This window comes from Centruroides vittatus, unplaced genomic scaffold (assembly GCF_030686945.1).
Source record: "Centruroides vittatus isolate TY-2023 unplaced genomic scaffold, ASM3068694v2 contig_460, whole genome shotgun sequence".
Classification (NCBI taxonomy): Eukaryota; Metazoa; Arthropoda; class Arachnida; order Scorpiones; family Buthidae; genus Centruroides; species Centruroides vittatus.
The window spans coordinates 1870682-1935437 of NW_027122256.1; the positions used below are offsets into that span (position 1 = coordinate 1870682).

The following is a 64756-nucleotide window of genomic DNA, read 5'->3' on the forward strand; positions in this document are numbered from 1 at the left end:
ATTAATGATTAATTGATTTATCGTCATAAGATAACAGCGATTTACGGATTATTAATCTCAATTCGCTCGATAGGAGTGGACTTTTTTATACTTTTGGGCACTAAGCGGGCTCTTATCATATTTATTATAGATTTGAGCAAACTGGCGAGGTCAGAGCTGATTCTGATAGGTGGGCAGTGCGTGCATCACGCAGGCGGCCAAATTATTAGGGCGCCCGATAGTGCACTTTAAGATATAAAATTCAAATATAATTTAATATTATTTTTAATATAGTAGTCGGCTATGAAATAGATTGATGTTTGCACGACGACTAATGATATAAAGATAGTATAGCTGTCAGTTAATGGATATAATTAACGCTGAAGCATGTTAAGTATCTTGCATCAGAAAACTTAAAAGTGCAAGCAACAAGTGATGAGGGATTTATCTGTTGAACCAGAGAAAAAATTCATCAGTGCGAATTCCATAACCACTACGATTGTTTCTTGTTTTAAATTACGTAAAAACTTGAAGTTTGTAAATCCCAAGCTTTATTTATGTTAATGTCTTATGATTAAGTTTAAGATTACACTTACGTAACTCATTGTGAATGGTTGCATTAAATAACATAGATACAAGGTTTTACGTTTATGCTTAATTTTCATTATGAATGGGTCTGAATTCCCGTACCGTTAATCTTAAGGTGTTACTTAAACCATTACTTTAATTGTTAATGGAACCAAAAGAAAGCTTAAATAAAGAAAGAATTGCGCACGAACGTTATTAATTTAAATATTCACATTTAAATTAATTTTTATACACACATACCTATATTTTGTATTTATATACTAAATAAGAAAACATTTCTCTAAGTTAATTTCATTTTAATTTGCAAATTTTATTTTATGGCAGCGCCAAAATATTTTGAACAAAGGCGGCTTGATTTGAATAAAATGAAAATATATATAACTTACATCAAATAGTTTTATAAATTTTTTTATCCCTGTTGACTATATTAAACTGTCCTAAAACATACCAGTAGGATTTCGGGGGTTGGGTAAAGGTTATGAATTTACTCGCGATCAGCATTGATAGGAGCGGTCAAATATCTGTAGCACACTGGCTACTAAGTGCAAGATGCACACCCGGATGAGGAACCCGACTTATCTAAGCCAGAAAAGTTTTTCTTGTAGATCCGGCCCAGAATAAAATTCCGATAACTCAAAGTATTAGGCGCACACATTGTCAGCCTATAAAGTTATGACCTAGCTTGCTCGTAACTTGACTCTCTAGGCTCGCGACTAGACAAAAATCGCGAATTCCTTGATGAGAATCCGGGTCGCTTACCGCATTAGACCGATATCAATCGTATTGTCATTTTACCGACGCTTTTCATATAGATAGCGACCAATGAATTATATATATGAATAGATATAAGGTTTAAACAGCCATTACGTTTGAGATCAATAAAATATTTGTACCACAAATAATTGTCCGCAGTGGATAGTTATTTAATGGGTCATTCATACATTACATGCGGTTATGACTAAATAGATCATAAAATGAATATCTAATTTTATTCACAATTAATGCTAAATTCCAATTTTATTTAGTGATTTTCCTTTTACTTTTCAAGTAAAAGTGTTGAAATAGAATGGTTCTAAATTACTTTGGGAAATTAAAAAATATGTGGTACTGTTTTCGCAGTAACTAATCGTTATGATTTTATCATTGAGATTTTTGATCATTATTTTTTTTTTATCATTATAGATAACAATATGTTTTTTTCAAGATAGTTAGAACATAAACAACTACCTTTGAGGTAACTCTCTTAGTTATCATTGGTAGTGACAATTACTCATTCTTTCATCCTCGCTTCAAGAGATCTAAAAATAATAATATGCTTAAACTATCATATAATTAATATTGCCGCTAACACCATCGTACGTGGCACAATAACAACTACGCCATCCATAACCAATTTCTTAATAGTGGTTTCGATCTTTACAATCTATTAATTAGTATAGAAGAAAAAAATGAATATTTATTTAAACGTTGATATTTTGTATTTTAAATATGTGCCAATCGAAATTACATTTAATATGGAGTTCTAGAACTAGAACTGTATGCGAGTTTTGAAGTAGATAGATAATCTCGCATGTATATCCTTTAACAATTATAATATAATAATAATAAAAAATAACTTTATAGTTTCAGGATTATTTCTTGATTTTTGAAAATATTTCAGATATTATTTCTTCCTCCTAACCTGGTTATTTAATAGAGTTTAATAACTAGCAATTAATAGATTTTAACTTATTTTCTCTAATTTTTGAATCTCATGTAATGGATTATCAAATGCGATACCGATATTATAGCAATGCTTTTCAACTGTAGCTGGTTTCAAATAGTTTGTAAGCTACCTTTTCTATTTCATTTATACTCGTAAAAAAGGGGTGTCAAAGGGTATCAAAAGGTTACATGATAACGGATTCTTCAACTGTTTGAGTTCCGATCTAATCCGATTTGGATAATAAATTTCCATTAACAGTTCGATAAGAAATATCTTACCCATAATCACACATTTTGGTCGATCCTGTTGAGAATTAGGCTAACGCGATAAAATTGAGATCTGTGTATCACTTATAACTGAAGTGATGAATTCAAAGTAACAAGAGATTTTTTTAATTACCAAAAATACTATAACAAATGAGACAAAATATTGATTATCGGAAAAACTGTGTACAAATATATGTTACTTGTACGCATCGGTGTATTACTTGTTTTTTTTTTTTAACTCTTTCCGCGCTGTGGGCACTAAGAGGGCCTCTTTTCAACACGCCCATCATGGTCTCGGCAGACCCACAGTGGGGAGGCTGGGTGATGAGGGATGGGGCCCGACAAATCCGGATAGACCCCGAAAAATTCCTGGGGATTTTTCGATCCGTTCGGATTCGACGCCGGGTCCCCAGAACGGCGGGCTGCCACCTTAACCGCTCAGCCATCCGGCCGTCATCAGTGTATTACTGATGAATATCCTTAGTAAAATATCTATTCATAATACATATTAATGAACGGCATCTTTATCGTTTCGGCCAGATAGCCGAAACGATAAAGATGCCGTTCTGAGGAATTTCGATTTGAGTCCGGGTTGACGCAAAAATCTTTGTAGATGAGTTTACCCGGGTATATTCTGCCTCCGTTCATGACCATTGTTCCCCCCATTATGGATTGGCCGAACTGATGATGAGATTAGGAAAAAAGGTCTCTTAATGCCCACAAGATGAAAAGTGAGGCCGGATGGCCGAGCGGTCAAGGTGGCAGCCTACCGCTCTGGGGGACCCGGGTTCGAATCCCGACGGGTCGAAAAATCCCCAGGAATTTTTCGGGGGGTGGTCCGTCCGGATATGTCGGGCCCCGTCCCTCACCACTCGGTCGCCCCATTGTGGGCCTGGCCGAACCCATAATGGCTTGCATAAGAGGCCCTCTTAGTGCCCACAGGGCGGAAAGAGTTAAAAAAAAAAGATGAAAAGTGTTCAACAAATCATTTCAAAGTTTGTAATTAAGAAAGCACAACAAGTCGAAATAATTTATATCATATGTATAGGAGTAATCACAAATAGTCATATACAATGTAAAATCAACACCGTAATCATGATATTCGTCGAAATATTTCGATATAATGTAGACAGAGATGTCAAATTTAGATATCGCATTTCAAAAATATATCAATCGATCTGTTTAATGATTGATCTCTTATATGTATAATATAAATGTAAATATCGATTCACATTACTGTAAACGCTTCTCGGGTGAATGAGATGTAAGTATCAAATCATATAAGAGCATTTTGTTTTTATTACGATTCTCACAAGATGCAGGGACGGATTTTGATACAACCTCAACTAGTTATACTTAGATATATCGCTTTTAAATTAAATATAATTTGTTGGAGATGGGCAGCTTTGTGGCTTAGGACCGCAACCAAAGAGTTTGACCTCAAGTTAAACACGTCTCTGCAAAACACTATCAATTTGAGATTTGCTATTAATTTTAATATTTGTTCATAACGTAAAAAATTATTACTAATTAAAATTATAGTAATATAAAGGGGTAAGTACAATTATATAAATTTTTAAAATTGTTTAATATTTTATAATATTTTTATTAATGCTTAATTTTTTAATTCAAAACTTATAAGATATAATATAAAATTTATAAAATTAAGTTTATATAATTTTTAAAAGATTAATATAGGATATAATTGCATTTATAATATTAACGATTCTTTCGAAAGGCGACATCTAGTGTTCATATGCATAAATATCAAGTTTTTTTATGATGTTGTTGTTGTTGTTAGTTGTGTTATGTCACAAAATGGCTTTGCATGTAAGTTATAATTTCTTATAATGTCTGAAAGTTTAATTTATTATTTTATAGGTGTATTTCGTCCCGTTATAGCATAATAACTTGCGTTTGAAGATAAACAATGTGAATGGAGAAAGACAACAAGGTAAACATCCCTTCGGGGATTGGAAATGATCGGAAACCGAAACATTGTCACAGTTTGGAAAGTAGTGGAGATATATCTTCTCAGAATTCGTTCGATACTGCCGTGGAATACCATAAAGATCAAATGGGAAAAACACTAAGGAAGACTTCGGCCAGTTCTAACTTGACAGATGACTCGTCATCTTCAAATAATGTAGAGATAAACAATTTATCAGAGTTACCTTCAATACTGACTCCTCAATATGAAATGGAACTGAGAAGTAAGATAAGGTTTCATTTTATGAATCCTCTGGAGAAATGGAGAGTTAAAAGGAAATATCCTTGGAAGTTAACATTACAAATTATTAAAATTATACTTGTCACAGTTCAGCTGGTTTTCTTCGGTTATCACAGTTATAAATATGTGAAAGAACATAATGATGCAACTAATACTCTTAGGCATATCTTCCTTCTAGGTTGGGATTCTACGAGAGATGTCGTGGCTTATCCGCCATCGTCTGGACCTTACGCAGTGTATACAAAGCATGAATTTTACAGAAATGTCAATCATATTGTAAAAAAGTATGCGCAAATGACTGATATTACAATAGGATCTTTCGGATACGATAGTAAAGATGGTAGCATGAAACAGTTAGTATTCTGCAGGACCTTCTTTCGAGGAAATGTTACAATATATAATGTAACTATAAATGTTGATAATACGCCAATTACTAAATGTATTAAAATACCAACACTTTATCCTCCTAATGATCATAGATGGGATAATTTTTCCATAAAAGAGATTTTAAGAGAAAAAGATGATACTATAAATTTTGATTGTTTAATATCTGCAGAATTAAAGTTTTCTATAAAATTAGTGTTTGTAAAATCTTTGTCTAAGTTAGAAAATCCTGATTGTTTTAGACTAAACATTAGTATTTTATATGATAATTCACAGCATGACGGACAAATTATTGTATCCCTGTCTACACACACTGTTAAACTTCATTGCAATGTGACAGTAGCTTATTCTGATAATGACGACGACGATAATTTAAATGTAATAGGCAGACAGATATTGAATGTGGTAATAATAATATTGTGTAGTTTTTCGGCTATATTATGTTGCAGATCTCTATATAGAGGACAATTGTTACGGATAAAAGTTTCTTCGTTTTTTAAAGAACAATATGAGAAAAAGTTGTCATTCCAAGATCAGTTAGATTTTATTGATTTTTGGTTTGTTATGATAATAATTAATGATATGCTTATTATATCTGGGTCTGCAATAAAAATTCAAATTGAACAAAGAATATCTGAAGGAGATCAATATAATTTATGTTCAATTTTACTTGGGTTGGGAAATTTGTTAGCTTGGGCTGGAGTCTTAAGGTATTTGGGTTTCTTTCATAAATATAATATTTTAATTCTTACTTTAAAGCAAGCATTACCTAATGTTATGAGATTCATGCTATGTGCTTTATTGCTATATGGAGGTTTTTGTTTTTGTGGCTGGGTTGTACTTGGACCATATCATATTAAATTTCGATATCTTAGTACTACTTCAGAATGTTTGTTTTCTCTCATGAATGGTGATGATATGTTTGCAACATTTGCTATTCTTGATACAAATAATACTCTTATTTGGGTTTTCAGCCGAATATATCTTTATCTCTTTATCTGTCTTTTCATATATGTTGTCATTTCTCTTTTTATTTCTGTGATAATGGATACATATGAAACAATAAAGGAATATTATGTTCATGGTGCATTACCTCAAACTGATTTCCAACGCTTCATGGCTGAATCTCCTGAAAATATAGGTTATTGTCCACATCACCAAAGACAATCGTTTAGCATTTTTTCATGTTTTCGGAGATGCAGGAGTGAGGAATATAACAACTTTTGATATGAAATTTAAAACTTGTAATTATATTAATATTGTATATAATTAATATATTATTCTTAACATTGTGTTCTGACTGAATTATTTAATTGAATTAATTTCAATTTGTATAGGAACACAATTTACAATGTGAATGATTTTTATATATAATATATATCTAGCAATGAATATATTGTAATTAAATAAATTATGTTAAGATGAACATTTATTTAAAGTATATCATTTATTCAAATAAATTACAGAACAAAAATTTATACATACATATATATATTTTTCTTTTTTGTAAATCTCATTAATTAAATCTATTTTTATTATAAAATTGCTTTTTTTTTTAATTGAAAATCTTGTTTTGCTTCTTTCTTACTATAAATTACAATTATGAATAATATATACCAATTTAATTTTAATTAGCATGTATAAATTGTATATTTGATTATTTTTTATTCCTTTAATATATTCTTATATTATACTTAACTGAGATGTAATAATTGGAACAAAATCTCGGGAAAGTTGGATACATCAAAGGCAGAATTAAGTTATACATTACTACCTATTAGGTAGTAATGTATAACTTAATTCTGCCTTTGATGAATCAATGAAAATACAAATTTGTTTGAAAGTGGTCCAAAATATGCCAGAACGTATTTATTATGAAGTATTATGTAAATCATATTAGTTCTTTATGTAAATTAGAGTATTAAAAATGCATAATTTTTATTAATAGATATATAACTTATAAAATAATATATTAAGACTAAAAGAACAATGAGAATCTCTAACACATTAAACACCGTACGTCAGTTTCTAAAAAAAAATTATAAGTACAACTACTTTGTTATATTTTATGTATTAAAAGTATATAATTTGTTATAAATAAATAAATTGTTTTTAATCTTGAGTGTTTAATGCGTAAAAGAATTTAAAACTTATTAACATAATTATTTTTTCATACTAATACAGTAATTAATTTGTGTTATTGTTGCATATCTTCTTAAATAAAAAAATAAACTTGTAATTATAATTAATTGAAAAATATGTTTTTTTTTTTTTATTTCAAGATAAGTTTTTCCAACGTTTGTTTATAGAAATTTAACTAGTTACATTTCAAAAATTAATCATTGAGGTGAAACAATTTATCTAGATAAGTATTGACAACAGCAGATATGTGATTGTTTTTTATTATTAAATCGATTATTAGTATTTAACAATAATAATAATTTAATTCTATTAATATGACAAATTTTGATTGCTTCAGGAAGTTTGATCAACAAAGCAATGTTTAAAATTTATTCAACTAAATGCTGCGAAGATTAAAAAAGTATGTAAATGGTTTAATAATAAATTACAGAACAGATTTATTATCTTTACTATAATGTTGATTGTTGTTTTAAATTTTCAAGTTACATTCTAAAAAAAATTACTTAGATTATTTACTGTAGATAATATATTGTATATCTTAAAATAGCGAATTATTTATTTAGATAATTGCCCGATAAATCAATGTATTTTGTTGTAAAGAGAAATTCAATTGAGTTAAATTTTTTTTTTTAAATCCGTAAATATAAATATGTTTTTATTATTTAAAAATTTGAATATTTAAATAAATAAATAAATAATAATAATGTAAATATAGCAAAAAAAAAAAAAAAAATCCACCAATTAAAAGAAAATACTTAATAAAACAAATCATAATTTCGTTTTCCGTTCTAGATATATATAATAAATAAAACCTATTTACAGATTAGTTTGTTAAAGCTTTAAAATTTCATATCAATTCATTTAGTTAAAAACATTTTTAAATACTAAGAAAAAACATCCTTTTTGAACTAAATTAATTAATAATAATAAATTTCGAAAGGGAGTAATTATTTTAGCATACATACATTTTTGTGAATATTGCATCAAACTTCTGAATCAATTATTAATTTGTGTCACCATTTCAAGGTTTGCCTACAAGTTATGTACACGCATTTATCAATTTATTTTCAGATAAAGCCTAAAACACGAATGTTTACTATGTTTCTTACAATTATAAAAAGTAATAAGTTTTCAGAGACGGTCGGATGACCGAGGTGGATGGATATGGTATCATCCTGTCAGTCTGAGGACCACGGATCGAATCTGGACAGCAACCCACCCAGCCATCAGTGTAAGCATGGCCGTATTCACGATGGATATGATTAAAAAGGCCCTCTTTGCAGTCAACGGAGTGAAAGGAGTCAAAAATGAAAATACTGTGTACTGTACATTTTCAGAATTTCATAATGACTGGCTATATCGCTCAGAATTGTTTCATTTATGCAATTCCAATTCCGTAACAGGTTGACGAAATTAGAACACGCCTCGAAGCTGATGGATTTACGTAAAAGAAGATTTTCGAGAGAAAAAATCTCGCATTCTGAAATTGCAGAAATGAAAGTATAGGAAAATGTTTTGAAAAAATATATCAAAATGATGTTTACTTTTGTTTTGGATAGCAGCACAGCTGTATTTTGCCTTACGAAGAAGATATAAAAGCCTAGAGTACAGTACTACAGTTATTAAGTTGCCAGAAGTTTATATTTTTCTTGTGGAAATGTCACTGGGCTACTATTTGAAAAAATTGTAGACATAAATTCCCATTGTCACCCGCATGTCTGTCTATCTTTAGTTAATTTCGAGAACGGAGTTAGATAAAGGCCAGACCAGATGTGGAAAGCTTACGGGCAGGAAGCCCCGATTAACTATATACAAACTTCCGATGCAAACCGAAAGTCATGTTATTTTAATTCAAACATTTTCCCCTGAAAGGAGTTAGATGACCGACATGACTCTGTCGCTAACAGGAAGAGTATTATGGGCATACACTTTAAATAAATTTAAAAAATGATAAAAAATTGGAGCCCAACATTGTGACGATGTCACAATAATTACTTGTTCGTTGATAAATAGTAAATTAATATATTCGAAGTTAAAATTGGAATTTTAAAGAAAAAAAAAGAACTTTGAGGGGAATATGTCATTTAAACTCGTGAGTTGTATTATTTTTCTTGATTAATAGTTCAAAAGGTCAAAGATATACACATACTATATAGAATAATATATAGAATAATTTATATGAAAATATTTATTAACTGATCATATTTACGTTTTTCAGCGTTAAAAAACTAGGGAATAGCGTATTTAAATTAATAAATTAGAAAATTTTGTATATTATTTTTACTATCTCATTTGAATGTTTTTTTAAACAGAGTCAAACAGATTTGATTTAACAATTTATTAAAAAAATTGAATAAAGAAGAATACTGATTTTTCAAAGATCATTAAATCCAACAAAAGTCCAAAATGCATATTACAATTACGACGACACAGAGCAGGAAAATGCTTTTAAATAGAAAGTAAGATTCCACAAGACAACAATTTTTACCTGTCAAAAATTATTGTCTTGTGGAATCTTATTAACAAAGAAGCCCCGGACTTTGAAAGACCAGTTTGATTAATAAATTTAATGAAATTATGATATTCATAAGGCTCAATAAGAAACTCTTGCACCGAGATCCGTGTCCTCTTTAGTGTGTTAATCCAAGGCTAGTTAGTATCATTAATACATGAACAAGATTTCGATTTTTTGACTTCGACTGAAAGTAACTCCGCAATGAATTGGACGTAATGCGATCTTTGTGACTATTGATCGTCCTGAATATTTAATAGTAAACTATGCCGCAATCTTCGCAGTATTTTTCAATTTTTTAATTTTTCGTATTATGTGCCACAATACCAAAAATATCAAGAACCATTGCTTTATAAAAAAAATGTAGGTTCGAATTATATTCTCGAATCGTCTCTAGACAATCCCAAACTGATTGATATCAATTTTGTATATTGTTTAAATTATGATCGTAACCAAAAAATAAATCATAAAGAAAATTCCTAAAGAATACGACAATAATCTTACTCTTGTCCATTTTTTATTTTTTTTTTTTAATTCGTTGACATTTTTCCCTTGATATCCCATATAAAATATCATTTTTGGAAAATTAAACTATGAAATATTTTTTCGCTTATTTCAAAAAATTTCCTCTTACTCAAAATATTTAACTCAATCTCCATGTTTTTGTTTTATCATTCAACTATACAATAGAGTTCCATATTTTGAATCCACAATTATGCAATAATTTATAGAAGAAAATTTTAATAGTTATACGATAGTTTACTGAAAATGGTTAACCTATATGATTGATATAAAATGATCTGCACAAATTAATAAGATATAAATAACAATACAGTATTTTTTTTTTTTTTACTTAACATAATTGGAAAGTATACCGATAATTCATTACATATCATGTTTAGAGACAATTTGATACTGCATGAAATACTCAATGTCGGAATTCGACATAGAAACTTTGCACTTTTATATTTCATTTTTAAAAAAATTCGCAGAACATCTGATCAACATCTTTATATTCAGATGTTTTCAAATTTTCTTTCAAATAGCTGAAATCATTTTCCATATTTAATGCTGAAATAATATGATACTTCAATACTATATTTATAATTTTGCAAATTTGATGAATAGGATATTTCTAAATAGATAAATACTATATTTTTAATGTGACATAAATAAAATATTGTATTGTACGTTTATGAAATCGCAGGACATACAATATTTCAAATTATTATTTATAACATTTCTAATTCTGTAATTCCATTTTAATAAACAATCTTAAAATGTTTCAATGCTTTAAACCAGTGGTTCCCAACCTTTTCTAGGATGCGGAACACTTTTGTGAGCAATTTTCTTTAGCGAACACTTACTTAAGTTAATTCGCGTTTTTCATGAACTATAGAGGGCGCTGCATTTTCCACAAAATGGCTACTTCATCTGGGTCGCTTGTAACTAGTATTGTAAAATTAATCATATATTATTGTCCGATATAATGATATGCTGCTTGTAGCTGTTTATCGAGAAATTTTATAGTAGAACAATTATTGCTAGCGGGACACGTCTTTATGTGGTATCGAAACAAGTGAGAGATCGTTCTATACATATTTGTGCCCTTTGTGTTAAGAGCATCAGCTTCGACATTGTCCTATCAGGACTGGATTTACAAGTAAAAAGCTATTTAAATTGTTGCTTAGGGCTTCGACTTTCAAGGGGCCTCAAACATTTGTAAAAAAAAAAAAAAAAATTAAAGTCGAATTTTGTAATAAACATTTTTTTACGAACCAACAGTATATGCTTTACTTTTTATTTTGTGTAGTATTTCATTAATTTTTTTCTAAGAATTAACATAAGGTCTTTTTTTAAAAAAAAATTGATAAAACTAATTTTAAAAAATATTTTTAATGGAAAGAGTATAAAAATTTAATTAAATTCAGTTTTTTTTTTTTTTAACTCTTTCCGCCCTGTGGGCACTAAGAGGGCCTCTTTTAGAAGGCCCATTATGGGTTCGGCCAGGCCCACAATGGGGCGACCGGGTGGTGAGGGACGGGCCCGACATATCCGAACGGACCACCCCCCGAAAAATTCCTGGGGATTTTCGACCCGTTCGGATTCGATCCCGGGTCCCCCAGAGCGGTGGGCTGCCACCTTGACCGCTCGGCCATCCGGCCTTTAATTAAATTCAGTTATAAAACAAGACTAGTGAAACCTCATCTTTTTCTTCTAATATCCGTATAAATCGGAGACATAATCTGATTTAATTCTTTTCTTTTTATGATTGACTTCTAAAATTGTGAAGGGTTGGTAAGGGGACTTAAGCATTTCGAAGCCCTAAGCTGAACTCTAAATCCGATCCTTTGTCCCACACAAAATTACTGGCATTTTAACTTTAAGAAAATATCTTTTAAAATTGACAGCATAACTTGTTCGTGTAAAATTGGACAATCGGGAAACCGCCAATTCTTAACAGTAATACTCTCTTTCAGAATTCGGAGAAGCTCATAAATATAACCGACCGATTTCCGAATAATCATCTGTTTTTCGTGTGGGAATAGACGAAAACTTATATTAGGCTCCCGTAAGTCTTTGAAATTGTAATTTGGAACGCAACAGAAAGCTTTGCTTTTTCTATTCATCTTTACTGCTGATAATACACAAGAATTAAGCAAACGACCCAGATAGAATAGTTTTGTATTTAAACACCAGAGGGCGAGCATCCGGTGAAAAATGCGAATATGAAATACATAAGCTTGTCATCAGTTATTTTATTAGAATTGAGCAGTTATAATTCAAAATCTCTACTCATATTATTAACGCCAATTCTAAGACAGGAAAAAATATACCTAAATAACTTTAATGGGAAACTTGTGCCTGATGTTTTTTACATATTTCATTCAGTTTTTATCATTGCCTTTATCTTATTCGAAACAGTAGTACACTCCATAAGTACGAGTCGTACTTATGGAGTGTACTACTACTTCATAAACTTAAATATATATTTAAGTTTATGAAAATTTTATGATTTTAATTTTTTGATATTCGGCGGTTCGAATACGATTGTACACTTTCCGATTTGCGACTAAATCTGCGGAACACTTGGGAGATGCTTACGGAACACCGGTTGGGAACCACTGGCTTAGGGCCTCGAAATGCTTAAATCCGACCCTGTGTCCCACACAAAATTATTGGCATTTTAAACATTAATAAAGAAAAATTTTTTAATATTGACAGCATAACTCGTTCATATAAAGCTGAACAATCGGGAAACTTTTTGCCAATTCCTAATAGTCTTTCCTTCGCTTATATTTATGAGCTCCGCATTCTGATTTCCGAATAATCATCTGTTTTTCATATGGGAATAGACGAAAACTTTTATCGGACTCCCGTATGGCTTTGAAATTGCAATTTGGAACGCAACAGAAAGCTTTCTTTTTCTATTGCTATTCTTCTTTACTGTTGACGATACACAAGAATGATTCAAACGACCCAGATAAAATAGTTCTGTTTTTAAACACCATCAGGTGAAAAATGCGAATACCTATATTTATCGAGTAAACTTATTTATTTAAATGAAACACAAATATTCTTTTCTAATCAATGTAATTGAAATTATCACAAAACCAAATATTTAAATATCTTAGTGTGAATTGTGTCCACATTGTGTAATAATAGTATTCCATAAAACATCGGGAGTTCCTTGAACGGAAACAGATGAGTAATAAGTTAAAAATACCATTATTATTTTATTACATATTACAAAGGTCTATAAAATCATTAACGAAAAAGAAATTATAAATGTGAAATCAGATTCGTCATAAACAAGGACAACGAACTGGCTTTACGATGCGAATAGACAATTTAAAAATACTGATTAACCTATAAAATTTGTAATTACAATAGTTACTTCATGTATAGGATAAAACTGGTTTAAAATGTTTGAAAAACGAATCAAGATTATTATTAAAATATTTTCGAAATTTATTTATTTTCATTTCCCCAGTTTATTATAAATAAGCGAAGTCTTTTTGATAATAAAAATTTAATAAAACGAGAATATTCGATGTGAATTTAATTTATATTGGGTAATAATCCGACGATTCTAGTTTAATTTGCCCGGCTGTTGAGTGCATGACAAGGAAAGTAGTGGAATCGTGTCATATTTGACCAGCGGAGGTTTTTGCAAATCTCCACGTTTTGAGATCCCCTGAACCCAAAAAAGTAAAAAAATGGGGAGGGGAAATTCTGTCTGTGTGTTAGTGTTTCCACCTTTACAAATCGCTGACCCGGACGGCTGGTCAGGTTTGTTCGAACAGAAGTTCCTGACGCATGCACAATGTCATTTTACAATGCGAAAAATAACGTGCATGCTGGTTCTAAATCAGTTACAGTTAGGGACTTGCGTAGGAGTAACATACAAGAAAAAGAAAAAAAAAAAGGTCAAAAGGCGAGAGGCAGGTTGTGCGTCACACGTCAGCATAAACAGAGTAACATGGCGGAATGGCAGATGAGTTTCAGTGAGTGTGAGGTCTTTCGTTATTCAAATGGTGTAAATTTATAACAATATTTGCAAGAACTTTGTTTCATCGTAATTTCACAATTTCTACGAAATTCCCGGACTGTCCTGGTGAAAACCGGACGGGTGGTAACACTACTGTGTGTATACGTTAGCGTCTATTTTGCTTAATATCACAAGATGGGGTAACAATGAAGAAACGAAATTTGGCATGGTAGCTTGTGTAGAAGGGACCTCGATGCTAATAAATTTTGGTGGTTAAAGGTAGAGGGGTTGGTGAGATAGAGGGATATCATGTGTCAAATCCCGAGAGAGGTCGAACTTAATGATTTTACTCGATATTAGCATTTACAATTTTTTTTTTCTTTATAAAACTCATCACTGTCTTCAAAATTAAGCTTTTTGCCAATTTATAATAATATAAAAAGTTTTTTTATAATATAACCTCATAACAGATGGCGCCATATACGAATTTAGAATGATTAATAATATAAATATTTTTAAAATGAAATTTCATAACATCCGGGAAAGAAAGCAACTTGTTGTTAGATTTTCTTCTTCTTCTTTTTTTTTTTGTAAATTTCGTAACGCCATTAAGATAACTAAATCCAACTGCACTGAAATATAGGTAATCAATAACATGCTATTCATCATTAGTTGGATGCCATGAACCCCAACCTGCCTTCAAATGGGGACACATCCAATCCTACCAAATGAACACACTTATTCTTAATATGTATATTTTATTTAATAACATTTGTACAATTAAAATATAGTATTCATTTTAAATGGTGATGATGCAAAAAAGTTAAATTTAAGTATTTTTACTTAAAGATGTTAAATCTGGAGTCACCTGCAACAATATAAATTATTAAAATTTAGTTTAATTAGCAAAGGTTCTTATACTCTTAATTGACTATTTTATAAATTAGAGTTTTGCTCTAGTTGAATGATATAAATGCAAAAGATGCAAATCATTGTTATTAAAATTAATATAAACATTTTTACTTTCAAATTTAGAAATAAAATATATATAATGGGAAGTAGAAAGTGAAATTGGCACTCTGTTCTCAGCAAGTTCTTTGTTTCAGTGATGTTTTGTCTGTTTTATCACAGTTGTGAAGTTAATGATTATCATAATAAAATTTTAGTGCAATCTTATGAAAAAGTTATTCTTGACAGTTCATTATAGCAAATTTGCTACTTTGTCTATTTGCATTGTTGTTCTTATATAGTAATATTTTAACATAAGATGTGTGATATCATTCTAACATTTTCATTGTTGTCTATTGCATATTCAAGAAAATTCAGTTAATAACAATTCTTAATAGAAAATACTAAACAAACTTAGAGTGATTTACAATTATACCCTTTACAAACTTTATTAAATATTTGTTAGTAAGGAGCTTGTCAAAATTATGGTTTATTGATAAATAGGTGTTTTAGCAGAATTTTTAATGTGATCTGAGGAAGTTAGTTAGAATTTTATACATAACAAATAATGGAACAAATAACATTTTCTGATATTTAAATCATTTTCAGGATTGTATTAGATTCAAATACAGTAATAACTGTGTATATTAGATATTTACTTTTAAATAAATACTTTTAAAATATTTTAATTATTTTTAATATGTCCTTTTAATGTCAGAGTCAGTAAAGCCAGAATTCCAGTAATTGTAGTCATGTTATATTTTGATTATTGTTATCAATACAGGCAAGTCCCAAAATGTTACAATAAATGAACTCTATTGTATACAGTGATACCTTGGTTTTTGTTGGTAATCCGTCCGAAAACAATTGATGAAATCTGAGGCAATTATTTCCATATGATTCAATGTAAATCCAATTAATTTGTTCTAGACACTCCAAAATACATACCAAAAATACATTTTATAGAGAACAAGTAAAACGACAAGGCCGTATTTGGGACAAGACTATGTCACGGAGACTCACTACTAACTGAGATCACTTTGATGCTCACGGCGGGTTTCGTTCTCATTCTCCAATCATCTTTGGTATTGCTGGTTTTGAGCGCAATCATTCAAACTTCACCTGCCATAGCCACGACCACGAGGTCTTCCATGATGCATTTTCATTGAAATTAACCTATCGAATGTTGAAATTTCTCTCCGTTATGTGACGCCCCAAGTTGAATTTTTGTCAATGCAAAAATTTCCCAGTTTTTGAAAAAAATAATGGTGGCTATTGTATCGTTCGCAATTATTTTTTTATTTTGCACAAACGAAATATATATATATTAATAAATGTAAAAAGAAAAACTAATTATATTTCGGAAGTTTGTTTTAATATAAAATTATAATGACACACCATCTAGTTTCAAAAAGTTCCGATGATGAAACGAGATATCTCCTGGTCAATCGGTCAAGGTTATCACGTGGTGACCAGAAATATGTGGGGAATAACACGAACAGGTAAATGGGTTTTTTTCAAAGATTCGTTTGTCAAAATTTGATTTAGCAACATTCGCTTTTCGAACTTCCCAACGCACGAGTTTGTCAAAATTCAATTTTGCAATATTTGTATTTCCAACTTACCAATGAGCAACACATGTGCAAATCTCGCACTACTATCTGTTTGTAGAGAATGTCACCATTTTGTATTTTATTGTATTTCAGTTCTCAGTCCCCTGACTACCCTGACAAGTCTGGTTTTTTTATGTGTGCATGATTTGGGCACCTTGTACTCTGTGCCAAATTTCAACTCCTGACATGTTCTCCTTCATACCTCTAAGCTGATAAGACAGCAGGACATACGATTTTACAAACAAGACATAGTCTTGTCAATAAATACAGTGTTTAATACTAAAAGTATTAACACTGTACTTATACTAAAAACAATACAAAATTAATATAAAATGAATATAAAAGTGCCGATTTCAGCAATCCTAATGTCGCTCCTTTGTTATCATGTCCTTGTTTCAATGATTTCCTTCAACTTTGATCGTGTTCCTGGCCTTCTTCTTCGAAGGGCTGCTGGCTCTGGAAACTTTCTTTGGTTCTATGATGGAGCAAAAAGGAAAGGAAAGCAATGGAATTGTTTGGCTAGAGGCACAGGGTAATAATGCTCACACAATGAGAAACAATGCCACACTGAATAGGAAAATGCATGGATCACCCTTTGTTTTCGCAAAATTAGCAGCAAAGTCATGTGGGCCCGCCAACAAAATCCGAGACAAATTTTTCGCAGACAAAATCGATGAAAGCTGAAACTGGTGATAACTGAAGTCAACGAAAACCAAGGTATTACTGTATATATTTTTTTTTAGCGATGAATGAAATATTGGTATTCAACAAATATTATATGTGTATATACATACATACATACATATACACAATATATAAAATATTATATATATAATATTTTTAAACATTTGATCTTTGTTGAATACCAATGTTTCATTCATCACTTAAAAAAATATATACAATAGAGTTCATTTATTGTAACATTTTGGGACGTGCCTGTATTGATAACAATAATCAAAATATAACATGACTACAATTACTGGAATTCTGGCTTTACTGACTCTGACATTAAAAGGACTTATTAAAACAATTAAAAACATATACAATGAATATTTATTTATTAGAATTATTATTATTAATTAATAGTAGAAATATCTCTCGTATAACACAGTAAGTACACTCCAAAAAAGTGCCGTGTTATGTTAATCCATGCTATATGAAACAAAGGACTAATGTAAAACATGGGGTTAGGTTACAAAAGTTTACAAAAGTATACTATTCTTTTTCATTACTAAGAGAAATATGTTTATTAAAGCAATCAATACTTAACTAACAATCACAATTAAAAGTACTGTATTATGCATTAGTATTAATTTTAGTTAAACAAGGGTGTTTTCTTTTTACAAAGTATCATCATCATCTCAACTTTTTTTGATCTTGATCAGAAATATCAGCAATGTTTTCATTTCTTTTTATTTCTATCATAGAAATTTTTTACATATGACAAAATAAAAATATGTTATTAATTGAAAATTTCTTTTAGCAGGTTGTGTTTGTTCAACCAAAGACCAAGTGATTATTTTTCCAGAATTTGTGTTCAAATACTGAATTGTTTGAGTTGGGTACAGTTTGAGTGCCAAGATATTGCTGTATTTTGTTTGTCATTTTTATGAATGATTACTTACCTACAGTTAAAAAATGGTTAATAACACATACCTATAAATGTTTAAACAAACTTTACTAAATACAAAGATTAATCTATAAAATCAAAATACAGTGACAGTCTTTCAGGTTCATTTACAGCACTATCAATAATAACAGCAATATCTGGTTTAGCTAAATTAGAAGCTAAGAAAGAAAGCTAAAATAAGATGCTAAGACAAGGAAGAAGAAAAATTGTATAATCAATTCTCATTAAAGAAAACCAGGTGAAAGGCACAAAACAACATTGAATATCTCAATAATCTAAAATCCATGGACAAATACAAGACAACATGCATGCTTGCTTAAATAAAAAAAATTATTGAATGACTGTTTGTACATAAAAACTGTGCATTTTGTACAGGGATATCTCCAACTTTTGAACTGTATTAGAGCGAAACTATTTTGTAGGAATGACATGTTGTAAGAGGGATACCTGTATATATATATATACAGGTATATATATGTATGTATATATATATATATTTTGGAAAAAACTGCCTCTAATATATATATATATATATATATATAATAAAATGAATTTATTATGAAAAGTTAGGTACAAACATGGTTACTTTTTGACATAATCATCATAAAGATTGAGACATTTGTCATATCTGTGGACAAGCTTTTCCATCCCCTCTTCATAGAATGTTGCTGCCAGTCAATTGAGATGGTTTTAACGTTTTGAAGATCGTCATTAGTCTCAAACCTCTGCCCTCCTAGCCATGTTTTCAGTTCAGGAAAGAGATGGAAGTCTTCACACATTAAAAATCCCTGCATATAGTCCTGATTTGGCACCGAGCAACTTCCACCTCTTAACAGAAAAAGTGAAGTGGCTAGGAGGGCAGAGGTTTGAGACTAATGATGGTCTTTAAAACAATGTTAGGACTCATCTCAAGTGATTGGCAGCAACATTCTATGAAGAGGGGATGGAAAAGCTCGTCCACAGATATGACAAATGCCTCAATCTTCATGGTAATTATGTCGAAAAGTAACCATATTTGTACCTAACTTTTCATAATAAATGCATTTTATTATTTATTCTGTAGGCCGTTTATATATATATATATATATATATATAACTTTTTTTCACAATATTAATTTTTGGTATTTGTTTTTGTTTTAACAATAAATTATTTATATTTAAACAGAAAAATGCTGAAAGATTTTTTTTAGGAGCCAGAAGTTGTTTATATGATTAACATTTTCAGGTTGCAATCATTCTTATCATCTTCAAATCACTTTATTCTTCCCAAAACAACTTTCCCAAGCATATGATCAAGGAATAAATTATTCCTGACCCCTAGAAACTCTTCCAATATTTTTCTGAAACAACATAAATTGAAGGATTTGAGTTAATAAGTTTGTAGAATATGAGTCAACTTAGAAGTAAATAAGCATTGAAATGATACTAGTGTAAAAATAATGTAACAATATGAAACAAAGCTTTTTAAAACTAGTTTTATAGAAAAAACATCTTATAATTTTTTGAGGAGTATATAGTTTGCACATGCTAATAAACTAAACATAAATACCGTATTTTATGGACTATAAGACGCTACAGACTATAAGACGCATTTTAATTTTTAAGCAATTTAAAAAAAAAAAATACCTATAAGACGCTACGGACTATAAGATGCACCTGAATTTTGGAGGCAATTTTTCGAAGAAAAAAGTGCGTCTTATAGTCCATAAAATACAGTAAATAAGGATATCATTGTAAGTTTTTAAATTTCAAGCATTACATTTAAAAATTGAAAAATATATAACTATTTATTACCTTATTTATCCTGAAGCAACAATTGACATTTTCATATGACGAAAATATAGTTAATGCAATACGGACTTTTTCAACTTTCCTTTAAAATAAATTATATGAATAAATATAATAAAACAAAATTAATATTTAATAATTAAACTTTTTTAAAAACATTGTAATAAGATTGTGAAATATGTTAACCAACTTTAAGAATTAACAGACTATTTACACTATACATACTGCAGTCATAAAAAAATCTGAAAATTTTTCAACTAAAATTAAAGAAAATAATTAAAAATTTCATTCATTTTAATATTAAATAGTACAGAGAAGTCATATTCTATCAATATCATCTATTACTATGCTTTGTTTTAAATAATTAAATTTTGCCATCTGTGACAATTCTGAATTAGCTATAAAGATATTTCATGGGAAGGCCCAATTCTAATATATGTTCAATCAAACATTTTGAAGAGCAACATTCTCATCCACATACAAATGTGCCCATCTGCTTCAAGGGCCAGCCAAAAAGAAAATAATCTAATCCTAGCTAGCTAAGGTTAGGTACTCCATCAAATTAAACTTGGTCTTATAGTTACAAATCCATGCTGCTGACTTCTCTATATAAATTTTAATAAACTTTTACAAGTAATAGCATACAAGCTTAACATCTATTAAAACTACAGTATGTTTATAACAATAATCTATAACTTGTAAACAAAATTAGAACAAGATATCAATTAAATTCACACCAAAAGACCATATTCTAAATATTACTAAGAAGTGAAAAGGTGCTTTACTGTGAATTTGTTAACTGTAATCTGATTGACTTTTCGTATAGGTCAGATTATTAAGCAGGATTCTCTTAGCGATGACTTTGATGTTTGTGCAACAGTTAACTCTTCCGAAACTGCATAACCTATTTAAATCATTTTTTGCATACAAATAGAATCCATCTCAGTCTAGGCATTTTAAAATTTGACCTGTGACTGGAGATATACAAAGTCAAAATTCACAATCTTAAGTCTATGGGCAAAGTTGGTGCCAAAGCATGTGCTCATTAAACTTCAATCAATCTTTTTAATTACATTGAAATAAACTGATTTTGCAGGTTTTCCTTCTTTTTTTTAAATTTATAATAGATAAATTATCTGAAACTTTGTTGATTTATATTTTGTAATATATTTAAACATCCCTAGAAACTTTCTAAATTAAAATTTAGTCTAAATTCTTCCAGAAAGTAGGTTAACTTTAAATTGATATGTTACCCCAGGATACTCCTTTATTTCTAGTAGTAGATTTTTAATGCAAAAATTACATTTTATTGAATTTTGTTTTCATTTCTTTGATTTTTTTTAACCAGCACATGTGATTAGAAATAGTGAAATAGAATTAAGACAAAAATGAAATCTGCAAAAAAGAAAAAGTCAACAGCATTTAATCACCATCCTGTTATCAAACTCTGTCCAATTCTTCATCAATGTACAAATACCATAAACTCTTTTATAGATTGGAGTTTCCATACATAACACACTTGTATTTTACCTTGTTTAACTCTTTTACAAAAATATTACATATATGTATGTACATAGTATGCACCAGGTTTATAAAAATAAACTGTATAAATACATGGGAATTGCAATAGAGAACTAGAAGAGCTGTAGTTTGGCCACTACAGACCTGTAATATAACTTATTTATGCTGTATAATTATGTTAATGATATTCTTTCTTAACAGAACTTGAAAATATTGAGTACAAGTTAGAATTGTAATTTTGAAACAAACTGAATTAAATATTTTTAAAATATCAATGAAATAAAGTTAATAATTCAGTTAATAATTTCATGATTTAATTAAAATAATTAAAATTAATTTGAATTATTACTTTAAAATTATTTTATTGACCTAATTTTGAAAAGACATTATATGAATTTTGTACAAAATTATTGAAAGTAAAATAGCAAGTCCTAACTTAATTTTGTTGAAGTATATTTGTAATTTACAATTATTGCTGCTGAATTTTCTTTATAAACAGTAAATTTGATTCTTTGAGATGGAAAATAAATGCTGAAGGTTGCAAACATGATCCAATTAGAATATTAACCAAATTATATCTTGTTTACATCATTTAGCCAGTGGTAAAATTGGTTTTTTAGTTATATGTCTTTTTGCTTAACATCCCAGTTTCCAAGGACCCACTGATGACATTAAATGAGGATTTGTTATATATAAAATTCAAACTTATTTACAAATAATAAATAAAACTCCAAGAAATTATAACAATAATTTTTTTTATCAAAAATAACTTATAATTAAAAATGGTTTTTAATGAAAAAAAATATATATTTACTTACTTTCCAGGACATCGAAGAAAAGCTCTTTTATCCTTTTCTCTATATTTTAAGACATCAATGTCTATAGCTGATCCTACCTATTAAATGGAATTAAAAAACATTTTTTTTAATATTCTAACTTTATCCTAAAAATTAATTATAAATATAAATTAAAATACTATTTTATGAAAGTTTAACTTACTTCATCTATTTTAAATTTAAAGTAGATGGAGTAAGTTCTTGTCTTAAAAAATTACATTTCATGCAAATATAATTTCTTTTTTATAAACTTGTTTTATATAAAAATAAAGAAATAATGTTATGAATACAAAATACACTCAATAATCTAAATATAGTGCAATTATAAAACACATAATATAGTACTATTAAATTTTTATTATACAGTGAAATTCCATTAACCTGGCACATCCAGCATATTGTTGGGCATTATCGGCACATTGGTCTTTACCATTACATTCAACAACTTCCAATATAAGCATCGTGTAAACAGAGGAAGATTAAGTCGACATGATGATGCTAGGTAAAAGTAGTTAGCTCATGCATGATTTTTCTAAAGGCTTTTCCAAAGACATTAGTGATATGAGAAGAGAAATATTTAGGATGTTTGGAATCAATAGTTATCACAGAAACAGCTATAGTACAATATTGTTAATGTATTTTTAATTTAGAGTTCATTTGCATTTATACACAATGCACAATGCACAAAATAAAAATAATGTTCTTGTTTCAAGCCAACCAAGGGTAGGAATAGCCTGAACAAACTGAAATTGCATGTTAAATAATCATAGAAGATATGATATAGTTGTACAGTTTTACATGTGAAGATATGTAAAATTGTGTCTGGGGAATCAAAAAAACTGAAAAATTTTCATCATCTATTCAATAAACCAGCACCAAGTCAGACCCAACAATGCTGGGTTAACAGATTTTCACAGTATGTTAATTTTATAAAGTGTTAATTGATATTGCATTCTAAAAATTGTAATTATAATTATCATAATATATGATTAATGTTTATATTTAATAGACTGTTCTTACTATGCCAAACATCTGTTGCAAAGCCTGAACCACAATACATTTGAAATGATTTTCATCTATTTCATTTTCATAATTTCTATCAAATTCTCTGAAATAAAATATATTTCATAAATTAAAAATTTATTATTATTGGCAAAACTAAAAATTAAAATAGATTTTGTTTCAAACTAAGTGTATTCATTAAAAAATGGGGCTTCATTAGACAAAAATCCTTTACACTAGCTACTGAACAATTAACAAATTAATGAAGGTTTTCAATCATTTCAGGAAAAAAAAATTACAAATTATTAAGATTTTCAGACATTACTAATATATATTTAGAAACATAAAAGATTTATTTATTTGAATCTTTTTAAAAAAGAAACATTTTACAATGACTACATATAATATAGTTGTAATTTGTTTGGTCTTATTTTGCATGTTTTGAAATTATATTCCATTAAAGTATAAATTAAATTGCATGCAGTAAACAAACAACACACTGTTCACACAAATAGCAATCAATTTTATAAATGTCTTTTTAACTCAAGAAATCAAAAGACTAAAATGAATTAAATGATGTTGAAGTTACCTGTATTTTTTTATTGCCTTGCTATATAAATAAATTTTAGTTGAATTTATGAATATAATTTTTTCTTATGTTCTACATGTAAATTTTTATTACAAAAATCAGTTATCTTATTTACACTGGTGTGCAAAACTTAAACAACAATTGTTTTTTATTTTTGCCATAACTATGTAAGAAATCACATGGGGGACATGACATTCAGAATACAGAGACAGTATTTTGTACTTAAAAATGAAGAAAGCATAGTAGCACAAAAATGAATAAAATGCATATAGTATGGAATCAAACAAAAAAGGCTTAATTGAAAGAGTGGCATTGGTTCAAATGATTGTCTGACCAAGAGGGAGAACAACAAATAGATGTTCATTAGTGAGGGATATGATCTCTCTTAACTGCAATGGTTGCTTGGCACAATCTCTCCATACTCAAAATCAGATTATCAAACAGTTGTTGAGGTAAGAGTGCCTATTGCTCAATGAGCATCTGTTTCAGTTGTTGGGTGTTCTCTAGCAGATATAATCATGCCGAAAGGTGTCTCCCCAAAGCATCCCATATGTTCTATGGGATTTAAATCAGGGGAGTATGCTGGCCAATCCATTCTAGTGATATCTTCACTTTCTAGAAGCTTCTCAACAGCACGAGTCTAATGTGTCCTTATTTATCATCCATAAAAACAAAGTCTACAACAATGGCGCCTGAACATCTCATCAATGTGAAGAAGGATCATTTGCTGACAATAGCGATCTCCAGTAACAGTACTTCCATTGAAAATTTGGAACTCAGTTCGCCCATTCTTCATAATACCTCCCCAAATGAGCACACCAGGACCACCATAACGGTCTCTTTCCACGATGTTAGTGGAATAAAACCATGTCCCTACCTCTCACCATATCAACTGGCATTGAGAATCACTTGTGATACTGAAATGACTCTCATCTGTGACTTCATTGATGAGATGCTCAGTCTTTGTGTTCCTTACACCAGTCTAAAGATGCTGCCGACGCACAGCTGTCAATGGGATGCAGCATTCAGGATGGCAGGTGAATAGGCCATCTTTATGAAGGCATCTGGCCACATTTAACGGTAACACTTTTTGTCACAGTATGGCAACGAGACAAAAGTGTTACCGTTAAATGTGGCCAGACAAAAAGTGTTACCGTTAAATGTGGCCAGATGTTTATATTTATTATACTTATATTTATATACTGCACAACTAATACATAATAGCAAAATAATAGCTCGATTAATTATGGCAATAGTTTGGTTTAACTAATATATTATTGAAAAGATATTGAAATATACATGAAGATTGTATTAAAAATATTTTTGATGATTTAAAATAAGATTACATGTATTTGAACAACATCAACATTGAAAGAATTATGTCAGAAGTCTAAATCGGAATTACTAATTTACTATTCAGAATTACATAAAAGTGATAATGAATGGAAAATTTATTCCCTTTTTGAGAGAAAATATGATTATAAAATTTTAACAAATGAGAATATCATTTAATTAATAATTAAGAGTTCAAACATTTAAACTCCAAAAATAGAAAAACAAATCAAAGCAACTATGCAATATGAGCAGTGTTTCTTATCCATTAGGCACTTTAGCCACAGTGTCTACAGCCTATGAAATTAAAAATTGAGAAAATATAAGTTATGAGAATTAAAATAAAACATTAAATTTGCTCAAATCTATTTATTTAGGTAGAGTTTTCTACATTTTCTGCATGCAAGATCTTTAATAATTTCTTCAACTGGCAACTGTTCAATATTTCACTTTCTACAGAAAGTACTGTTAAATATGATAATTTTATTTGAGACAAATTAGATCTTAAATGATTTTTAATGTTGAAAAAGATCATCCTCCTTCAAAGTTTAATCCTTACACTGACATATACAGTACATTTTAACAGCAATATTCATATTAGGAAGGCAGAATAATAAATTCTGCTCCTTTTGCAGCAGGAATAATTTTAATATTTATAAAAAAATAAAAAAATTATATTTAAAAAGTTAAAAAGTGCCTAGGACCTAAAAAAAGCTTAATGCAGCTCTGAATATGAATAAAGTTGGCCATTCACATAGATGGGCTTATTATAACTAAATCAAATCATTATGTCATAAAACTTATTATATACAGTACAATATGAAATACGAATTATTAAACTAAAATCTATTACAGAAAAGATGCATACAAAAACACATCTAAATAACAAAATTCTTTGTCTTTATACGGACTAGCTTCTTCCAAAAACTCCATTATTATAGTTTAAGCTTTTAAAAATGAACATCAAATCCCAAAACCACGCTTTTTTTGAAAAGCACGTGGTTTTGTGCGCATCAAAACATACGAACACAAATTTACCAAATGTGGTTTGAAAATAGCCAAATCTTAGCCCAAGTTAGAAAATTCAAAATTACAATAATCTCAAACAAAGTTTTAAATAAAAAAAATATATATTATTTTCTACGGATAAAATGTAAATTTATATTGTAAACTCGTAATATGTTGGTCGGATGACCGAAGCAGTTAAAACATTGGGTTCCGTCCCTCAAATCCGGTCTCGCACAACGATCCGGAGAAGAAAGGTCCTGGCGATATATTTTTTAATTAAAACATTTTACTTAATTTTCAACACTTGAGAATTATATTAAAGTTTTATAGGCAAGTAATAGTTTTAAATTTATCAATGTATAATTTATAATAATCTAGCAGATCGATTCCTATATTTATATTATTATTTTGAAAGAATCTTTTAAAAATAAGCAAAACCTATTTAGCGTATATTCTAGTAATTGTATATATAAACGTGTTTAATTACAAGTTTATTTGAAGTAAAGGAAGACAAAGTAGTGTTTATACAGTACATCTCGATAAACAAAGCATATCAAGATATTTAATTTTCATAATGAATGCTTTTTTTTAATTTTTTAAAAGTTTTGTAATCCATAAAAGGATAATAAAACATTTTTTAAATTATAATTTCAAAAAATTAGGAGTATTTTTAGGGTGGAAAAATATTTTTAAGGGTGTTTTACGGAGTTTTTCCACCGGATATAGAGGGCGCAAGCATCTGGGACTTGTCATCGAGTCGATTTTAAAATTACGAAGTTTTTCATGAGTTGCCAGATGAACGTAATTAGTTAAGAATGTTTTAAACGAACAATCATCAATTTTATTTTATTAAAATTTAATACGACAATTTTTTAATTGGATTTATATTTTAAACAAACTAAAATGACAAAATATTGTTATGGAAGCCAATGGACAAATCCAAATTCCAGTAGAGATCGGGACTTTAACGTGTGAATTGAAATGGTGAAAATTGGTAAGTTGTAAAGATTATATATTTAAAGAAATATTTGAAATTGTATTATTATTAATTATATATTTTCTAGTTTACATTTAGTCGTTACTGCTTAACTTCCGTATTTATAATGGCATAATTTCGTAAATAAGAACAAAGATCTTCAGAATATGTAAATTTTTATCGGTAACTTTAATTTAATAATATTTAATAATAGAAATAATGTTAAATGGCTTCTTTCTTATAATAAATGATAAAAAGAAGGACGTACAAAAGTTGATAATTATGCAAATTAACATTTAACATTTCAAAAGATGTTTCGGAGGATTTTAGTCAATACAAAAAAATCGAACGCGTTAATGTCTTTCGCCTTGTTTGTTCGCTTAATCAGGCCCGCCGTAAGCGGGCGTGCACCGTACGCGGGCGGTAAATTGGTATTGCTGGAAAGTTCAGCGTAGGTAGTCGTAGTTAAACAGGGGCGGCATAATCGTTATTGCACACGGGCGCTCAAACAGCTAGCGGCTGTTTGAGCGCCCATGGTAAATTTAATTAAAATGGAACAATTAAGCGGCGCTGCTGCGCTTAATTGTTCCATTTTAATTAAATTTAAAAGTATTCTCATATAAATTTTAAAAAGTTAGTAAAGATAAGACGTTATATACTAATATATAATAAGATGATGATTTAAAAAATTAAAATTACATTTTTAATACGATATGAAATTGATTTATATTTAATACCCAGCTATATGCTTCTTAATTAGGGTGTACTATAGATTACTATCTATGGAATTTCAGGACTTTGATTATATATTGGAACTCAGGGGACCGAGATGAGTTCAACGGTACCCTATTTTTGGACCGGAGACGAAAAATAAAAAAGTTATCATACTTTATCACTTACCATACTTTTTTAATGCTCTCATGAAGCCCTAGTTGCTAGTACTGCCATCTTGCGGTAAAGTCTGCAAACCATGACGTCGGACTACGGTCATCTCCCGGAGGGTTAAACACGCGATACGAGAGCGGAGAGAGCGACGCGACTTCTGATCATCGCGCGATCGCCATTTCGGTTAATGTTACTTATGGCAGCGAACATGGCGGCCCGACTGACCTCTCGTATGGGCGCCATCACACGCCGCCATGTGCTAAACTAGTGATTGATTCACGGTAGTTCTTGAACAAAGTAAAAAAAGGGGGAAATGTCTATTAAAGGCAATTTTAACGGCAAGCGACGGGACTCCCGATCGCGATAGCGAGGCCGACTTAGCGGAGAGCGACGCGACTCCCTATCATCGCGCGATCGCCGAAAAAAAGTATGATAACTTTATTTTTCGTCTCCGGTCCAAAAGTAGGGTATCGTTGAACTCATCTCGGTCCCCTCAGTTCAGATATATACTCAAAGTCCCGAAATTCCATAGATAGTGATCTATAGTGTCCCCCTTAATTACAACAACACTATCTCATTGAGAATTATTTATTAACTTTAACGAACGTTTTCAACCTGTTCTACAGTCCATACTCAGGTTTTTTTTAAAAAAAAACATACATGCATAAGTATTGTAATTATAACAACTGCCTTTATTGAGAATTAAGTTTTTTGTAATTAAATATAATAAATAATGTTGCAACGAATAGTATATTCGGTTTCAGGCCGAATAGAGGGGGTGCACGTGACGTCACATGACTCCGCTCATATATACAGGCGCCATATTGGTTGCTGTTTTCAGGTTACCTTGCTTGATCACTTTATTTCGTCAACGTGGAAGAAAGGAATTTTATTGGCTTTGCAGCCGATTTAAAAGGTAACGATTTGATAAAATATAAAGAGAAAACTTCTTTTATTGAATTGGATCCATAAGAAATGAAACAAACGGATTTTTCATCCAACGATTTAACCACGTGGCCAACTATAGAACATGGAGGCAGTAAATTATTTGGTTTTAACAACTAACGCTGTCACACTGGATCAGATGAAGGCATACAAATCACTCGATGCTCATAATGATTTAACAAGCGGATTTATTCATCGTGATATTTTATTCGTAATGATTTAATTTTGCTTGTAGGAGAGGTACGTATCTTCATGTGAGACTTTCCATTACTCATAACATAACTGCGTTAATATAAAGATGAATGTAATTTTATATTTAGTCACATTTTAAGTTAAGTTGTATTTATAATTACCATTAAATTTTTTCTTTTGTCACTATGGTTTTGTGTTGCGCAAGTCTCTATTATTAAGATTAAGTTAATTAGCCTAATAAATATGGCTATAATAAATTGGAGGGCTTATCACATCAGGATGACTGACTGGAGCAAAATAGACTAAATTTTTACAAAAATTAGCCTTTAATTAACCACAATCAAATTTTTAGTAGAATTCATTTCGGGCACAAAAACTCCTCATCAGCCTACATACACCCATTCAGTATAAACACAAATATCTATCAAGACAATCTTAACATAAATAGCAATTCCAGACTAATACATCCTGGAATCGGCTGATCAAGAGTTTTTGTGTAAAGGCGTTTCCAAATAATTTACTGTCTCCCCATGTTCTATAGTTGGCCACGTGGTTAAATCGTTGGATGAAAAATCCATTTGTTTCATTTCTTATGGATCCAATTCTATAAAAGAAGTTTTCTCTTTATATTTTATCAAATCATTATCTTTTAAATCGGCTGCAAGGCCAGTAAAATTCCTTTCTTCCACGTTGACGTAATAAAGTGATCAAGCAGGGTAACGTGAAATCAGCAACCAATATGGCAGACAATTGTTTTGTTGGGCGGAGCAATGACGTTATATCACATGACTGCATCCCCTCTATAGCCGAATATTCGGCCAAATTATTCAGCTTGATTAACGCACGTACGAAAATTGGCGCACAAACCGTATTATGGCAAGGACCGAGGGGACCTATTCTGAGCTCTTCCGATAACTCAACGAGAGCGATACACTGGACATTCGATAAGAGTCCCCTTAGCGAAAGGCAGTTAACGAACCTTAGACAAATCGCTATTCTGTGCTCCACGTTAAGTGGGTTTCGCTACGGGTAGTCGGTCGAGATGCGTCTGGGTTCCATGCTATCGATAGCTATTACGCTTTAACCAATCACAGTTTAGTTAACATTGTATTTTTGTCACGTGACTGCAACCCGCCATTTTTTAAGCGAAGCACGTGGTTTTAGCATTGTCGTGCATCAGCGCTAGTGAAATAGTTTTGTTTTAAAATGTCGGATAAAGGAGAACGAAGCCAGCGAACTAAAAGTTGCCAGTTCGAGATGTTCGTTAATTTTATGGAAGACAACCTTAAATTAATGTCAGGGAAGTTAGATGCTTCCTTTACCGTAAAAGATCGCCAGAAATTGTGGCAAGAAATAGCCAACCGTCTGAATTCCGGTGGAGTCTGCTCACAAAAAGATCCAGAAAGATGGTGGAAAGTAACTGATAGCTTTGAATATAAATATATGACTATCATTTTAATTTATACATATGCGAATGAAACCTATTTCAGAAATAATGTTCATGCTATAGCTACTTACTTTAAATTTTAACAAGAAAGCAATTACATTATACAATATTCATAAACAGTTAAGGTAATTATTTTTAAGCAATACAAAAACATAGTTTATTAACTCTCTCTCCAATTGCTCGTGAAGTAAAATCATTCGTACAACAAGACTCCATGTTGATTTCACTTTCGTTACGTCTAGGGTTTCTGAAACGGGATCCCGGGATCCCGGCTGTTTTTTTACCCCGGGAAATATCCCGGGAAATTTTTCTCATCCCGGGAAATCCCGCAATTTTTTTAAAAGTTCACTTTTTTCTTATTTTGTGTTAAGATTGAAGAAATTTTACAAATAGAAAGTATAATTAACTCATAAACTGTCAGAATGCCGGAATGCATTTATATTTATTAATTTAAGCCTGCTTATTAGTTTTTTTTGTTTATATGTCTCAAAAATAAATAATTGTTGAACTGCGGGCTTTGTAGTAATCCTCAATTGATACGTTCTGAAGTGATTCCAACAGAGGTTTTAAAAATTTGTATATATATATATATTTACAGAAATTTTGCGAAAAACAATTCCTTACTACCACCTGCAGTGAATTATCTGGCAGAGTGAGAGCTCTGTATTCTCGCGATTATTATGAGCACAATTGCAATTGAATAAAATAACAATGTGGAACGTTTAACCTTTACCATAATACTACACATTCTATCTTTTTCTCCTGGTTTCAATGACCGGCCAAATCCCAATTAATTTCAAATAAGTTATTGCAGCTTTTTTGACAACGCGATTTTCTCGCTCGGTGTTATCGCTGTGCTGTCTCGCGATCATAACACGATAAGAAATTTAATACTTTTGATTCTGATGAAACCGTGTTGTAGTTTACTTTGCTTTTTTACAGACACACTACGGTGACATTATTCAATACTTGGCAGATTATTCATTACTTTATTCAGTTGGGACGCTATTTACAAATTTAATACTTTCAATTTTGCAACAATTAAAATCTATGTTTATTACGTAGCAATACCATTTAGTAATTGTGACCCGAACATTTATTTGGCTATTTTATCAATATTTTTTTAATTATTAAAAACAAAATTATAGACTTCATTACTGTCAATACTAGTTGTTAAATTTAAAAGAAAACATTCCCCCGAGTGCAAAAACAATTTGTTAGTCATTTAACTCACTACTGACAGATAAGGGAGTTTTTGAAAACAAAGTAATAAAACGATTAGCACTTTGTTGTCGTTCAAAGTGGGGGACTAGTAGAATCTATTACTTTCGCGGGAGAAAATAAAAAAAGCTTTACTCCCCTAAAGTTGAAAGATAATACAATCCTGTAAAATTTAACAAATCTGATGTGAATAACTGAAATTAAAATTATTTATAAATTGTGCATATGTCACACTTCCTTTTGTGAATTTGTGAGCTGCGAGTTAACTCAAGGATTTTCCTGTAATCGCCTATTATCTACATTTATACTACGTTATAATTTATAATTTATTTTGTTCGTAACCAATCCCTTTAATCAAGAATGTCAGAATCATTTGTTTGGAAATATTTCGTTAAGGATTTGAAACAAGAATTTGCAACCTGTAATGAATGTAAAACACAGATAAAGTGTAAAGGTTTTTCAACAAGCGGCCTTATCAGACATCTGCGTAACAAGCATAATATTGACAAATTATCTGTCACTAGTACTAAGCGTACAGCCGAGGAAACTGGAGAAACTAGCAGTAAGCGATTAGCCTCTCAACAAACCTTACCATCGCTTTTTATTAAAAAAGAAACGTGTGAAGAAATAGTAACAAAACTTGCGACTTTAGATGGCATCTCTATCAACTCTATTACAAAAAGTGAGTTCATCAGAAAATCATTGACAGACAGAGGATACACTTTACCAAAAAATCCATCAGATGTAATGGATCTCATCCATTCGCATTACAAACAAATCAAACAACGATTATGTTCTGAAATTGATAGCCAAATAAATGGAGGATCAAGGTTTAGTTTATCCTTGGATGAATATACTTCACTAAACAATCGCCGGTATTTAAATATAAACATACACAAAAGTGACGGAACATTTTGGAACTTAGGAATGGTGAAGATTTCCAATGTTCTACCTGCAGAAACTGCTGTCCAAGTAATCAAAGAAAAGTTAAAAGAATTTCACATATCTTTAGAAAAACACGTGGTGGCTTGTGTTACTGATGGTGCAGCTGTAATGGTGAAATTTGGAAGGTTAATTGAATGTGAGCATCAGTTATGTTATGCACACGGAATTCATTTAGCGGTATGTGATGTTTTGTACCAAAAGTCAACCACTTCAGTAGCAGTCCCTCTTTCTGAAGAAATTCAAACTGAAGATGAAGAGCGCAATGACGATATTGAGAAAGATGAAGAAGACTTTAGTTATAGTATTGATTTTGAAAGTGTTTTGTGTGAGCGTTTGGCTGAAGATCCTTTCGATATAGATATTTCATTTGAATTACATGACACACTAGGTAATGAAATCGTCTGTTCTCAAATCATTAATAAGGTTAGAAAAATAGCAAAATTTTTTCGCAAATCACCTTTAAAGAATAACATCTTACAAAAATACGTTGAACAGGAACATGGGAAAAATTTGCACTTATTTCTGGATTCCAAAACCCGATGGAATAGCCTTTTAGCCATGTTAGAGCGATTTATTAAAATAAGATCATCCATATCGAAAGCAATCATTGACTGTAATAAAGATACGGACAATTTTGATCTTGACAAACAAGAAGTTACTGTAATTCGTGACATCGTGGCATCACTGCAGCCATTAAAAGCTGGAGCAGAAAAGCTTGGCAACAGAGGATCGACTTTACTTTCATCGGAAGGTATTTTTTCTTTTATTATAAATGAGTTAAATCAACTAAACACACCTTTTTCAAGAAGACTAAAAGAGTCGTTTATTCGACGCATAGCAGAGAGAAGAAATGTAAAACTGACTGGCCTCATACAATATCTCAATAGTGGAAAGAATTATGGAAAAGTTTCAACTTTCCCAAGTGAAAAAAGTTTGCCAGCCTTACCAACCAAGACTATGTTAATTTTATCAGCAAAACAGATGTTAGATCGTCTTTTTGAAGTATCTACTGATTCTACTTCCGGTGATACAGATCAACTACCAGATGTCGCAAGCTCATCTGCAATGACTTTAGCTGAAAAGCTTGATGCTGCTATCAAAGAAGCTGAGATAGACAGATCAAGAAAAGTGGACAACAAAAGCAGTACTGAAACGCGTCTCGAGAACGAAATAGAAATCTTTGAGGCTACAGGTGAAAAAACACACAACATCTGTCTTCTGTTAAATGCGTTAAAAACGATTCCACCCACATCGATTGAATCAGAAAGGGCATTCTCGGCAGCAGGACTTTTTATTACCAAATTAAGAACCAGATTGAGTGATCGGAGTATCGACCATCTTTGTTTCTTAAAATCTCATTATAAAAATTTACAGTAATATTTGTATTATGTTTTATTTAAATAAAAAATATCATTTTCTAAGTTAGAAGTTTGATCAAAGTTCAGTTTTTTTTCTTTAAATTTTTAACTCAATTCGTAGGCAATTTTTGTTATAAGCAGTTTCGAACAAACTTTAACAAATTTTTTTTTATTTGTGAATTTTCTACGTAATTCAAAGGTATTTTTAATACATATTTTACACATCATTATTAATACGATTATGGAGGTTGTAGAACACTTATCATTATTTTTCATTTTTTAAAGTAATTTATCATTCGATTTCAAGATATTTTTTATATTTTAAAAATAATTTATTATATCCCGGGATTTCCCGGGATCCCGGGAAACAGTTCACTTTTATCCCGGAATCCCGGGACAAGCAAAAGACCGGGAAATAAGAAACCCTAGTTACGTCCCTAACGGCAGCTCCAGAGTGACCGATAACAAAAACTTAGTTATCGCACGTGGCTATCGGCACCGAAAACGAAACGTACGGCTCGGAATAGCATTTTCACAGTTGATTAAACGCGAATCACGTGGTTTCGATAGAAACTAGTTTTTATCGTATCCGTTAGCTTAACGATACTACTCAGAATAGGACCCTGCTCTCTATTGGCCCGCTGTCACTACGCTTCGCCAATCGCGTTAATTCTTGACAGTTGTAGCGGACAGACAGCGCGTCATGGCAGTATGTGATAAGTGATGATATCAAATGTGGATAACAATGAAATGACCTACACGTGTAAATAACGAAAAAAAAACAGAGAAGGACCGCGAAGTGAAAACGTGAAAATAAATATGAAATTGAGTTGTATCAACTCAATTTCATATTCGAACAAGTCGAGGCAGCTTATTGGCGCAAAATTCGCGGCCGTCAATGCCAAATAATTGTTCTCATAGACTTCGGAAAGCTAAATGCTTGTAATGAAAGTCACTTGCGTCACGGGCGAAAGCCTGGGGCCGTTCAAGCTACCAAGCTGTCTCGAATCTGTGAAAACATAACTGTGACTCATACCGACGTCCTATCTATCTCTTTTCTCTGTTATCACCAGGCAATGAATCACGTAATTGTAAAATGGGAAATATTTTCTTAGCACGCCTAAACTTTACAAAAGGAACACACCCTCAAATTTTTAAGTTTCTAGCACCAGTACTTTTGGCTCTGCATTAATTATCCTCTCAGGGGACCTATTCTGAGTAGTATCTTTAAGCTAACGAATACGATAAAAACCAGTTTCTTCCAATTAAACTATTCCACTGAAACTTGATGTTACGATTTCCGAACCTCTGTCGTGTTATTCCTACAGACTAGAATTATACGCAATAAGAACTGTGCTGATGAATCCTTATATGCACGCTGTAGGGATTTTACAACGTTGGCGTCTGTAAATTGATTCAATCGATTGTGTATCCTAGAGGGTGACATTTCATGGAAACAATGTCACAATTACGTATAATAGTAATATAGAAGAATTTTGTTACCAACTTAATATTTTGTAAGTCTTCATCTTCATCTCTACATAACTGTGTGTGTAACGGTTATACAGCGCGATGGTAAAGTGCCTCGGCAGTGAACGGGGAAAGGGGGGAGTTTCTAGGAATGAAGTAATGACGTCACAAGCAGATCGCGTGTCGAGTTAAATGAATTATGACGTCATAAACTGATACATTTTTATTTATCTGAAGAAATGATTCATTCTAATCTGACTTCGCTATTATAAGAAACAACAGGCGTTACCGGTGGTGAGAGTGAAGGAAACACCTTGTTGATTTGTGAATAAATACGTTTATTAATAACTGAGATAATACTAGTACAATTATAACTGTAACTAGCTCAGCTTTCTTTGTCTTGCCTCTTTCTAATTTATCTCGTGGAAATTTAACTTTCAATTATTTTTTTTTTCCATTCCCGAGGGTCGCACAGTTTTATTATTAGTATGATTCTTTTATTTTTTGATGAATCTCACTTTTTATTCGATGATCTTGGGTTTTGAGGATGATAACTTAAGAAGCAGGGTAGATACCATTGTGGTGTAGTCCTATTTCCAGTGAGAGCAGACTTAATAAACTTAATAATTGTTATGTCCTACAGAAATACGGTATACAGATAATTCGGATTTCCGTTATATCGAGTTGAGGAGGAGAATATTCTCATAAACACTTTTGCAATACTTGTATAAGTCTTCAGAAAAATTTTTGTCGAAATTTTTGATGAATCGTTATTGATTATTAAAAATTATTCGTGATTTTTGTTTATGTTCAGTAATAAGGAAGAAAATCAACAGTTGGATTTCTTCTTCGTCCAAATCTTGTGTCATTGAAGAAACTGTTTCATCGGTTTCTGTTTACATTCGATTGATTTTCTGATTGGACTTGGCGAATAAATCAGGTTACGGACGGGAATTCATTCTACTCAGTTGGATGAATGCTGCACATATTATTATAATAGAGATAATTAAAAAATAATATATAATCTGATAAGTTCGAGTAGACGAAAGTTTCGATCTATTCGCATCGGTAGCTATTCCAGTGCTGGGTTTAATTGACACCAACTCGTCCACGCTTTGGTTCCCGATGACATCTCGTAATTCTTTAAATTTATTCTTTCTCATCCTTTCTAATACGAGTTTCAGCCAATCATGTTCCGTCTTTAATAGCCTTGCCGATGGATAATTAGTTACGGTCATCGGAAATTCTTTTCCTGGTGTTATACTTCTGATATCGGCTTTGGTGGTGGGACCAGACAAGAGACGATACAAATATCTTATGTAATTGTATGCCTGAGTATCTTTAGGCGATGTTCCAGATTCTTGTGGATCCCGTTTCTCACGGAACATACTGAGATAACTTTCGTCTTCTGTTCTGTGGTCGGCGGAATCAAAATGTCTACGTGGAATGGGTGAAGCCTTTGACAAAATCAATGGAGAGGATAAAATTGAAATATAAACGCACATCGTTGCTAGCGAAATCCTTCTTCGTAAAGAATACATCTTAACAATAAAGGTTTATTGTTATTTTGGTCTATTATTCAATTTCTTTCTTGTCGATTTTAGAAAAACTTGTATAATTTGAATCTGTTTTCAGAAGAAAGACTTTTTCTAAAATTATAAACCAGAGAAAACCACGAATAAATAATTTTGAATCCAATCAAATGCGTAAAATATAAGCTTATTCAACATTTCTTGTGGAATTGAATTGATATAAATATATCATAATGCCATAAAAGAATAGTTTTTAATGTAAATCTCTTTGTAAAATTTTAAATAAAACAGTAAATTAGCAACGAGGTGTTATTTATAATCTTGTTTATATTAAGTTACTAACAAGTTGTTTACTTTTAGGTTTATTTCCCCTTTCATTTTAAAAGTTTTAATTGCAAAAATCGAATATTCTAATGTGTTAATTTTTTTCATTGGCGGGAACAAAAATTATTTTTTAAATGCATATTATGGGTTTCTGTGGCCCATTAAAAATGACCGAGCAGTAAATTCTGAGCCTGTTTTATCTGAATTGATTTATCTTTAAAGATTTCTGTTTTGATGCTGAATAGACTCCAATTTGTGTCATCCAAAATGGCAGACTAGTGGATTGGATTGAATTGGATCGATGGCTTAAGGTAAATCGTCCATTAACACGTGGACGAACTGCAAGGAGAAGATGCCTCTGGAAATTATAAGTGAAACAACTCCTTATTTCCGTGTTAGACACGTAAAGAATACCCGGAAAATTTCACGCTGTCAGACTATCGATTAGAAGCGAACCCACGACCAGCAGCCAGTATTCGGTCCTTTTATCTACTGTTATATGGCAGCGTATTGCTCTTACTGCCTCGATCATTTGGTTATCGGACAATAATACTGTAGTACCAATGAGAAAATTCTAGCAACGAGTTACTTAACTTTCCACATGTCGTTTTGTACTAATTAATTGATGCTCTAAAACTTTCTAATTGGGAAGTTTGCTCTGTTTTCGTTTCCGATTTGCACTGCCTATCTTCCAAATTTCGTCACCAGGGGCGCTGCTGTCGTTTGCATTAGGTCGGGCATAGTCGCTTTACTATACCCTTACCTCACTTGCATAGCTGTAGCTTTCTCCGTTCGCAAGAATTTTCTGGTTAAAGGGACTTTCCTATGCACCCTATATAAACCTAAGCTCTCTTCCAAGGCGATATTATCAGAACAGAAGACAGTGACGTAAGTTTATTGATTTTAAATAGTTAAGATGTACCAAAATTAATTTAAATTTAAAGTTAAGTTATAACGCCTTATCGAATCGAAGTTAAGTTATAACGCCTTATCCTTGGGCTCGCTGGATCAATGGGAAAGTGCCTTACGTCATCGACTCATCTTTAGGTTAACTTAAGTTCTAAAAAAAACTAACATTAATAAAATGACTTTATTAATTTAATTTCGTATTTTTTATAATAGAAAATGTAAAATATTTAATCATGACGGCAATGAACCACATAAATCAAGCAACCAGAGGATATATCTCTCACAGAAAGACAAACTGAGAGATTGTTATATTTTTCAATGGAGATGGGTAAATGTTTATTGCTTAATAGAATATTTACACTTATTGGGCTGAAATTTGAAAATAAATTGTAGATTTATAGATTTTATAACTATTGCTATATACCAGACGTGGGCAAATGCGGCTCTTGCTGAAAGTGTTAATTTGTTTTTTATTATTATTTTTACAATTTTATTTTTATAATTTTGTGAAAATATGTTTATTAAAAAATTCAATATTTGTTTTATATTATATTTATATTATATAATAAAATTGCGCGCCTTACCATACTACCCGCCACGACAGTACAGAACTGCGACTCCCATGCATTTTGCAAAACCTACATTTCGGCTCCCACTGAACTATTGCTTGCCCACCCCTGTCATATAGCATAAATCTATGTTTTAGTTGAACGGTCTCTCACGGTGACTAAAAAACACTATTTCGATTCACGGCAAATTCCACTTTTCTATGTGTAAATCGCCTTTCGTACATCTCAACGACTGTTTGCACCACCTAATTTTGCAATGATTGAAGATACGCACATAACGCATATAATCATTCCGATCAACAATCATACTGGGATTATTTCTTAGCTCACCATGTAAGATTCCAATTTCTAGGAAAAACGAATTGCAATTTCTTCGTCAATTGACGATTGCCATAATCTAAATTCCAGTTTAAATCGTATAATAACAAACTGACCAAAATGAACAATTACGGCGAACTTTGGAAAAAAAAAACAAAAATTACAGTATATAACTTTCAGATACATACGGTACATCCAAGTAATTTACTTAATCACATGATGATGAATAACGCAACCATGAGTCGCTGTACTATGCAAAGTAGGTTGAAAATAAGTAAAAAAAAAAAAAAAAAAAAAATGTTATTTTAACTTTTAATATTATTCTAATTTCGAATTTATATTTATAACCAAATAACATATCATAACAAGTCCATATGTATAAAACACAACTAGGAGTTGAAATTTAACTTTTTAAATTATACCAACGCGAAAATATGCTAATCGTTTTCGATCTGAAATATGTATTAACACTCATTGTATAAATTCATAATCGATTTTTTTATAATTTTTATGCACACTTAAAGAAAAGATTTGAGTTCTAGAATATTTTATATACGATTTAATAAAAATTAAAACGAACGTTATGTGATGTAAACACAAATCGGATTTCATTAATTGACTGGTGTCCCGTTAAGCAAAGAGTACCGTAATTTTTATATGATAAGTGCACAGTTTACTCATCATGTGTATAAAAATTACTGTAGCATGCGTAAGTACTGTAACATAATAAAAGTAAAGAAACAAAATAACGAAGAGTAAAATCGAGAAAGCAAAAGTTCTGTGCTTTTGAGGAAGAAAGGGATGAAGTTAGAGCAAACTGCAAGCGGAGAACAGAAAAACTTTTAACAAAAAGGAAATGCCTACTAAATTGTTAGTTCAACTAACGAAGTTTTCGACCGGTCAGATGAGGACATCGGGGACTATGTCATCTGTCAGGATGGCCGAATGTGGGGTTAGATGAGTAAAATTCCTAAACTGTTAAGAAAATAAACGAGGGGTTGTAAAGGAGACGAGTAAGGGAAGACGACAGTTGGAGAAGGCGCAACGAGGACTAAAGACGTTACGGACGCCAGAACATTATCATTCTATCAATAATTTAAAGTGTGTTACGAACGCTGGAAGATTATTGTTACTTCTATTTCTATCATTATTCCTACACATGTATATTATTCTTACATATATATATATATGTGTATATTATTCCTACATATTATTCCTGTATGTACAAATGTATATACACATACATACAGTACAGTACATGGAAAACGCGATTATCCGAAAAGGTTTTTTTAAAAAAAATAACGTGCAGCGTTGTACAGTACATATTACAGTATAATACATAGAAACCAACCTCTCCATGTAACTGGAAATCATTACGTTATCTTTTGATTATAACGCCTCAAAACTAGGTCATATTACTCAACATTACGTTAGATATTGAGTAAATTAATTTACTGTAATGCGATTACTGTATATGAAGGTATCTTTTCTTCATTACATGCACACTGCTAAATTGACCCAAAAAACATAAAAAGTTTCTTGGGACAAGAATCTTTTTGGATAATCATCGAATTCGGATTATCGAGTTTCCAGTGTTTTTGTATAAATATATAAACTAGCTTGTTATACTCGACGTTATGAATTTGTAAATTTCAAAAATGTGTGGGGTAAAACCCATTTTAAAAACTATCGGAATGCTTAAAAACTACGTGGGAGGCGTGTCCTTGTAAATAGCGAGTTTTATAAAAAAAAAAAAAAAAAAAAAATATTAGAATTAAGAAAGTACTATTCAGAAATGAAAATAACCGGAGTTGAAAAGATGATCTGCAAAGCCAGAAAGCGGATGAAGGCAGAAATTACTGTAATTTAGTAGTCCCGTAATTCAATCACTGTTAACTCGTTTATAAATAAAATTTAAAAAAGAAATTTTTATGCAAGAAAGTTTAAAAAACAAAAAAAGTAATGGAAATTACCAAGAAAAAATTAAAATAAATTTAAATTTGATTATCTTTTCTGCGAAACAGCACTAAAACAATTTCTATAGATATGTGGCAAAAGAAGAGAGTTGCAATTAATTAAAAAATTTGTAATTAAGAGTTAAAAAATGCAGATAAAATTAATGCAAAATGAAATTAATAATAATGAATAAAAATTAAAATAATTATGAAAACTAAATTAAGACTAAATAAATTAAACCTAATTAAAACGCTGGTCTTTACACCAAAATTAAAAATAAAATAAATTAATTAAAATCAAATTAATTGAAAATTAAAACAAATGTTTTTTAAAGCAGTTTAAAAGTTGTTTTTGATTTACAATTTGTAATTTCAATGAATTTTTAAAATTACGTTATTTTTGTACGGAGGTGACCGAACAGTTTTCTTTTAATATATATAGCAGGGGTGGGCAAGCAAGAGTTCAGTGGGAGCCGAAATGTAGGTTTTGCAAAATGCATGGGAGCCGCAGTTCTGTACTGTCGTGGCGGGTAGTATGGTAAGGCGCGCAATTTTATTATATAATATAAATATTATTAAAAAATTGAATATTTGTTTTATATTAACATATTTTCACAAAATTATAAAAATAACAATAAAAAACAAATTAACACTTTCAGCAAGAGCCGCATGTAACTCAAAAAGAGCCGCATTTGCCCACGTCTGATATATAGAAATATATAAAAATTAAATCAATATTTAGTGGTGGTGTATACGATATTATATAACTTAGAAATATGTTAACGTAATTGCCCTGTTCCATAACAATTGGTTGAACGGTTTAGGAGTGTATAGCGGACAAACAAACATCCTTAATTTACATAATATATATATATATATATATATATTAACTTTTACGTGAGATTTTAAATTTAATAATAAATTCGTGATGATTTTAGATGATAAATTCATAATCTAAAATAATAAAAAATCGCGTGTTTTTAAAATTTAATTTTTCTAGTCTGATTTAGATAACTTTTTGTGAAGTTGTTTAAATTTTTAATTTGATTATCTTTATCAATCTTTTATAGGTTCTCTAAAACTATTAAGTACATAATATATATATATTTGTTACAAAATTAGTTTTAACTAAGGTATATTTTATTTTAAAAGTTTATTTATATGTTGTATTATATTGTGTAAATTTCTATTTTATACCATCAAGAACTTAATAAAATTTTAATATTTGTCTTATATTTTAGAATATAAAATGTAAGTATTCCTATTTTATTCCTAGTAATATCGACTTAAGTGTTCTTTTAGTTCCTTGCTACGCTGTTCTGTTTACTCGCACAATAACAATCACTTATGCTAGTGTGTTTCTTTAAGATTAGTAAATAAGTTAATTAAATACCAGAAATGGCAAAACATCAATACTAATGCAATTTTATTTTTATAAAACTTTTTTTTTAATGCTTGCATTAAAAAAGTTAAATGCAAGCATTAAACATATAACAAATAAAATTCAATTAAATTGAAATCACTTTCGAGTCTGCATTATTTGAATATCAATTTTACTTTTAACATTTTATCTGGATAACTGTAACGTCAATCTTTCTGTAACAATTGTTTTTCTTTGTATAAATTATAATTTTAATTAGGAAAATAGTTTTTCCTCTTTTTATCGTTTTTTTTTAAATTTTATTTTATAGATAAAATTGATAGAAATCAATTTGAGAAAATGGAAAATATGGATTTTTCATCTCCTGATCGAGTAGAGACATTTGAAGAGTTAGAAAAATCTCTTTTGATGTTATGTAAAGATAATAACAAAATTTTAAATAATCCTTGTATTAGCAATTATAATCAGAATTCGTTGAATACCTTTAACGTGAACTCTCTAAGCGAAATAATAGAAGGTTTTGTATACTACAATTTCAGTTTTCCAGGGTACTATCAAATGGTGGAACAAAGTATAGGCCTATATGGAAATCCGAATGTAAATGAAAAACAATTTTCAATGAATATAGAAGAAAATATAAATTATACTTTATGTTCAGTGGTAAAAAATTCTGACGTAGCTAATTATTTAAAACAGAGTGACGAAAAATTAAATGTATTGAATTCTAAACCAGTTGAAACAATTGAAAGTCAAACCTATAGCATTGATAAATCTAATGATCTTTTAAAACCATCTACAGAAAGTGTGATATTTTCAATACAGGATCAAAATGAATGTTCAGAAATGCCTATAAACGATAAGGATCAAACAATCTTTATTCCAGAAAATACTGAAATACTTCTGAATTCTCCCAGAAATAAGATAAAAATTTGTGAAAATGATTATAATGATAAAAATTCCAGTACACCTGTGAGACATTCTGTGAAATATTGCTGTCTTCATGCGGAATATGAAAATGAGAGCTCACTCCTTAATGAAGGAGATTCTCATTGCGCATCGTCGCCAAAATCACTACATGCTGGTGACGATTCAATAAGGTGTTTGTATGATAAAGACAGAGAAAATAGATTAATTGTAGAGTTAAGCAACCACAACAGTGAAAAACAATCGGAAAAGGAAAATTCAACAATGGTTACGAATGATGGAGATTCGATAAAAAAAACATGTTTTTCGGATGTTTTGCCAAATAAAAATATTTTTTTATATGAGAAAACAAAAAATGATTCTGACGAAAGGCATATTAATAAAAATCCTAATCAGACTGAAACTGTGATAGATAACAACTTAAACAGTTCATTGAATAATGAAATCGAGCAAGAAAATAGAGCCATTGATGAAGTTAAGATCGATTCTACCCATTATGTTTCTAATGAAACAAAAGAAGTATTAGAGATAAAAAGTGACGAGGAACAAAAAGTTAATAAATTTCAACTTGATTTAGATACAAACAAAGATGATGGTCCATCACAGCTTAGAATTGCAAATATTAGTGAAGATGAATCAGATTGTCTCATTTTGGAAATTAGCGAAATGGATACTATTACGGAACAATCAGAAACAGAAGATGAAAAGAAGTCAAAAATTTCGTTATCTGCGCTAAAAAGTGCATCTTTAAAAGAAAAAGATCAACCTAACTCACAAAATAAAATGTTTCCGGCAGGAAGTAGCGATAAGCATGAAATTATTCAAGATGGGAATGTTGCTGAAAATAGTATTGAGAGTATATTAAAAGAATCTGTTCCAGAGGAATGGAATAAAGAACATGATAAAACAAGCAACAGAAAATTGAATAAACGTAATTGGAGGAGAGAAGATCCTACAGAAAAAATAGACATTGATGATCCTGAATGGGAAAAGGTCAAGACCCTTACTACAGACGAAGAACGGTACAGTGCGGTAAAAAACTGTTGGAATTCTGACAGCGTACCAAATCCTCATAAAGATCTCACTTCACATTCCTTTAGATTAATGAGAATGAAGAAAGAGGGCTATATAGCACAGCATAGTATTAATAGAAAGAGAACTGCAACAGGGAATCCTGTAGGAATAATAGATAATAAACGTCAAAAAACAGAATCTGTCCCGTGTACCGATATTCTCGATAGAAAAATAGAAGAAGAAAAGAAATTATACAGGGAAAAGCTAGACTTTGAGGAATCAACTTATTTCAAAGCATTGCATAAAATCGCTTTTGACAGCCAAAAGAACAGAAATAATGTTCTGGAAGAATACATGCAGAAGTTTATGCAAAATGTGCAGTCACCTTCGATTAATCTTTTGCTTTATGCTGAAAGTGTAAAACAATGGAGAGAATATAACGAAATATTTATATATAAAAAAGAGAAGGAAGATAAAGAAGTGGCCAGAAAACGTCACACAGATGCAAAAGAAAAACTCTTTAATGATCACCAGCAAAAGATTGATAAATTGTATAAAGCTAGAGAAGAAATACTTAAATTCAATCAGTTTTATTGCATTAACCAATTAGATCCAACTGTTGTTGAGAAAAGCAGAGCTGAAGAAATCAAAATGACTGAAGAAATGTACAATGCTTTTACGAAAATGTACTCACCTGCACGTTTTTAAAACATAAGTTTTGTGATTTACTATCGTTTAGAGAGTTAAGAAATACAGGAATGTCATATAGATCTGTTTGAGAATTTATAAATTATTTTCATTTTTATAGATGTAAAAACATCACTATAAATTGAATAAATTAAAATAATTTTTTAAAAAGCATTTACTTTATTTTCGTTCTCTTTTCGATGAATTACTTATTTTTTCAATTTAGCATTTAATAATTTGAAATATATTCAGTAAATATAAATGTCCGTATTTAATCAATCGTTTAACGTTATGAAAGTTACTGAAATATTTTTCGTGTAGCAAATTTGTATTATATACATTTAAACATCTATAATTTGTTTTCTAAATTAATTTAAAATAAACACTGATGGTCTGTCTGGAGCGTCCAAAACCTGCTGTGGCATATATCTGTCGCAGGGATATGATAAAAGTGGGGATTTGGTCAAATCCCTAAGGGAGATGATCAATTTACTGAAGATGGTAAAATCACAATTCTATAGTCATTTCCCTAAAAAATAAGTGATTTGATCAAATCCCTGTACTGTTTTAGTGAAAAGTGAAAATAAACAAGTCATGACTTGCATAGCACTGCTTGCACTAGATTCCCGTCCCCTCGTCCCTTCAACAGGCTAGTTGCCGCGACCTCTGGCGCACGCAATTGCACAAATCATTGTCACGATAGTCGCGCGCATTTATATTTTATTTTCCCTGTAATTTGTACAATTATCAAAATAATGTCTTTGAATACAGGACAAAATCAGACTCAAACTGAATTTGTCTGTAAAGAACAATTCAATGAAACTATCGGGACGTGTTTGAGTGAGCGGCATGATAAAGAAAAACCGTTGTGGACTCTCAAAGGAATAGAAGCTATCACAGCCACTGAACAATTTAAATTAGCACCTGTACGTAAGTTTCAACGGACAAATAAATACGATCTAATGGAAGTAGGTACGAAAAATTCTTTGATTTTGATGAGAAAGTCTAACTCCGATCCAGTTGTGAAAATAGTGCCTGCAGAAGAATTTTATCACATACTTCGGGAAACTCATCAGTCAACTGGCCACGGAGGCAGAGATAAAATGCTGTATAGTTTGAAATCGCGACTTTATACCCACTTCGGTTGTTCTGGAGTTTTTAAAACTGCACGGTATGTCAGTCTAAAAAAATTTCCAAGAAAAGGAATCGTCGTTCGCCCAATTGTATCCTGCGACTTCAACCATCGTGGCCAAGCGGATTTAGTTGACTTGCAGTCAACCCCGGTCAGAAATTGCAAATGGCTATTACATTACCAGGATCACGCGACGAAATTCAGCTTTCTGCGGCCGAAAAGAGCAGCTGAAGTAGCAATGGAGCTATTAAAAATCTTTCTGGAAGTAGATTGTCCTCATACATTGCAAAGTGACAACAGCCGTGAATTTGCGGTTGGTCATACAAGAATTCACATCCCTGTGGCCAACATGTAAAATTGTAAATGGTAGGCCTAGACATCCAGCAAGCCAAGGATCTGTTGAGCGATCGAATCAAGATGTGGAAGCTATGTCACGTGCTTGGCTTATTGACAATGACACAAATAATTGGACTAAGGTTGTTACTTTGTTCAGTTTCAGAAGAATTCCTCCTTTCATTGTATCATTCAACTATCACCTTACAAAGCCTTATTTAGAACAGAACCAAAAACAGGACTCCAATCTACTCATATTTCAAAGGAGTTGCTTAAGAAGCTTGTTACTGAAGAGGACTTTGATCAGCTTCTTAAACAGCAACATAGTGACAGCACTTTGACATCAAAGAATTTACCAGCAACTCAATTAATGAACAATGATGACGCTTCAACTTCAGAAGTTAACCAGAAGCTGAATTAATTAACTACAATGCTTCAACTTCAAATTTAGAGGATCTACTAACAACTGAATAACACAGCTCGAACCAGTTTACAACTCTACAACACCCGTACCGCCAGTTAAAACATGTGTACTGTTAATAGAATCAAAAACAGAAGCAGTTGACAGCAAAGTAAAACTATATTGTGTTGTTTGTGGAACAGAATCTACTGGAGTCCATTCATGCGACATTTGTAAAAATCCAGTACATGCAATACGTGGAAATAGCATAGGAGCAGTGCCAGATCGTCGCATAGACAAATGTCTAGGACCCGGTCAAACTGTCTATTTTGAAAAGATTTGTAAATAAGACAGTTTACTTTTCTGTTGGACAACTGTATATAATAAACAAAAATATATTGCTATTTATATGGTTATTGTGAATTCTAAAATCTAAAGAAAATGTGTTCTTATATTTCTTCTTGTGGTAGAGGGAGGGACCCGGTAAGAAGAAAATGTCTAGGGTCCCAAAGTGGGTTAATCCGGCCCTGCGTAGGAGAAGGATATGGATCGAAAATTTTATGCTACTTATGCCGAAAAGAAAATTATAGATCAAAGGGAACATGTCGCAAAATACCTAAAAATATCAGCTGAAAAAATGGAAGATTTTTCATTGAAGAAATTTAAGGATGTGTTAGTGAATTCCAGTTTTGGTTGATGTACAGTACATACCTAAGATAGAGGTCTATGAGATAAAAAAAATAGCTGAAGTACCAATTTGGCTACTTCATAAACCGACATTATAAAAGATTGGCTTCCTACAAACGCTCTTCAAATAGCTACAACCACATTTACCGAAACCGTCTCACCGATAAAGCTTAGAACGTTTGAGACCTTTATAACCAAAAGATAGCTTTTAAGAATCTTTACAATAAAAGGTAAAATACTTGAATGACTTTAATTCCAGTTATCTGACTATGAGATTGTTTTATTGTTTTTTCTATGCCATATCTTTTTAGTTAATTTTTTGTATTGTTAAGCAGGGTTGGAAATCTTTCCTGATGTAGTTAAAATAAATAATTGGGATATTCAAAGCTGTTAATAACAACAATGTATTCAACTTTTCATTGTGTTTTATTAGTCATTCAAGATTACATCAATTTTAAGAACGTGGTCGTTCTTTCTTTTCTTTGTACAAAGCTAAGAGTGACACGTTGGCAACTTTTACCACTTTGAAACGTACACCTGGAATATCACCTACGGCATGACCTTTTCTTCCAAATCCTGCTACTAAAACTTCATCGTTTTCCTGCAATAATTTTCTTAATGTATTCATTTCATAACAAAATGCTTTATTTTTAGTTTATATACTTTTCTAGATTTTAAATTAAAACAGAAATATTTCTATATATATAGAATTATAATTTCAAATTTTATATTAATGTATTTATATGTATTTATATTTATAAAATTACTATTAAAATGAAAAATGCCCAAAAACAAACTTTTATACATGACTATAATAGTAGTGTCAAACTTATGGTTTGCACTTCTTAAAATAATTTGATAAATGCTAAAAGTACATAACAGCATTTATCAAATTACAATCCAATCTCTATACCAGTGTTCCACACCATGACTCAACACGGCACACTAAAATGTTATCCCCCTCAAACACGTATATGATAATATTAATAGAATTACGTAATGCCACTAACCCATTATTATTAAACAGACATGAACAACTGTGAGAAAATTTATATTACATATAATTTCTTAAAATACATAAAAATGCATGGCTTGTAATAAAGAATAAACAAATACCTTATGAAATAAGTGCTGTGGTAGAGAATGAAATACAACCATAAGAAACAACAACTGTGATAAAAATACATAAATAAAACTTAAAATTAACAGAATATGTAAAAAGTTCACAATACACCTTTCACCATGTGACGTGGAACACTGCTCTAAACAATGGCTACTGATGAGAACATAAAAAAAGACCATTGTTTAGACCAGTGATTCTCAACCTTCTTAGCTCCGCGACCCCCAAATAGTAAATATAAATAAAATTAATATTTTGCGACCTCCCCACCCAAAGGAGTAATAACAGTAAACCTTACTATTACTAATTGAATTTTGACTGTAATTATAAATGTAAACAAATGCAACCATCACATTAATTTCTTTTCTTTACATGTGTACTTATTGTAAGTAAAATGTTTTATAAGTTTATGTAATAATGAATCATTTTATGAGAAAAATTCATTTATTTGAGACCTTTTGATATCTTTTGAGACCTTCTTTAATATCATTATGACCCCAGGTTGAGAAACGCTGGTTTAGACATTATTTCACATGCATTTTTGTTTAAAAAATGTTCTTGAAAAATGACTCAATAATGTCCACCTGAAAATAGCAAAGTTCAAATGTATCTTAAGAAGTGCAAACACTTGCCACTAAAAACTAATGGAATCATTTATTAAACTGTAATACTCAAGAAGAAAGGTTTGAAAATATTATTGAAATCACCTAAAGCTACAGTTAAAGTTAGAATTGAATTACAAATCAGAGTAAAATTTGTATTCACCATATATATTTTTTATTCAATAAATAAATACTTTAAAACTGGTTATTGTTCATAGTTCATTGTTTGTCAAAACATTTAATGAAAATCTACAAATCATAATATAAGCATGCAGCAAAATAATGTTATGTATATATTACATTATGCTTTCTTTCTGGAACTTTTAGTAACTCAAAAATTATAAATTATTATAAAAAGCATGTTACACAAAGAAATGCTAATGAACTTCAAGACAATCTAATATTTCTGTAAATCAGCAGTGATAAAAAGCAAGTCTACAAATTTGTTAAAAATAAGATGACAAATTTAAATATGAATTCCATAATATACTAAATTCTTAATTTTTAAAAACCCACCATCTGTAAAATTGAACTAGCATTTATAATATTTAAAAGCATACTCACTTCAATAAAATTTAAGCATCCATCACGAGGTACAAATGCTGTGATCTTTTTACCATTTTTTATCAACTGCACTCTAACACACTTTCGAATAGCAGAATTTGGCTGTTTTGCTTCAACACCACTAAAGATTAAAAAAAATTATATATATTATTAAAACAAAATTTATAATAATCACACCATTCTTTAGCATTTGATCATTTAAAAATTTATATATATAGGCTGAAAAAAAGGTTTAAAACATCGTTTAACTAAATCTTATTTCTGTAATCAATTATATGAATGTGAATTGCATTCATTGTATACATAACAAAATTTAGAAATATGTAATATATTACTAAGTAAAGAATTAAATTTTCAAATTTTGTTATATTCTCTCAGATCATACTTTTGTCAGCATTAATACTATGCGTTGGATTGTAAATGATCATCACAGAGATAAATAAGCAGTATAATACATATATACAAATGAAAATTTTAAAGTTCAACCTCTAGCTGTAACCAACTAAATTTACATTGACATTACAGAAAAGTTATAATTCGAAATAGGATTAATTTCAAAAATATTTGACACAACCAAATTGAAAAATGCAATGCTTATCTTTATCTTCTTTATGTAAAAGTTACTACAAAAAAAAAAAAAATGTTAATTCAAATAATTCTAACAAATGGATATAGAATTACAACTTTTTATTATAATTACAGTAGAGCATCGATTATCCGACTCAATTGAAGACTGGGGTTGGTTGGATAGCTGAAAAACGGATAACCGAAAAGTATGAAAAAATACATTATTAGTATATCACTATTAACCTACTTCACATTGCATTTTCATCAATGCTAAGCTGAACAATTTTTTTTAAAATAATGATCGTCACTATTCTATCGTTAAAAATTATTTCTTTATTTTGCACAAAATAAATACAAAAATAAAGAAAAAAATAGAAAATCAAGCCTGGTTTAAATACTGGCCTCCCTTTCATGGTCGAGCCAGTGTTGCCAGCTAAAACACGCAAAAATAATATTAAAGTAGCCAAGACATAGCCAAATATTGTAGCGCCACATCACTAGCGGACATTTGAATTTGCTGACTAGAACGTGTCGGTTAACCGATGTGACCGTTGATTGGAGGTCAGATAATCGATGCTCTACTGTAATAAGTTATTGCTTTTAAGATCTAAATCATATTTCAAAAATAAATTGACATTTAATTTCTATAACATTATGTATAAATATTTTTTTTTATTCAATTAATCTAACCAAACAATTCCCAACCATAGGTACATGCTTGATGATTTAGGGCAGGCCCGGCCCGACCCGTCATGTTAAATCATGTGGCCAGCTAAGCGATATTATATACCTATTAAAACTTTTGTTTCCTGTTGTGTATACCAAAACAATTAAATAAATGAAAATTTGCATGTGTCATTGTTATAATGCACAAGTGCAAGTACGAACTCTTGATATAACAATAAAATCTTATTCATTTTGTACTTGTTTTAATTTTTTAAAAGCATGTTTCTCTAAATTGTGGCCCACCGTAATGATCAAAGTGGCTCACAAAACAATTTGGGTTGGCCAGGCCTGATTTAGGGGTATGTGAAAAAATTAAAAATAATGGATGTACTATAAAAATACTTGGATTTTTGCACTGAGGCCTTTGGTGATGTCATGGCACTCAATGCTTAGTTTTAAAGAATATAATCTGTGTCCTTCCTGCAATGCCTTTCGATTTTAAGAAACTTTTTTACATGTAACTGTACAGCACTGTATAACTGACCAAGGTATCACACCAATGTCTGACAAACATGCATACCCCATGGCAGTCCAAGTTTTATTTTGTAAGTCAAAAAAGGTTGGAAACTGCTGATTTAACTTATTTAAATAAAAATGAATTGAGCTATTTATTATATATCAAAATGCATACACTTACACTTTTTCTAAAACTATTCCCTTTGCATGTGAAGCTCCTCCAAAAGGATTGGCCTTCCATCGAGTACCCAAGTGAGCTTTCTTAAAATCTTTATCATGCCACCTTTGTTCACGTCGGTGATCACGATGTTTACGAGCTGTTCTCAAACCTCTTGGCTTACCTATATTTAAAGAAATTTTAAAATGTTTACAATGATAATGATTATTCTAAAGTAAGAACACTTATATTACATTAAAAATAACTGAACTCTGGAAATTTTAAATTATAATAAAAACAAGACATGAAAGTATATATTTTAACATAACGTATGCCACATCCACTAGAAACTTCAATGATGATTAGATACAAATAAAATTTTGATACAACCAAAAAGTCTGCCAAAATAAGATTCAAATTCTGTAATTAGATTTTGTAATTAAATACAGTATAAATATCTTTTGGCAAGAAGAATATACTTAATTTTAAATTGCTTTGAAAAGTATTAAGTTAAAATTTATTTTTCTATATGAAAATGCTTACATAAGCAAAAATATTATAATAAAATAATTTTTAAACTGATAAAATTTTTTTTTACATATTTATAGTAAGGAAGTTTTATAGATGAATTCTATATTTCTTACATTCATTTTCTTCTTTAACAAAAATCTAGTTCTAGTTTGATACACTGATTCAACCCAACTTTAAATAGAGACTTTGTAAGTTTTAGACTATGTAATCTTTTCACATGCATCAAATTCCAGAAGTGATGTCACTAAACTTTAAATGCCTAACTCTTTAAATGTTAAACTCTTTAATAAAGACTTTATTTGAAAAATATTAACATTTTTATCTTAGTTTTTCTTACAGAATCTGTCCTGTAAATTAATAACAAGAATTTCAAAACTTATATTCACATTTTGTTTAAAATACAAAATGATTATGACAACAACATATAGAAGCATAAAAGGAAAAATCTGTTTAATATGCAGCAATGAGGAAAACTAAAGTATACAATGAAAAAGCACATTTACCAAAAACCAGCATTTGCTATAACAGTTTTTACCGTTTCTGCTGAATTTTGGTATGTGTTTTTTTCTGTTTAATATTCCACAGAAATCTCACAATATACCATATAATTTAGAGATGAAATCAATGTGGGAAAACAGTCACTGTATTGCCTTTGAACATTGGAACCATTGCAAAGCCTAGAGATAACACTTAATGGAACATAACTCTTGTCTGAGTTTAGCCAGGCTCTAACCACACAATAAACCTGCCACACAGAATGTCATCAATAATTTGGTCCAAATAATCACCCAATTATTTGGACCATAATCAATGCCTAGAAATAGTCATGCAGTTACAAGGCAATAATGTTTGCAATACAATTCAGTAATGATCTTTTATAAAATCAAAACATTTGTATATTATTCAATTAAACCAATTTGCTTAAAAAGTGTGAATAGTTTTGATTTTACAAGTTATCTGCCCCAGTTTTTGATTTTGGATTCTAATCATCTCTCTCAATGCCAATTGCCTGAACCAACAGAAAAGGCTTTTATACCGATTCCTTTATCAGTAAATTTGCATACAACTACATTACTCCTTTCAAAAGTCACTATATAGCATTTCGATTTATATTTTTGTTCCTTTATAACAGCAGCAAATGTGTACTCATGAATTCTTTAAATTATGAATGGTACAAAAATAGTGAAAACACTGTATGAACTACACAAAAGAAAAATCAAAATGTGTAAACATTTTGTCCCATAAAAAGTAATAGTACATGTAATTATGAATTTTATGAAAGAAAACAACTAAATTGCACATTAATATTTTGCTGTTAACTCGAGTCTACAATTGCATTTGAAAGTCATTGCATGGAATCGACCAACTTGGCTGTGAACTCAATGAGGATATTATTCCACTCTTGTACTGATGATTTTAAATCATCTTTATTGGTGTGACAATTAATTGGAATCGGATCAAGCAAATCTCATCACGATTTCCGATTCTTTCACATTTAATAAGAAAATTAATTATTTGTTTCAGTTAAAGATGAAATGTTTTTAAAATTACAATATTAACAAGTAATTGTTTATTGGAAACTTTCATGTTGATAAAGCAGAGAGTACATGATGTTCCATACATGAGGAGATTTGGTTCAATTAGAATTTACATTCCATTTTAGTTATGTTCTGTATTTAGATTCAGAGTACTAGTCAAATAAAATTAATTTTCTGCTGATTTAAAAATTGGCTGTATTATTATTGTGGAAGGATTTCTATATTATATATATGTCTAATATTCTGAAAATTTAATCAATAATATTTTGGTCATATCTATTTTCTCCAATTCTAGTGAATTCCCAAACATGTTTGATGGAAACTGAATCCTATCACGAGTAGTTTGTTCAAAAAATATCTGGAGTAGCACAAAGGCAACAGCATACCAGCTGGTCCATTCACACTAGAAATGTTTCTAAATCTCAACAATGCTATTGACAACTTAGACTTGTATAAGCATTCAACTTGCCAATGAAAATCAAAGTTGACCTCTTGTGGAGATCTCAAGATGCTATAGTACAGAGCAACATATATGCATGTAGTTCTGTATTAAAATCAGTAACACAGCTAAAGAAACATTTGAATTATTGAAAATAGTCTACAGAAATGATACCATGGCTATTTGTAAATGTTTGAATGGTTCCATTACTTAAACACATCCTATCACATCATAAAATAAGGAAATGATTGACAACTAACTGTGTAGAAGATTGCCAAAAAAGTCAGAATTCCAGTGACCACATCTCAATCAAAGATTGAATATGACTCATATATTAGCAAAGTGAAAATAAACCTAAAATCTTAAGAATCATGCTTCAAAAAGTAACCTCTATTGAATACAGCATTTTAATAGTAATATCAGTTTTCTCGTAAGTAAAAGAAAAAGATTCACAAATAGGTAAAATTTTACCTAACAGTCTATGTGCACGGTCACAGCAATGGTCGTGACTTTTCTCACTCCCAACGGACTCTTCCCGGAAGGGAGACGCCGGCAGGCCACAGATTGTTTAACGTCACTAACTATTGATATGTGTGTTCAAGAACTACCACGAATCAATAACTAGTGATGTTAAACAATCGGCAGTTCTCCTCCGGGAGGAGTCCGTCAGGAGCTTGAATAGTCGCAACCGCCACCACGACAGTGCACATTTCACCATGTTACTTTTTTTTGCTTACTGTGACTTTTTGAGTCAACTAGAAATAAAAGGACGGGTATACTATAGATTATTCCCTATGGAATTTCAGGACTTTGATTATATATTTGAACTCAGGGGACCGAGACGAGTTCAACAGTACCCTATTTTTGGACCGGAGACGAAAAATAAAAAAGTTATCCTACTTTTTTCCGGCGATCGCACAATGATAGGGAGTCGTGTCGCTCTCCGCTAAGTCAGCCTCGCTATCACGATCGGGAGTCGCGTGCTTGCCATTAAAATTGCCTTTAGTAGATGTTTTCCCCCTTTTTTACTTTGTTCAAGAACTACCGTAAATCGATCACTAGTTTAGCACATGGCGGCGTGTGGTGGATCCCATACAAGAGGTCAGTCGAGCCGCCATGTTCGCTGCCATAAGTAACATTAACCGAAATGGCAATCGCGCAATGATCGGAAGTTGCATCGCTCTCGTATCGCGTGTTTAACGCTCCGGGAGATGACCGTAGTCCGACGTCACAGTTTGCAGACTTTACCGCAAGATGGCAATACTAGCAACTACGGTGCCGTCTGCACGAGAGCATTAAAAAAGTATGGTAACTTAAAAAGTGTGATAACTTTTTTATTTTTCGTCTCCGGTCCAAAAATAGGGTACCGTTGAACTCGAGGTCAGTCGGGCCGCCATGTTCGCTGCCATAAGTAACCTGCTTAGTCCTGAAATTCCATAGGGAGTAATCTATAGTACACCCAAAAGGACAACCGACAATATAAAAAAAAAAGATAAGAGGGTCTGGCAAGAGTTCTTATGATGGAGTTTCTCAAGCAACTTTATTTTGGTTAATTAACAGTAAGATTAACAAGATCCAAAAAGAAAAAAAGTCACTTGGACAATGCTTTCTCGTTGTTCGCCACTCCAATCGCCAGAAGAATATAATTATCGCGACAGGCAGTGTGACCCGTTAACACATGCAACTAACTGAATATAAGTGTACGGATAATGAAGCAGAAAAACTATGTAGCACAAGATAGCTTATTGTATAATTACATTTCTTTAAATATGATATCGTCGTCTTAAAAAGATTTATAAACTATCTTTCAACTTTCGTATAATTTCGAATTTCTATTTAGGCTTAAACACAAGCCTAATGGCAGATTTCATTATGCTAGATCTTAACTCTAAACGTAAATCACGAGAAATTATAATTAAATGACTAGATATGATAAAATAAATGTTTAATATCAACGAAATAATCAATTGATAAAACGAAATAAGTAAAAATTCGAATTATATTAAAATAATAGTTTACCCATTGCAACGACAACGTGTTCGATCAAAAATGCCGGATTTACACAAAAAGATTAAAAGAAATAATCTCGATCCGGCGCTTAGCTATTCTCTTGATAAAATATCGCCAAATTATAGCCAAACATAGTTAAAAATTTTACCATAAAATTTTATTTAAAACTTTAATCATAACAATAATAATAACGAGTTAAATAAAATACGTATCTAATTTGTCTATAATATATTAAGCTTAAAATCGTTACGATACCTTTCTGTCGCGAAAAAATAAAATAATGTGGGAATGTGCGGCAGTGGGAATTAATGAATCTTTACGAATCTTCATATTTTCCCGCAATTTGTTTGGGGTAAGCGATACTGGTAAAAGCTAATTAGTCAAAACAATGAAGGTCTGCGTAACCAAAACTTTATTGCCAAAAGTTTAGGCAAAGAGGTAGTGGTAACAGTGGTAACAGCACCAACAGATATTGCGGCAATTTCCAGGTATTTTTCAGGGGCGGTCCGTCCGGTTATGTCGTGCCCAGTCCGCCCCATTGTGGGCCTCACCGAACCCATAATGGGCCTGCTAAAGAGAGGCCCTCTTGGTGCCCACAGGGCGAAAAGATTTAGGAAAAAAAATATTGCTGTATTTGACATTGAATTTATGACTATTTACAGGCTTATACAACTTCTGATTGAACATGGTCGTAGTGTCTCATATAAATCATTAAGCGATCAATCAAGTTCTTAAAATTCTAAGGTTTGAATTGAAAAACATAATTTTATTTATAATTGATGACGTTTCAATGCTTTCATTTATACACCTTTGAATGACTGAAACATTTCGTTTATTTCACGAAAGAAATGGTTGGTTTGGGATTAAGCATCGTTTATTATTTGGTAGTTTATTACAACTTCCTTCGATCCATGAATAATCTCCATTTGTTTCATTATCCCAAAGTGCAATAGACAAGTATTTAGGCTCATTAACCCTTCCGGGTCTTATTTTTTGCAAATTTCGATGTTTTGAGACCGCTGAACCTCCAAAAAAAGTTAAAACACGGGAAAAAATTCCGGGGATGTGTGTTGGCGTTTATTTTGTTTAATATCTCTGGATCGAGTAAAGATTAAGAAACGAAATTTACCGTGGTAACTTATAAGGATATTGACGATATTAAATTTTAGAATACGGAACTCAAGAGGGTGGGAAGATAGAAAAGGATCATCTGTCATACCTCGAGTGGGATCGAATTTAAAATTTTACTCATTGAGATTTACAATATTTAAAAAAATTCATCTCTTCCCTCAAAATTAAGACTTTTTACTCTTTTTATAATGATTTATAATATAAAAGATATTTTTAATAACTTCTCATAACAGATGGCACCACACACAATTTTAACTTGCCGCGAGTGTTGTATTGTTTTTTAAACTTAAATATTTTTTAAAACAAAGATTTTTATCATAATTCAACAAGATTATTCATTTTAAACATTTGTTGCATTTAAATTTTATATCCTAGTATAGGCTAATCGAAAATTATTCGACTTTCTAATGATCCTTTTAATCTCCTCTTCGAGTGACGGGAACGTCTAGCAAGAGCCCGTGCCAGATGTTTTTATTCTGATTTGCCGCTTATCAGGGATACATTAATGTCATGTAATTGAGTATTGAATAGCATTAACTAATGACTCTATGCCAGGGATGGCGAACCTTTTTGAGTCCGCGTGCCATACTGTAAGCATACTTAGCTTCAAAAAATGTTAATGCGTGCCAATGTCTTAGACTTCGAATAATGATATTTAAAGAAATTAAACGAATACGCTTTAATTCCAATAAATGTAAAAAATCTGATTGAAAAAAAAGGTGATCAGGTGATAAACAGAAAGGATGATTGAAAAAGACAGAAATCGTATGATACAATACGTGCCAGATGATTTCTCTTACGTGCCACTTTGGGCACGCGTGCCACAGGTTCGCCATCCCAGCTCTATGCCATTAAATGGCATAGAGTCATTACTTGATGCCATTGTTCCTATACCAGTCTATAATGCAAGTTTATGCAATGTCTATTAAATGGCACAGAGAAATTATCTATATAGCTTTTATATGTTTATAGGCTACATATTATAAAATTATAGGCATAGACTTATATAAATATAATTAAAATTAACTAGAATCAAAAACAGATTTTAGTTTTTAATTTTCCGTCTGTTACATATAACAGGGAAAGTACGACAATCGGTCAAAACGTGACTCATCCAAAATTCTTTTAATTTGAAAAACACATTTAATTAACATAAAAAAAAGGAATTAAAAAATATTAGTCCTATACATAAGCTTAGATCATCATTTTAATAAATGCTATGTCTATTTAGGCCATACAATGTAATTTGAGATGATGTTAGTCTATATAAACCATTTTGATTTCATTACTGAAAAAAGCATGAGTCGTATAGAGGAAATTTTTCAAATCACATTAGTTTCAAAAGATTTGTTAGGTCTATTATATTTCAATTTTTTTTGAAGTTGGAATATAATAACAAATTTTTCTGTGTGGGTGCTTCTTTGGAAATCATTTTAAAAATATTGAAATATATATTTAGGATACTGACATGTGTAACGTTTCCTTGAATGAAAACATAATTGTTAAATATAACTTTACATTATAAAATCAGTTTTTCCTTAATTTTTATGTCTTTTGTATGAAGTTAACTGTAAGCCTATAGAGAAAGTATAAAGATAATGTAAATTAATTATTATAAACATACTTTATATTAATAAATACAAAAAAAATCAATTTATGATTTTTAATCTTTCTTTACATTAAAAAATTTTTTTTTATATCATCTTAATAATATAGCTAAATTTTTAGTAGTTATTTATTATTTTTCTAAAGCAATGTATTAGTTATTTATTTCATGACTTGACGAATTCGTTGTTCTTGACGTCATTCATTTATTATAAAAGTATCTTTTCTAATTGAAAATATAGAATGAAGAAGGCTTAAAGATTTTTAAATTTTTAAAGTCTAAACTTACATAAGCTGGCAGTGTTTGTAAAAACAACAAAACGTTGCTTTAATGGAGTAAACAAGAAATTATCAGAGATACTGTAAATAAAATTGACGAAAGATTCATATATAATAAACAGTACGAAAAAATATTTAAACTATAATTTAATTAATTATTCACTATTCTTATTTTAGTTTTAAAAAACGCATCAATAGCATTTTCTATTAGCATAATTTTTTCTTGTTTGTAAATAATATGCAAATACAGTAGAAAGTATATATACTTACTACTATAGTACTAGATACTTTTTTGAAATAGAGTTCGCATAGCGCCAAAAAGTTCTCCATTGACCTTACCTTGTGACGCCACAAGGTTACAAGAACTACTTTAAGGGCAAAAGTTATAAGCAGTGTCCTTTATAAAAATAATGTAAGGTCTGTATTTTAGATCAACCACAGTGCAGTATATGATGACGTACGGTACACCAAACCCTATCTTTGTCTCATTACACTTTAAACACTTGTCGGTTTCTATTTTATCCTTATATGACGAGAATTTACACTTTTACTTCTTTTTAAAATTTTTAAATTAAAAATAAATGAATTATGAAAATGATTTCACAAACAAATTAATTTGAAATTATTATTTTATATTCATATAAATTGATAACGATTATAGATTATATTATTACTTTGTGTCTTTTAAAGGCACACGATTATAAAATGTTCATGTTCTTTAAAAGCTCTTTTAATCGACGAAAACAAAAATATAGCCTACTTCAATTTCTTGCTCTGAGCCAAATATCAATTGATTTAGTAATGAAGCTATATTTATTTACTTTCCATATATATGACATCATAACAAAAATATTATAATTTTAAAAAAAATTTCTCAACTTGTCTTTCGTCTGCTTAAAATAAGGTCCCCTAACCTTATGTAATGACGTCATTATGTAAGATTTTAAAGAACCTTATGCAAAGAGTACGTATATTCATTAATAACACAAATGGATTTCCTAAACATTACATAGATATAGCCTAATTGATCATATATAGGCATATATATTTGGCTGGTTTTCTGGAGTAAGCCCATATCCAAGGGAATACGGAAACACAACCTTATATCCACTTTTCAACAGATAAAAAAAAATTATGACTTTTTATATTATAATAACTTCTGTATTTATATTTATGTAATTTTAAAATTTTTGTGTGCGTTTAATGTTATAAGCTGACGACTAGACTACCCAGAAATAAAAAAAAATATTGTTTAAAAATTATTATTATTTTCCTGAAAATAATTGTAAAAAATGCTTTAAAATTACAAAAAAAGGGATTTAAAACAGGTTTTTAACGTGACGAAATAATTCCGTAACAACGAAAATGCACACATGCATGACAGACATTTCCTTATAGTTACCTGCAGGAGCCTTATCTTTTATCCTTTTTAATTCATCAGTAGAGTTTTGCCTAGTAATGTTTTGTGATGTTATGATGTCTCACTTTCTCTAATTATTGACTCTGTACGAATATAGCTACAATGGAAATCTTTAAAACTATGCATTTGTACAGTACATATTAAAATTCAGTTTAGTTACAAGCTTCAAACAGGAACACACAGCGAAAGGTGGGACAAAGTGAATCGGTTAAGTTTAACACTGAAATATATTTGGCTTCTGGATTTTTACCCACTCACGAGCTAAACATTATAAATTCTTCTGTTACTTTGTGGATTTGCACATGTTTTCGCGTTAGCATACCATACTAGGTTTTTCTAAACCATGTAAAATATCCACTTTCCCGCACACTATGGGTAAAGCGGATCACTAGTAAGAGGCAAAGTTGACCCACAAGTTAACATGGAAAAGCTGTACCTATCATAGATCATTCTACTGAATATTGAAATAAAATAGAACAAATCCATAATAACAAAAGAATAAAACCTTTTATTTGCATATACAGATATCCCTCGTACAACACGATTTGAAAATCGAGGATATCCCCGACTTCCGGTTTCGCTTTAACATGGTTTTGGAAATCCTCCGTACAAAATTTCTCAATTTTTAAGTTTAAACTTCGTTATTTTATTTTATTTTTTCAATTCAAGTAAGCACGCGTGTTGTCTGAAACTTGCCGATGGATTTTAGAATATTGAAATTTTCAAATTATTTTGTGCTTTTTGTCAGGTTTGTGTACTAACCAAGGGCGAATTCTTTGGGCTTGCTTTAGCATGCGCCTCATGCTTAAGAGAAAGTTTTGACTGTCTATATATTTTTTATATGAGAACAAATATGCCTATAATAGTTTATTCTAACGTGTTATACTCTTTTATCATTTGTCTTTGCTTTTTCATTGACAGCTAGCGGCTAGCCAGTTTAATCGGGTTATAAACCTTTTAAAAAGTGTTTTTCACGTACTTACTTGTAAGTTAAAAATGTTTTGTAATACTTTCTAAAACAAATTTTTATGATAACAAAAAAAACTTCAATACATTTTTTATTTAACATATTAGTTTTTTTTATTTAATGTAGTTACTTTCACGTATAAATAAAATTTTATTTAAATTTCACAAATTTCAATTTCTAACTTAAAAGTATAATAAAAGACAAAATTATTTATAATAAGTTCCAAACAACAATTTGGTTCGCACTAAAGTCTTTTCTTTTTGATGTATTCTACTGTCTGCGGCCAATTTATGGTTTGTATTTACCACGTTTTTACAAAAGGTATAGTCTACCAATCTTTTAATTTTTTTTTTCCTTAGTAAATTGATTGTCATAAATTCGGATATGTTTTACTGTTCTTATTTTTGTACATATTACATTCAACCTTCAGTTTCTGCACTACTAATTGCTATGACATTAATTAGACATTAATTTATTTTCCTAGCTTTTTTTATTATTTCAGGAACTGATGCAATTTTTTCCTTCTATATTGTTATCTACAAAATCTCTGATATCATTTATATTTATTTTAAATTCCAAAACTTCATTTAATCGCTCTAATTTTCTTTTACTTCAATTAATTCTTCACAGGGCCAAATGGATTCATCTAATAAACCCAATAGTTCAACTAATCAACAGTCAGTAAACTTATACTGAAATTTATTTTTAAATATTTGTTTATTTACTGTATTCGTTTTTAAAGAGTTTTCCTTCATTAGTTAAAATTTTTTGGAGTTTTTCGATCTGCTCGGTTTCTGATGTTAAAAAATCATTCTAATTAAAATATTTAAATTAGTCATAACGGAAGATACTCCTTGTTAAGATTGACGGAAAGACTATTTAATCACTAAAATTAAATTTAGGAATTTCCAAATATAAACAATTATATCATTTTAAATACTAATTCATTGATATAAATAGTAGTGACAAAATGCATTAATTAAAAATTATAGATTATATGTGTGAATAGAATAAAATAATTAAATATTAATATTTATAAAAATTGATCAATTGCCATGTAAGATATTACATCTACAGATAAAATTGTATGAGGAAATTACTTATAATCGGTTTCTTCAGAAAATTAAAAATTCGTATGTTATTGTTATTCAAACTAAGAACATTGTATTGAATTTGTAATATATTTTAATCAGCCAAATATTATTACATTAAAATATTATTCACTTCTAGTTAATCAATCACTTGTGATTGTTATACATAGTTTTCCACTTGAGGTTATTTATTTATGAAGAAATTTTTTCTATCTCATCTTGAAATTTTGCGATCGTTTTTAACCTGGATACAAATGATCGGCAGAAAATTTTCCAGAAGGGCAAAGCTTAAAGACAAAAAGTTAGGCTACATCAATGCATTTTTATTTAATTTTTTTGGAGTTTTTTCCACAAGTAGATTATAGAATGCAATATTGCAACAATATAAAAAGATAGACAAAGTGTCCCATGGTCGATGGTGTAAGGTTACATATATCAAACACTTTTACGATTATAATTTGTGGAATTTTTTATCCTGCGTACGTCCACGCTCATTTTCGTTATTTTGAGTTAAATAATATGAAATAATCTTGATAATTTCGTAATTTTAATGGTTTTATTGTAATGATTTTACCTCTTATCTGAAACGTATTAAGAAAAGGAAACAAAAATGCTTTGTGTCGCTCCTCTTGACGTTATTACCTCCTTGCAACTTTTGATTTTATTAACATTAATAAATAACTTACCTCATTAATTTCTTTTTGCATTGTCTTTTTTCTGGGTTTGTTTTTACAATTACAAAGTAATAATAACAAAAGAATAATAAAGAAAGAAAGAAAGAAAAATGTAAACTTACAATAAAGAATAGTGACAAAGAACGCTTTTTCTTTTTATTGTGATAATGGGACAAAAGATTTTATTCAAAAGAAATCACGCTTAAAGAAAACTTGAAAAAATAAAGTAGATTACAATGAGATAAACATTATCAGTCACATATAGAAATACCTTAATTCTAAATATAAAGAAAAATTTCAAAATATTTAACATGTAGATAGATGATATATCTGAAGATTGGAAAACAATGATTTTGTGTCTGTTACCGATAGAATTATTAAATTTTCCATGTTAGACTGTCGCGACAAACTATTCACGAATTGTTATTCAGAAAGAGACAATTGAAGTGGCTGGCATGTGTTCTATTTAAGTCACATCAGGAAGCTTCAGGTATGATTCTCACCTGGACTAGACTTCCTTCTTCCCAGGGGAAAAATAAAGCTAAAGAAAGGCTACAAACTGTTTTATATTCATAATTTTGCTTTTATATCTTGACAGAGCCAAGATATAAAAGCAAAATCTTAAACCATCTAAATATCTCCAGAAAAAGTTTATTGTGATTTATGTTATTTTTTAAAGTTTACTTTTACTTTTTCTCTTTAAAAATTTA

The 64756-nt window shown here is 30.4% G+C and overlaps 4 protein-coding genes and 1 pseudogene across 4 annotated transcripts; 3 read left to right on the top strand and 2 right to left on the bottom strand.

The window, feature by feature from the left end:
• The first annotated feature begins 4306 nt into the window (after window positions 1–4306).
• Window positions 4307–6444, top strand: LOC136977535 (mucolipin-3 pseudogene; annotated as a pseudogene).
• An 8602-nt stretch (window positions 6445–15046) lies between these two features.
• Rpp14a (Ribonuclease P/MRP subunit p14 a) lies at window positions 15047–26573 on the bottom strand. Its single transcript, XM_067273051.1, has 5 exons — window positions 26426–26573; window positions 23655–23742; window positions 22617–22693; window positions 20284–20362; window positions 15047–15166 (listed from the first exon to the last, which is right to left on the bottom strand). The coding sequence occupies exons 1-5, from the start codon at window positions 26488–26490 to the stop codon at window positions 15128–15130; spliced, it is 348 nt and encodes a 115-aa protein (XP_067129152.1). The 5' UTR covers window positions 26491–26573; the 3' UTR covers window positions 15047–15127.
• Window positions 26574–27369: 796 nt separating this feature from the next.
• Window positions 27370–45680, top strand: LOC136977557 (putative leucine-rich repeat-containing protein DDB_G0290503). The gene is made up of 2 exons (XM_067273052.1): window positions 27370–27559; window positions 43303–45680. Exons 1-2 carry the CDS (start codon window positions 27547–27549, stop codon window positions 45636–45638), a joined length of 2349 nt encoding a protein of 782 aa, XP_067129153.1. The 5' UTR covers window positions 27370–27546; the 3' UTR covers window positions 45639–45680.
• A 692-nt stretch (window positions 45681–46372) lies between these two features.
• LOC136977548 (SCAN domain-containing protein 3-like) lies at window positions 46373–47831 on the top strand. The gene is made up of 3 exons (XM_067273046.1): window positions 46373–47062; window positions 47243–47482; window positions 47562–47831. The coding sequence occupies exons 1-3, from the start codon at window positions 46373–46375 to the stop codon at window positions 47829–47831; spliced, it is 1200 nt and encodes a 399-aa protein (XP_067129147.1).
• Window positions 47832–48576: 745 nt separating this feature from the next.
• On the bottom strand, window positions 48577–57004 carry RpS23 (ribosomal protein S23). The gene is made up of 4 exons (XM_067273053.1): window positions 56889–57004; window positions 52386–52545; window positions 50456–50576; window positions 48577–48770 (listed from the first exon to the last, which is right to left on the bottom strand). The coding sequence occupies exons 1-4, from the start codon at window positions 56890–56892 to the stop codon at window positions 48624–48626; spliced, it is 432 nt and encodes a 143-aa protein (XP_067129154.1). The 5' UTR covers window positions 56893–57004; the 3' UTR covers window positions 48577–48623.
• Window positions 57005–64756: the final 7752 nt, after the last annotated feature.

Coding starts and splice junctions, on each gene's coding strand:
- Rpp14a (XM_067273051.1), bottom strand. CDS start 26,490: ATGGAGTTTTTGGAAGAAGCTAGTCCGTATAAAGACAAAGAATTTTGT. Junction 23,743..26,425: donor TGTTATTTAGATGTGTTTTT/GTATGCATCTTT, acceptor ATTTTATTTCAG/AGAATTTGATAGAAATTATG. Junction 22,694..23,654: donor TGCAACAGATGTTTGGCATA/GTAAGAACAGTC, acceptor TCCATTTAATAG/GTAGGATCAGCTATAGACAT.
- LOC136977548 (XM_067273046.1), top strand. CDS start 46,373: ATGTCTTTGAATACAGGACAAAATCAGACTCAAACTGAATTTGTCTGT. Junction 47,063..47,242: donor ACAACAGCCGTGAATTTGCG/GTTGGTCATACA, acceptor TACTTTGTTCAG/TTTCAGAAGAATTCCTCCTT. Junction 47,483..47,561: donor ATGACGCTTCAACTTCAGAA/GTTAACCAGAAG, acceptor TGAATAACACAG/CTCGAACCAGTTTACAACTC.
- RpS23 (XM_067273053.1), bottom strand. Junction 50,577..52,385: donor GGAATAGTTTTAGAAAAAGT/GTAAGTGTATGC, acceptor TTTAATCTTTAG/TGGTGTTGAAGCAAAACAGC. Junction 48,771..50,455: donor GATGCTTAAATTTTATTGAA/GTGAGTATGCTT, acceptor AAATTATTGCAG/GAAAACGATGAAGTTTTAGT.